Below are 70,972 nucleotides of genomic sequence, written 5' to 3'. Positions count from 1 at the left end.
GTTTTCTCGGACCACATGATGAAATTCAAGCCCCTTTAACCGAGTTGACATCTTGAGGACGGCATTACGGTAAGCCGCCATTTTTGGGTCCTTGGCGTTGAAGTCTCCATTTATTTGAGATATTGCAAGGTTCCAGTCCCTGTGCACCTCTAGGCATTGAATCCCCATGGAGACTGCCATCCAAAGACCATGCAACAGAGCCTCGTATTCGGCTGCATTGTTGGAGTATGTGTGTAGTATTTGGAGTACGTATTGGACTGTATCTCCAGTGGGGGATGTCAGGACCACACCCGCTCCCAGACCGGCCAGCATTTTAGAGCCGTCAAAGTGCATGATCCAATTGGAGTATGCGCCATACTATTTAGGGAGTTCGACTTCTGTCCATTCGGCGATGAAGTCAGCCAGTACTTGCGACTTAATGGCTTGCCGTGGTTTATATATAATGTCGAACGGGAGGAGCTCTATGGCCCGTTTAGCAATCCGGCCCGTGGCATTGCGGTTATTTATTATATCGTTGAGTGGTACTTCAGAGGCCACCATGATTGAACACTCTTGAAAGTAGTGTCATAGTTTCCGAGATGCCGTGAAGACCGCGTATGCTATCTTTTGATAATGTGGGTACCGTGACTTCCATGGTGTGAGGACAGTAGATACGTAGTATACCGGCTTTTCAAGCGGAAACTTATGTCCGTCCTCCTCTTGTTCGACGACGAGCACTGCGCTTACAACTTGGTGTGTTGCAGCTATATATAACAGCATGGGTTCGCCAATGTTCGGTGCGGCCAGGGTTGGGTTGCTGGACAAGAGGGCCTTTATTTCTTCCAGTCCGGCCATAGCTGCATCCGTCCACTCGAAGTGTTCGGTGCGTCGAAGAAGGCGATAAAGAGGTAGTGCCTTTTCTCCCAATCGGGAGATAAAGCGGCTTAAGGCAGCCACGCATCCAGTTAATTTCTGGATTTTTGAGGTCTGTTGGGGTAGCCAACTGTGACAAAGCTCGGATTTTAGCCGTGTTTGCTTCAATTCCTCTATTGGAAATGATGAAGCCCAGGAGCTTTCCAGTAGGAACACCGAAAACGCATTTTCCGGATTGAGCTTGATGTCATATGTTCAAAGATTGTCGAACGTGAGCCTCAGGTCGTCTATTAAAGATTCGACGTGTCTGGTCTTGATGACCACGTCGTCTATGTATGCCTCAACTGTTGTGCCGATTTGTTTTTCCAGGCATGTCTGAATCATGCATTGGTATGTTGCACCGGCATTTTTTAGCCCGAAAGGCATGGTGTTGAAACAGAAAGGGCCGTATGGAGTGATGAATGCTGTTGCGGCTTGATTGGACTCCGCCATCTTGATTTGATGGTATCCGGAGTATGCGCCGAGGAATCACAATGAGTCGTGTCCTACGGTAGCGTCGATGATTTGATTGATGCAGGGGAGAGGGAAGGGATCCTTGGGGCAAGCCTTATTGAGGTCCTTGAAATTGACACATAGGCGCCAGGATTTGTCCTTCTTTGGTACCATCACCAGGTTTGCTAGCCAGTCCGGGTGTTTTATTTCTCTGATGAATCCGGCTTCGAGTAACTTGGCTAGCTCCTTTCCCATGGCTTGTTGTTTAGGTTCTGAGAAGCGTCATAGAGTCTGCTTGACCGGCTTGTATCCCTTCAATATGTTTAGGCTATGCTCGGCTAGCCTGCGTGGGTGTAACGCCCCAGATCCGATGCGCCAGGTGCCTGCCAGTTATTCACTGTCGTTTCCATGTCATGTGCTTGCGTGTTGCATTTTATCATGTCAACATGTGCATTTCATTTTGCATACATGTTCGTCTCATGCATCCGAGCCTTTTCCCCGTTGTCCGTTTTGCAATCCGATGGTCCTATGCCCTCCGGTGTTCCCCTTTCGTCTCTCGTTGTGAGCGGGTATTAAACATTCTCAGAATGGACCGAGCCTTGCCAAGCGGCCTTGGTATAGCACCGGTAGACCGCATGTCAAGTTTCGTGCCATTTGGAGGTCGTTTGATACTCCAACGGTTAACCGGGTAACCGTAAACCCCCCCCTTCTCCTTGCAGCCCAACACCCTTCCAAAGTGGCCCAAAACCCAGCAAACTCCCCTCCGTGCTCTCGGTCGTTTGATCATGATCGTGTGGGCGAAAACCGCTCCTCATTTGGACTCTCCTAGCTCCCTCTACCTATAACTATGTGGCCTCCCCCGAATTCCCGCAGTCCAAACCCTAAAATCGCCCTCCGCCGCCACGGGACGCGTCCGCGACGGCCGGGCATGTCCACCATCGCCGCGCCCAGCCAGCCCCGCTCCGCCACGTGGCTCCGCCGCCTGTCCCGCGCCGCTGCGGCCCGCGGAGCCCATCCGGGGCCCGCGCGGGCCCGATCCCGCGCCCGCCGCCGCCCGAACGTGTCGCCGCCCTGGCCCGAGGTCCGCCGCCGCCTCGCGCCTCCGGCAGGCCCTCGCCTCCGCCGTCGTCGGCCACTGCGCCTCGCGCGCCGCCGCCGGCTCCCTCGCCGGACGGCACTCGCCTCCGCCCCGCCGTCGGCCGCCTCCTCCGCTCGCCGCCGCCGTCTCGCCTCCCGCCAGGCCGCCTCGCCCGAGCGCCCCGCGCCTCTGCCTCCGGCCGGACGCCGCCCCGTCTCCCGTCGCCGACCGTGTCGGCCGCCGCCGCAGCCCGGCCGCGCCGGTGCGCCGGCCTCTTCTCCGGCCAGATCCGACCAGGGGCCAGCAGGATCCGCCCTCGCCCGGCCGCCCGGACCTCTCCCTCGACGCTGACCACCATCTCCCTCTTCTCTGGCCGCCGGCGCCTCAGATCCGGCGAGATTCCGGCGATCATCGAAATCCGTGCCTAGATCCGAGGTTGACTTTCCCCTCCCCGAAATCGTCCAAGTCCCGAAGTTTTTGTAATTTTCATGTCATGTTCGTCATGTCGTATCTCTGCATCCGTAGCTCCGTTTTGTGCGTGTAATATGTCAAATTGTTCGCCTCAACGAGTACATCATTTCCTTCCATTGCATTATATTCATTTAAGCTCATCTTGATGCCTAAATCATTGTTGTAAGAGTGCTTCATGATGTTTTCTGCTGTCTGTTAACAGAACGAGCTCTTTTGTCATTTTTGCCATGATTGATGTGTGCATCCTATGAGGTTGATGTCTTCATGTGTTTTGATATATGCTATGTCTTCTTTACAGAGGTGCTTACCATGTATTTTTGTGATTAATGTGGTGACTAGCACAAGCATGCAAACTAGGCATCGTGATGTTGCTGATTTTAGTCCCTGTTCTGCTGTTATTTTCATGCCATGTAAACTTGATGCTACAGAGAGATCCGTGCATATTTTGAGATACTTCAGTAAGGGAGTTTTGAACATATGGTTTTTGTCTATCCATTCATGCCTCTTGTTGCAATTATAGAGTAGTCTAGCATGTCATTTTCGTGCTCTACTTTTGCTTCAAAATGTTTCCTGGCAGATTATTTACATGTTATTCAATTTAGCCAAGGTTGTTATAGTTGACCCATGCATGCTATGGACTTGTTCTTGCCTTGGTTGGTTACACAAACATGCATTCTTGATGATGCTATGCTTATCTTGTCATGCAATGACTTGTGGTGAGTGAATCGAGCTTGTTAAGTAGGGTACATGATGTTGCTGTTTTGCTAGGCTGAATCTGTTATTTCGTGATGCCATGTAAACATGTTGCTACTAATCATTCTATGCATAATCTGGAGATGTTCTATAAACATGTTTTGATCTACATGTCATCATCTATCCATCCATGCCCCTAGTAGCATTTATAGCTTGCTGTAGCTTGTTAATATCTTGCACCAAAGTTGCTTCATAATGTTGCTGTCAGCCTGTTTACATTAAGTTCAGTTGTTACCATGTGTTTTTCTAGTGATCCATGCACCCTATGACCTTGCTATTGCCATTCTTAACTTCACAAATATGCCTTCTTACTGTTGGTTGCCTTGCCATGCCATGTTTTGCTCTTTAGTGAGTTGCACAAGCTCATCTACATGCCTTCATAATTCTGTTTCTGCCATGTTTGAATTTGTATTATAACTTGCTATGTTTACGTGGGTGCCATCATATTTTCTGATCCTTTTTGGCTTATGGTCAGTAAGGGACTTTTGATCTATGCATTTAGTAGATTCATGCCATGTCTTGTTTTGCTATTATAAGTTCCTGTAACATGTTGTTTGTTAGCTCTAAACATTGCATCGTGATGTTATTTTCTGCAAAGTCTGAAATTGTTATAACTTGCAATCTTACCATGTGTGTTTGAGCATGTTCTAGTGATTTCTGGAGTTAGCTCAGTGTTCATCTTTTATAATGCTTTACCTGTACATCATGTCCATGCCTTTTGTTTTCATGTTGAGATGCTGTAGCATGTTGCTTTGATGCTTGCAATATGCCTAGTTGCTGTTTTGGACAGCTTGTCCTTTAAACTTGTTTCATGTGTGTGTGTGTGTGTGTGTGTTGAACCGTTGCTCCGTTTTGAGTGTGCTCTATATGAAACTTGCTTAGAATTGCATGTAGCTTCATATTATCATGTTGCATCCTTGTTTTGAGGTGTTTGCTTGATGTTTGGGTGCATTTTGCATCAATGCCATATTTAACTTGTTTTGCTCATATCTTCTAGGCCGTAGCTCCGAATTAAATGAACTTTATATGTAACTTGCCTAGAATCTCGTGTAGATCATCTTGGTTCATCTTAACTTGCTGTTTAACAACTTGAACATAAGGTTTATGCATATCTGGACCATTTTCGAAATATGCATATGAGGACTTACCGGAATTGTTATATGTTAATCCCGGCCTCATTTAAACTTGCCTTAGTGTGTTGCTCTTGTTTGCATCATCTCTTGCCATGAGTAGCTTCATGTAGTCTTGTCATGCATCATGCTTGTTTGTGCATCATGCCTTGTTCATGTGTGGTGTGTTTACTATGTTGTGTGCTTCTTCTCGATAGTTCCTGTTTCGATGCGATCGTGAGGATTCGTTCGTCTATGCTTGGATCGTCTTCATCCGTTCGTCTTCTTCATGGACTCGTTCTTCTTCCTTGCGGGATTTCAGGCAAGATGACCGCTACCCTAGATCTCACTACTATCATTGCTATGCTAGTTGCTTCGTTCTATCGCTATGCTGCATTACCTATCTTTTGCTCATCAAGCCTCCCAAATTGCCATGTCAGCCTCTAACCTTTGACACCTTCCCTATGCAAACAGTTGTTTGGCTATGTAACCGCTTTTGCTCAGCCCCTCTTATAGCGTTGCTAGTTGCAGGTGAAGTTGAAGATTGCTCCATGGTGGACAGGATTTTGGTTGGATATCACAATATCTCTTATTTTATTAATGCATCTATATACTCGGTAAAGGGTGGAAGACTCGGCCTTTTGCCTGGTGTTTTGTTCCACTCTTGTCGTCCTAGTTTCCGTCATACCGGTGTTATGTTCCCGGATTTTGCGTTCCTTACGCGGTCGGGTGATTTATGGGACCCCCTTGACAGTTCACTTTGAATAAAACTCCTCCAGCAAGGCCCAACCTTGGTTTTACCATTTGCCTCACCTAGCCCTTTTTTCCCTTGGGAGTCACGCTCTTGAGGGTCATCTTTATTTTATCCCCCCCCCGGGCCAGTGCTTGTTGTGAGTGTTGGTCCAACCTGTCAACCGCTGGTGGCCACCAGGGGCAACTTTGGGCTGGCCTATCGGAAGTTTGGACAATCCGATGTGCCCTAAGAATGAGATATGTGCAGCTCCTATCGGGATTTGTCGGCACAGCGGGAGGCTTTGCTGGTCTTGTTTTACCATTGTCGAAATGTCTTGTAAACCGGGATTCCGAGTCTGATCGGGTCTTCCTGGGAGAAGGTCTATTCCTTCGTTGACCGCGAGAGCTTGTCATGGGCTAAGTTGGGACACCCCTGCAGGGTATAATCTTTCGAAAGCCGTGCCTGCGGTTATAGGCAGATGGGAATTTGTTAATGTCCGGTTGTAGATAAATTGACACCAGATCCGAACTAAAACACATCAACCGTGTGTGTAGCCATGATGGTCTCTTTTCGGCGGTGTCCGGGAAGTGAACACGGTTTCTGGGTTATGTTTGACGTAAGTAGGAGTTCAGGATCACTTCTTGATCATTACTAGTTGACGACCATTCCTTTTGCTCTCTTCTCGCTCTTATTTGCGTATGTTAGCCACCATATATGCTTAGTCGCTGCTGCAGCCTCACCACTTTACCCCTTCCTTTCCCTTTAAGCTTTGCTAGTCTTGATACCCATGGTAATGGGATTGCTGAGTCCTCGTGGCTCACAGATTACTACAACAACAGTTGCAGGTACAGGTTCATGCGATGATCATGACGCGAGAGCGATGCTTGCTTGCGTTGAGTTCTTCTTCTGCTTCTTCTTTGATCAGGGGATAGGTTCCAGGTCGGCAACCTGGGCTAGCAGGGTGGATGTCGTTTGAGTTTCTGTTTGTGATTCATCTATAGTCGGATGATGCTCTGATGTATTGTGATGTTGTATTCATGTGGCATTGTATGCCTCTGGTATGTATCCCCATCTATTATGTAATGTTGATGTAATGATATCCACCTTGCAAAAGCGTTTGAATATGCGGGTCTATCCTTGGTGGGACCGTCGAGTTCCTTTTGGATAGGGTCGCATATTGGGCGTGACAGTGGGATCCCTGGCATGTCTGAAGGGTGCCAGACAAAGATGTCTCAATTCTCGCGTAAGAACGCCCGTAGTGCGGCATCTATTGTGGGGTTCAGCTATGCCTCGATGGATGCTGTTTTTGTAGAGTCCGTTGGGTGGACTTGGAATTTGACTATTTTGTCCGCTGGTTTGAAAGAGGTGGACTTGGATCCTTTGTCAAGTATCACGTCGTCCCTGTCCACTGTGGAGTGCAGCGTGGATAGTTCTTCGGCCGCGAAGGCTTCGGATAATGCCTCAAGGGCCAGGGCGGTGGTTTTATTTTCAGCACGAAGTGCTACGTCCGGATCACTGGCTAGAGTGCTGATTCTGTTGGGCCCAGGCATCTTGAGCTTCATGTACCCGTAATGGGGTATAGCTTGGGAGCTCGCGAATGCGTCCCACCCTAAAAGGGTTTGGTATCCGCTACTGAACGGGGCCACTTGGAATGTTATCTCTTCGGACATGTAATTCTCCGCGTGCCGAATACCACATCGAGTGTGATTTTTCCCGCACATCGTGCCTCCCGACTAGGGATAATTCCTCTGAAGGTCGTGCTGCTTTGCTCAATGCAGCTCTTGTCTATTTCCATTTTGTTGAGAGTTTCCTCGTAGATGAGGTTTAATCCGATGCCACCGTCCATGAGCACTTTAGTAAGCCGGAAGCCGTCCACAATTGGACTAAAGACCAGAGTGGCTGGTGCTCGGACTGTTCGGAAGTGAGGTTCGTCACTAGCATTGAAGGTTATGGCCGTGTCGTTCCATGGATTTATTGCTGCAACGTGGTAGACTTCGGCGAGGTTGTGGAGTGCTCTCTTGCACCTGTTATTTGAGGCGAAAGTCTCGAAGATTGTCAATACTGTATTGTTGTTTTCTACGGGATGATGCTCTGCAGTATCGTTAATGAGGAGATCCTCGCCGCTCTTGGCCACCTGCCAAAGTATCCAAAGCCCTAAGGCTGTGTGTTGGTATGGTATCCGGTGTGGTGTGAATTTTGCATGGCCCATTGAGCCATCCCTCCAATACGGTTCCACGCCCTGTAGTGGGCTTTGGTTTCTTTGTAATTGGATCGGGTGACTTGCGAGAGTGCACCCTTTTAGTTCGGACGAGGGGTTTAGTGAGAGCCGGAGGATCCCAGAATTTTGCCTGGGTTTTCTAGGCGCTTTCCATTGCACAGTACTTTTGTACTATGGCTGCCAAGTCAGTGAAGTGTGATATGTCACGGCGACTTATGGCGTTGAGGATTCCCTTGTCCATGCAATTTTTGCAAAAGAATGGGATTGCATCTTCCTCGCGACAGTCCTTGACCTTGCTCATTACAAGGAGGAATCTGGCCCAAAAGTGATGTACTATCTCTTGGGATTGTTGTCTAATGTGAGAAAGATCGCTTGTATCTGGGTGGGTGGGTGGATTTAAGTCCGAACCCTGACCCGATCTGAGACCCAGGGCAGAGGAACTTCCGAACATGGCAGTTCGGGTTCCGGGATGTTGCCCAATTTTTCTGGCCCGCTGTCCGATTCTATGTTTGGAGTTTGGGTCATGTCCTCCCGCAAATGGGTATCCGGCTTGGAGATCTTGGGAGTCTAGACATAGTTCGTCCTCAAAATAGAGGAAGAATCGCTGTGTTGCTCCTCCACCACCGCTATCTGATGGGTGACCGGCAGAGAGTTAATCTCTCTTTGATCGGGTTTAAGCCTAATCCGATCATAGTCCATAGCGACTCCCAAGGTGGCGATGCGATACAAGAGCTCATTCAAGGATGAGAGTTCCATTGGATCCATCTACTCGGTGTATTCTGAGCTGATGTGGAGGCTGTTTTTGATGACCCGAGAAGTCATCGTCGGCACGGCGGCCGAGCGGGCGGTCATGACGAAGCCGCCTAGTCGGAGGGTTTGGCCTAAAGCCAGGGCTCCCCAAGAGGTGATGTTGTCCTTGATAATAAGGCGAGCCATCAAATCTTTTTTCGAGTCATAGTGGAACTCTCAATGAAAGCACCAATGTCGGTGTCAAAACCGGCGGATCTCGGGTAGGGGGTCCCGAAATGTGCGTCTAAGGCTAATGGTAACAGGAGGCGGGGGACACAATCTTTACCCAGGTTCGGGCCCTCTCTATGGAGATAATACCCTACTTCCTGCTTGATTGATCTTGATGTTATGAGTATTACAAGAGTTGATCTACCATGAGATCGTAGAGGCTAAACCCTAGAAGCTAGCATATGATTCTGATTGTTGTTGTCCTATGGACTAAACCCTTCGGTTTATATAGACATCGGAGGGGGCTAGGGTTACACAGAGTCGGTTACAGAGAAGGAAATCTACATATCTGAATTGCCAAGCTTGCCTTCCACGCAAAGGAGAGTCCCACCCGGACACGGGACGAAGTCTTAAATCTTGTATCTTCATAGTCCAACAGTCCGGCATAAGCACATAGTCCGGATGTCCGAGGACCCCCTAATCCAGGACTCCCTCAGTCACCGAGCTAAATGTGTGCAGAACTCGGAGGTGTCGTACATTCGGTACTTGATCGGTCAGAGCTAGAAGAAGTTCGACTACATCAACCGCGTTATCAAATGCTTCCGCTTATGTTCTACGAGGGTATGTAGACACACTCTCCCCCTCATTGCTATATATGCATCTCCATGGATAGATCATTGCGTGTGTGTAGAATTTTTTTGTTTTCCATGCAACGATTCCCAACAGAGGAGGCTAGGATTAGCCTCGTAATCTGGCCTAAATACCCGGATTTGGTCCCTTAGCAACGCGTCGAAGCAGCACCATGAATGCATCCTCACCAAACCGGAGGAAGCGCCTGACAAACTGATGGATTTAGCTTTTAGCACGGGCCCCGTCCATCAATCTGACGTGATGCGTTTGGGCCTCCCCATATCTGGCCCAAGTTTCGGGGTGCCGATCAGTCTGGTCGTTGCACCCGACAGATCGATGGGTTTTAGCACGGGCCTCGCCCATCAGTTCGACGTGACGCGTTTGGTCTTTGCATATCCTGCCCACATATGGGGTGAGTTTGGGGGCGCCGGACAACCCGGACGTTTGTGCTGCATATAGGGCGTGTTTGGTTGCCTGCATGAGGCCTAACTAGGCCCGCGTGGGAAGAAAACATGTTGTTTCATTGGCTGCATACACTCTTGGGCCTGCATGGCATGATGTTTAAAGCACTCCTGGGCCTGGCTCCTTGGGAACGCTTGAATCGGCAGTTTCTCCAGAGTCAGGCCCGAGCGATGCATGTGGGCGGCGGTGGCTGCACGCACGCTCGAGAAGTCGTGTTGCTTCCCAAAGCGCCAGCAGTTATTAGCCTCACCGCTCCCTCTCCCCCATCTCCCCCACTCTCCCAACTCTCACCGGCAGTGGCGGATCAGAGGAGAGTAAGAAGACCACCGGACTCCATCAGGCGAGCGGATCATCACCTGGCCCGCGGCAATGGAGGTAAGCACTTTTTTGTTCGTCATGCACTTTTTTCCGCGTTTGATCCGGTGGTAGATTCGATCCATGGCAGAGAGGGGAATGGGGAATAGAGGTAGATAAGCATGGCAGTTCATACTAGTTCACACGAGTTCATACTAGTTCATGCAAGATCAGAATAGAGGTAGACGCGGATGGAGTAGAAGGGGGGTTGAGGGATTGGGGGTACACAACAGACACTGGCTAACTGCGGCGGCCATTGAGGCGTGCGGAGCGGCGGGTTGAGTGGCCGACCTTCATCTTCTTGTCCATCACCGTGCGGGGCGGTGGGTCGTCGTCGTCCTTGGTGAAGTCGAGGTCGATCTGCCAGGTACGACGGCCTGGCTCCGGCGCCCTCGCTGGCATCTGCATCGGTTCTTCCTCCTCCTTAGGCTCCCCACCGATGACCGCCGGTGGCACGATTGACGCCTCCCAGTACACTACGGCATGGCGGTCATTAGGAGCCCAGTAGTTCTTGTACTTGGACCACCTCTTCCTCTGTTTAGCTTCATCGGGACGGCCTAATTCATGGCCCAACGAATGATGTGGACTGCCATCGTGCCCATCGTTGGGTTAGGAATCATCCTCTTCAACTCTTGTGCAGTGGCCCTCATGAGCACTGCATCATATTCCTTCTGCATGTCAGGCATGGAGCCAAAGTTTGAGCACACCTCCATAGTGTTCTCGAACTCGGTGCGGTCACCAGCCGACCACCCGAGGAAGAAGGCCCTCCAGCCAATACCCCAAGGGAAGGGGTTGGTGTTGGTGTCGGAGCTGAGCTCATGGCAATGGAGAGGAGGAAGGTTGATAGTGAGAGAAGAGAGGGGTGGGTAAGTAGTGGTGGTCAGGGTGAGTAAATATAGGCGCGATGGAGAGGAGGAAGTGTGACAGTCGTGTCGTTTTAACTACATGCTCTTCAATAAGCCATGAACTCTGTGTTGTGCCTGACTCCATGAATTGTGTGCAGATTGAGGAGACCAATGAGATGGGCACGGAGGTGCTCCCAGCCGTTGACAAGAAGGACAAGGAGCCGATTCATCTAATGTCCGAGGTGGTGTTTCCGCCCACCAACGACGAGCACATGGAGGAGCCCCCTAGCAGCAAGCGCTGCAACTACGACCACTACCATGAGGAGGGTGGCCCAACTCACTTCTGCAAGGCCATCCTTGCACCAAAGTTTGAGTGCATCCCCATGCCCCTGGACTTCACCAAGCACTTCCCCGTGGTGCCGGCGGAGTTCAAACCGAGGAACAACACCGGCTGCTTCTGGAGGGTGACAGTGAAGCTGATGAACGGCAGGTTGACCCTAGATCAGGGTTGGGCCACCTTCATCGCCGTTCATCAGATCAAGATCGGCTACATGGTGACGTTCAAGCTCCTGACTCCTGACACCACTACTAGGGAAAACCCTAGTAGTAGCGCGGGTTTAATGCCCACTAGTAGCGCGGGACACCGCGCTACTAATAAGGTGCTACAGCTATTACTTAGCAGTAGCGCATGCGACACGCGCTACTGCTAAGACACATAGCCGTAGTGTTTGTTCTCTCCCGCACTGCTGCTAATCTAGCTAGTAGCAGTGTATTTACTATCCATCGCTACTAGTATTCTTTTTTTGAGTGTATTTATACGTCGTTATACAAATTTTGGTACAATACCAATTATGAGGTTTATATCATTATGTCCATAACAATGTGTCAAATGAAGGTGGATTAGGTTCAAGTGGAGGCAATATGTGGTGCATGTCAAAAGTATACTATTAATCCAAACTTGATCTAGTTTGGACTAGTAGTACTTTTGATGTGCACCACATGTTGCCTCCACTTGAATCTAATCCGCCAGCACAAGCTATTTAATCATCATCATAGTCATTACCACCAACAGTAGTTATTTAATCATCATAGTCATAGTGTAGCATATCATCATCTGCAAACTCATTCTAGCTAGCTAATCACCAGCAACACTAGCTGCGGTAGCTATCTAATCACCACCAACACTAGCTAATAATAATCATCATAGTCATTACCACCAACACTAGCTATTTAATTATCATAGTCATAGTGTACCACATCATCATCTTCAAACTCATTTCTAGCTAGCTAATCACTCCTGCTGCTCTCTCTCTCTCTCTCAGGTAAAATAACATAAAACATGTGTAGCACTCCCGCTTCATCAAGTTGGAGCATGCAGATGAACCTGTCTCCTAACCGTGGGCTGCGCTTCTGATTGCTGCCCCCTAGTACTTCTCTGCGATCGTTCACAATTTTGCTCCAGTCTTTCACTATTAAGCATTCCTCGCTATTAGAAATCATGAATGCACTAAAGTGCATTGTAGGATATCTTGGCCGTAAGCTAACAATTCTAATGCGACCTTTAGTCTCGATCCAATGAGGCACAACATTCATCGGGAGGTCCTGTTGAAGAACATCGTATAGTAACATACTTAGCAATGAAGTTTAGCTTAAAAAATCATGTATGCAAAAGATGCATTGAGGACAAATAGTAAACATCTTACCATCTTTCCTAAATAGATGTGACCGTAGTTCAGAAAAATAATTTGTCTTGACAGTATGAAGATCCTCAAGCCATGAAACATAATGACTTATCTCCTCGCAGTTTAGTTCAGCCCCGGGACAGTAGTAGGTCATGTCTACCAAGCGCTGGACATGTTTAGTTGAACGAAAATAAGCTGTCAATAGAAATTAGTTGTCAACTATTTTTGAATAAACAATATCAAAGACATAAATATGGTTGAGAAACTCACATAATGGTATAACTGGAGGCGTCTGCACATCGACCCAGATGTCGATATTATCTTCAATATCATCTTTCGAACGAATATCAAAGGTGATAACCATATCAAGCTCAAATGCATAAGTCTTGCATAGTGCTTGCCAAGTTTTGCATCCAAAATAGTTGTAGGTGTCTGCGTTGTATAATTTTGCGTGGAAAATACAACCATGCTCGGTTTTCAAGTAAACTCTCTTTACCTCCATAGTAGTTTTCATAGGACTGAAACATATCTTATCCAAGTCAAAAACTCTTGCATGGTAGGGGATACGCTAGTAGAATAGTAAAAAAATTATAAGTTGAAGCAAATGAAGCAGATGTCATGCTTAATTATGAAAAAAGACTTGTCATTGTGACTTACTGTGTCCACTTCAAAGTTCTCGTCCAGCTCGATGCTGAAGCGCCTATCATCATCTAGGAAGATTCTGTCGCACATGTCGCGCTCGTCTTTGCAGTATTTGCAAATACCGAAATCCTTTTCGTTGTCAGACATTTCCTAGGTTCATAGTTGAAACATTAACTGAAATCGATCGAAGACAACTACCAGGATACTCAACACACAAATTCGGGGCACTTGATATTTCCTACATATTCTGGCACAAGTCATGCCAAAATTCACGGAAAAATCCGGCATGACCTTTGCTAAAATAGGACATATCGAGCGTCTGAAATTTGTCGGAACGGAAATGAATCAACACTCTGGCAAAACATAGGCCACTCGGAGGTGTAACCTGCATACATGACCGGCCACTTGGGCAAGCGCATATCCTATTTGAGCAACACAAGATATGCATTTCAAAATATCTTATATGACTCATATTGACATGAGCATTCAATAAGCAAAACCAAATCGTAAAATAAATAAGTATTCAAATTAGCATGCATTCAATAAGCAAAAGTAAATCATCTCTTGCGTTCGTACATCGTCGAATATTATCACTAATACATCCCGAATAGTATCATACATATAAAATCACTAATACAACTAAAACCCTAGTGAACGACGGGTATCGGCGCGGGCGGTGGACACCCAAAGAGAAGGAACCATCACAGGATCATAGCTCCAGTGAGATCCCTGGAGAACCTGCCAGGTATTGGAGAACATGTGCTCCAGCGCAAACAAGTAGCGACGGACGTGCGCGTCCTCCTCGCTGAGACGGTGACGTACCACCTTTGCGGGGTCCTCAAGCCTCTCGACCGTCACTGGCCCACGCGACCGCCACCAAAGAAGGTTCGGGTCAACGATGGGCTGACTCCTCACCAAGCTGCGCCCCCCGGTAGGTAGCGCCTCCCAGTACCAGCCCGACGGAGCCCAGTCCCGGACATGGCCCATCTAGTCAAGCAGGCATCCTCCACCGAGTCGACGATGAGGATGCGGGATAAGCGCCGTCGACGTCGATGCGGGAAAAATTGCTTTAAGTAAAAAAATAACAACAAATGTGACATGTTCAAATATTTTTATTAATTCAACTAGTTCTTACTAAAAATGAACTTACTATAAATACAAATAAACTAGTACCTAATTAGTACCTAGTTCTTACTAACTAATTAGTACCTAGGAACTACTATCCTAATTACCATCTAATTTGATGAACCTAGGGGTGGAAAGTGGTAGCGGATATTCCAATTATCCAACTTAAAAGTGAAATAAGTGGTCAAATTTTACTCATTTTATGATTAATCTTAGAAATTATTATGCATTACAATAGTGTTTATTCATCATCTAAGAAAACATCCGAGCCACATCCGTATCCGATAACATCCGCATCTGATTCGTTTCCACCTATAGATGACCCCTAACTAATTTGATGCAACTAAAATTTGAAGAACCCTAGGCAGAGGTAGGGCAGGGGGAGGAGCAGGCGTGCTCACCTCGGGTGCCTGCGGCGAGGGAGGGGCAGGCGGCGTCGATGTCGGGGTCGGGGCTTGGGCGCACAGCAAAGGGCGGCATCGAGGTCGAGGTCGGCGTCGAGGTCGAGGTCGGGGGCGGTGTCGAATTCGGGGTCGGGGCGGCGTAGAAGGTGTGCGGTGGGCGACAGGAGAGCGCGCGGCGGCCGACGGGCGACGGCGGCGGCGACAGCGGAGGAGTTGGATTTGGGGGAAGTGGTCGTGCGGAAGAACGAACCGTGCGGTTAAGTCAGAAGTAGCAGTGGCGCATTCCAGGAAGTGCACTGCTGCTAAGTTAGCTACAGCGCGTTCCTCGATACACGCTACTGCTATTCCTTCTTTTCTTTTCCCCTTTTTCATTTATTTTTTTTTACATTTTTTTTTCATTTCACCTTTTTCTATTTCTTTCATTTTCATTTACTTTTCTATTTGCTTTCCATTTAATTTTATTTCCTTTAGCAGTAGCGCCTTTCAGCATAAACGCGCTGCTACAAAGCAAGTAGCGGTAGCGCGGTTCGAAGTAGATCGCTACTACTATGTGTAGCCTATCGGCTAAGCCATGGGAATTTTAGTAGTAGCGTTTTTATCTTCAGGCGTGCTACTGCTACAACTGTATCTGTAGCGCCGTTTACACCAGCGCGCTACTGCTACTTAGCACCAGCGTGTTTTTTTGACACGCGCTACTGCTAAAGTTCTGTGTATAAGGTTTTCCCTAGTAGTGCACCCTCAAGGTCATCATCTTCGACGATGATGGCATTGAGGTGGTCAACAAGTGCGGGAAGCACGACGAAGCCTTCGCCGCCAGGGACTAGGGCCGGGGCACCTCCTTCTTAAGTACCATCGAGTCTGCTTTATGGTTTATGTGTTGAACTGATTGAACTATCTGTATGATGTGTGGTACTATGTTATCTGAACTATATTGTTAAGTAGTTGATGCTCTATTTATGCTCTATCGGTATGATGTGTGGTACATGGTTGTGCCGAAGTGTGCTGGTAACCTCACCAACTAGCCAAAGAGGTTACCACACACCAGGCGTTGCATACAACCAAACACCATGCCTTGGGTTTGCCACTAAAATGCAGGCAACCAAACACCAGGCAGTGTGGTTCAGCCCATGCAGGCAACCAAACAACTTGCAGATGGTGCATTTGAGGCTGCATTTACATAACCAGGCTGAGTTGAGAAGGCTATGCAATGCAGCTACTGTAGACTACAGCAACCAAACACACCCATAGGGGATCCAGACGGGTGGTAATTCATGACCGGGCAGTCCACCAGTGTGGTTGTTGATGCTCTTGGGTCGCCTTAATGAATCCTCTAGGAATAGTAAAACCTGGGAAAATCGTTTTGATGAACGGTTAAATACGAGTGCTACTAAACAATATTTTTTTTTCGAGAGCACGTCAAGTGCCATATTTTTATAGAAGAGAGAATAATGTAGAAGAGCTACTAAACAATGTAATCCCAACTAATCCAGGATATGATTAAAAAAAACTAATCCAGGATAACACCCTGAATATCCATAACTTAAAAAGAAGCTCAAAAACTGTCTATCCGTGATCCACTGCATTTATTTAAACATACAGCACAGCTCAGCAAGAAGCCAGTCAGACAGCCAGCCAGCCAAGCTTAGCAGGCATCATCAGCACAAAGCATGTCATTAGCAAGCAGCTAGCGTAGGCACGTGGAGCTACATCGTAGGCCTATGATGCGCACACAGGCCAATCAAGAGTTGGCATGAGCGTGCCACGGATAAGCTAAAAAAATGTACTCCTGCTAGAATTAGTAGTGTACTGCATTAGCATCTTATGCTAAGCTGAGCAGCCAGAAGAGCTCGATCTATTCTATTCTGCCTCTCCTCTGCATGATCTGAACCCACAGTAGTATACTACTCCTGTGCCACAGCTCGTGAGCCGTGACAGCAAAGAAACACCCACCGTGCTTTTCTGTACTTTATTTACTTACCACGGCACCAGGCAGATGATTAGATTAGATTAGAGCGCCTTTGCGTCAATCCTATCCTATCCTAGTACTAGTTGCAAATGCTAACGAACAGAGGATGTGTACAGGGGACGAGGAGAGGAAAAGCAACAGTTTCCTTCCATGGAGAGAGCGAGGTGTAAGATAAAATAATGGCGGCTTTGCGAGGAGGGAAGGGGGAGGGGAATACGATCGGGCACTATGCTCCGGAGCTCCTCGGGGCGCGCGGCTGCCGGGTCATGATCGGAAAGGCCGCAGCGGCGAGGACGGTTCCTTTCCTTTTCCTCTCCCCTTTGGGCGCCTTTGCTCGTCCGTAATGTCGCCGTTATTGCTCCGGTGGGGGTGGCCGGCATGCCCGCGACTTTTGTGTCAGGTAAAGCCCACGGCGACGCGACCTCCACGCCAGCCACGCGGCCGCTAATGCGGTGCCGCTGCGGTGTTTAGGGGGACAGATGATGATGGCCGATTGCTCGTTACTGTGTTGGCGACGCCGTTAAGCAAGCGGGGGGCGGGCACGTGATCATATGCCCATGGCAGAGCGCCAGAGCCCGGCCTGCCGCTGCGTGCCAGGGGCACAGTGATACTCCTAGTTGGATTACTGTGGTGGCAGTAGGTTGTTGCACATTTCAAAGAAAATTTCCCGCGGCAGGCAGGCAGGAGGCATCGCCGGCGGCAGCGAGGGAATCGCACGCCCGTTTACCTCATGGCCACCGGGCGGGCGGGGCGGGCGTCATCGTGGGGCCTCATGATGGCGATGCCACCTATTTCTGCTCGTCCCTTGTCCCCGCTGCCACTCCCCCCGCATGTTCCTACTCCTACACCACCAGACCAACATCGCTATCCCATTCCCATTCCTTCCTGCCCGGGCTCGATCACTTGGCGCGCACCATCACGCCGCACGGCACGCGCCGCCCAGAGCCGTGCCTGCGCGTGAACTAAGCGGCCGTCGGTGCCGGTCGACGGTGCATGCGCGGGGATAGACATGGACACGCCGACGTCGTCGACGTGGGAGGAGGGCTCGCAGTCCGACTTCGACGACGATGACATGCCGCAGCGGGGCAGCGTGCTGCGTGCGCTGAACCTCCGCCGCGACGACGACGTGGACGACGGCGCCGCCTCCGACGTGTCATCCGAGTGCAGCGGGGAGCCCGGGAGCCCGTACGGGTCGCCGTACCCGCGCTGGCCGGTCTGCAAGCTGGCGGCGCGGATGCCGCCGCCGGCGCCGCTGCTGCAGAGGCTCGGCACGGAGCCGCGCCGCGGCGGCGCGCATGACCGCAAGGCCGGTTGCACCGGTACGCACTTCTCCGCTGCTCTCTGTTCTTGGCTCCTGTCCATTGTAGGTATGCTAATGCGCTAATGTACTCGTGGGTGTGGGCTGCCAGAGTTGCAGCTGATGAAGGAGAGGTTCTCCAAGCTCCTTCTCGGGGAGGACATGTCCGGCGGCGGCAAGGGCGTCTCCACCGCCGCGGCCATCTCCAATGCCATCACCAACCTCTACGGTAAGTAATTAACCACGCCCGTCCTTGCTTGAAGAGCTTACCGATACAAAACAGAGGACGTCCCCTGACAACATCCGCTGCTTCCTCTGCTCCCAGCCACCGTTTTCGGGAGCTGCCACCGGCTGGAGCCACTGCCGGTGGAGAAGAAGTCGATGTGGCGGCGGGAGATGGACTGCCTGCTCTCCGTCTGCGACTACATCGTCGAGTTCTTCCCGTCCAAGGACATCCTTCCCGACGGCACGACCCGAGAGGTAAGAAATCGAAACATCAGCGCCATGGCTTGAAAATATGCAACTTCCATGATCCATGTCACCGGCAAAGCATCTGAAACATATGCATTCTGGTTGTGTCAGGTGATGGCGACGAGGCCGAGATCCGACATCTACGTCAACCTCCCGGCCCTCGAGAAGCTCGACGACATGCTGCTCGTAAGATCCGAGCTCATTTCCTCCTTCGCGCCTTCAAGAATTTGCTGTTCACGTGGCTTAATCTGATTTGATTGATGATGCGCGCGCAGGAGATCCTGGACGGCTTCCAGAAGACGGAATTCTGGTACCTCAACGACAAGGCGCACAAGGACAGCTGCGACGACTCGGCGCCGTGCCGTCCGGCGAGCCACCGCGGCGAGGAGCGGTGGTGGCTGCCGGTGCCGTGCGTCACCAAGTCCGGGCTGACGGAGTCCGCCCGGCGGGACCTGCGGCAGAAGCACGACTGCGCGAGCCAGATCCACAAGGCGGCAATGGCCATCAACAACGGCATCCTCGCCGAGATCAAGATCCCAGAATCGTACACGCAGACGCTTCCCAAGGTGGGTTGGGTTGGGCAGCCTCCTCGAACCTCCCGCCATGAAACTGAAACTTTTCTTTTAGTTTCCCGATCGCGATTCCCCTGACAAAGGTTGTTGGTACCCAAATGTGCAGTGCGGGCGGGCGAGCGTGGGCGACGCCATCTACCGGGGCATGTCGTTCCCGGGCAAGTTCTCGCCGGAGTACCTGCTGGACTGCCTGGAGATATCGTCGGAGCACGAGGCGCTGGAGGCGGCGGACCGCGTGGAGGCGGCGATGCACGTGTGGCGGCGCAAGGCGGGCCACGGTCACGCGAGGTCGCCGTGGGGCGCCGTCAAGGACCTCATGGAGTCGGACAAGAACGTGATGCTGGCGAGCCGGGCCGAGGACGCCCTGCTCTGCCTCAAGCACCGCTTCCCCGGCCTCTCCCAGACCACGCTCGACGCCAGCAAGATACAGCACAACAAGGTAGGCAACCATGAATCCATGATCACCACACCAATGCCGCCTGCAACTGCAACCACCTAAGTTTTCAATCCTATCACAGGCTTGAATTGTGAAATTGTGATGGTGATGAATCTGTTCTTGTGCTGCAGGACGTCGGGCAGGCCGTCCTGGAGAGCTACTCCAGGGTGCTGGAGAGCCTGGCGTACACCATAGTGACATGTATAGACGACGTTCTTTTCGCCGACGAGTCGGCGAGGAAGATCTGATGATGATCATTTCTTCATCCTGCCTGGACCTGGACCAGAAAACAAAAATACTGGTCCATACATCCATCCAACAATATGTACATTATGCCATAACATGTAGTGGTAGTACGCTAATGGAAGATAGCAGCATGAGCACAGTAGGCTACTCCCCAAGCATTGCTATGTTTGGGGCTACATTCATTCCCATGGTCCATCACTTACATTGCACTCTCTATCATGACAATGGATGCCATAGAGTACAGTATCACTTGTCACTTGTGAATGTTCCTCTTGTATGTGGATGGGCATGGATGGGCCTCTCAAGTTGGCAACTGACATGATTCACCAGAGTATGAATTGTAATACTACATCATAAACAGGGAGAATTATATATCCTGCCCCTGAGGGAAATTATTCTTCAGACAGTTAAGGGAACAATCTATACACACCCAATCTTATCTTTCCTATTTTCACACTTTTACAGCCAACAACATCAAGAGAGAAGAAAAGCATAACCAAACAAGTCCTAGTGTTTGGAACCACATTTATTCAGGATTATACAACTAGCAGCACCGGGCTGTGAGAAAAAAAACTGTTATTCGCTCCTTCCGGAAAATGGGATTCAACCCTATCATGATGAACTGCCTAACTCTATAATCTTTTGAGATCTCACCTATCATACTCACTTTACTTTTCCATTACCTCCTTATAACAGGACACTGCTGAATCCTCATCTCTATAGAAGAGAACACCGCTAAATCTATTAAATCCTTTTTCAGTTTTTTTCGATCTAACTTTTTTTCCCATACGACCAAAAGGCCAGGTTTGATCCGATGTAACCTCATGGACAACTACAAAGATCTACAATCTTAAAACCACAGGTCAAATACCATCTCCTCCAGTAAGTCGTCAAGCATACCATCCCACACATCAATGACAGCGTCTTCAGCATCGCATCGAAGGTCCATCCACGGTCCACTTTCCAAGTCTTTCATCACCACCTCATCTAATGCTTTTGGAGTTCCAGTATCATCGACAAGACAATCGATGTACTTGGCCACCTCTTTAACAAGTTCCATCCCCAGCGGTGCTGGTCTCACGTTGTTCTTCAGAAAAGCCACCCATGGGTCAGCGCCGAAGAAATTATCGCTTATCCTGAGAAGGACTTCCTCAACACAATCAAAAAGAAGAACCACATCGTCTGTCAGGCAGTATGACATTCCTATTTCAGCCAATACAGATGTCTCAAGCACTGACACATCCATATACCACCTCTCTGAACAGCCCTCAGCCATCGATTCTGACGCTTCTAGCACAGACTTAATGAAGGAAACCCTTTCATTTTTATCATAAAGAACAGGCGTCTGCAACGTCTCAGATGGAGTGTCAAGTTCTTCGAAAAGAACTCTTGAGCTCGGCATGGACAACTCATCTGCAAGCACACACAATTTTTTCTGTTATCAATCGATTGCAAAAGCAAAAAAGAGGTGGAATTTCTTATTTTCACTCAAGTACCTTGCTTTCGAGTTTTATGGCTAGGACTAGTACTATTTTCCAAGGAAGGATCCAGAACCGAGTGTGGACTCAGTTTTTCCTCTTTTTCATCAGCATTCTCGGGTAAGCAAGAAAATGTCAACATGGATGGCTTGGCTAATCCAATGACCGCTGATGGACTGCAATCGTCTTGTCCCTCAACGGGGTCCTCAGCAGAATGCACGGTCACCTCTGGTAACGCATTCATGGGATGTGGTTCTTCGGAAGATAACTTCATTAGAGGAGGAAAGTTATATTCATCAACTTTCTGTAGAAAAAAGCTCAACTTTGTATCGAGACTGCTAAGTGGTATGACTTACCTGGTCTGAATTTATTTGTTCACTTGAAGTTTCGACCTCGGTAGAGAGTTGTAGGCTTTCCGCTGCATCCTGCATGTTCTTAACATCTGCAAACAAATGGATGTGTATAATACATTACACAACAAAAACCTAAAGCTGAAGAGAAAGGGGTCTTACACTTCATAATACATGAGCAACATACCTTCATCGATTAGCTCCTGAGAAATAGTGTGCTCCTCCAATAGATGGTTGCCATGATCTGTCCTGAGTTCATCCAACTCTTTACTAGCTGAAGAGCTTGCATTGGTCGATTCTGTCTCTTGGTCTTCGCTTGGTGGGCTAAAATTTGCTGAACTATCATCTTCCTCAATTATTTGTGAACTTGAGTCTGTAGCTTCCTGAGATATACTAATGCCCTCCTTTGGAGGGGAATGACTGGGAGAAAATGCCTCATCCTTCGGAAATGAAATTAATCTGCCTATGGATTCTGATTTATGTAAAGTCTGAGAAATGTCTTCATCTTGATTGTCTAGCTTCTCAATGAGATGCTTCCTAGCCTTTTCATAGGAAAAAGAGCCGACACCATGAGTGGCATCATTCCCCATGCCAATTCCACTATCTCTAAAGTTTGTTTTCTTGTCAACACTGGATGGTTCCTTAGCTATCTCACAGTCAGAAGAATCTGTACTTTCTGAACTTATCGACATACTTTCGACAGCAAACTGCTTGGGTGAATCAGCATTCTGGAAAGTACTACTACTCATGGTGGCAAGCTTTAGCCTCCTTCTAAGCTCTCTAAGAGAGAAATGGTGAGGAGCTTTGCCACTTTCAACCTGACCTGGCAAATTATTATGATTTGATAGTGGTGAAGAAGTTACACTACTTGAGATAAGGCTACCCTGACTTCTTGCAGGACTTGGCTTCAAGATTACTATTGTGCTAAGGCCACGGGAAGTATCATTTAGCTGTGATGGTTTCCTCGTGACTAACTTATCCTCTTGCAAGAAAGAATTATACTTTCTTTGCACTTTACTTGGTGAAACCTCCGACTGCTCTATGCCGTTAGTCGCACCTTGCAACTTAGTTACTTCATCAGATTCTGCGGGTTCTAACTTGGGACCTCCTAGGGATGTATAGAGGTTTTGGAGGCACTGTAACAATCTAGAGCTCGGGTCTCGCAGAAGCATCAGAAACAACTCTTTGTTTGAGCTCAGCAGCTGCAGTGCATCAACCAATTCTTTGGACCTAGCTTCGCCAGTGCTGGTTATGTACTCTGCATTCGCTGATTGATGGCTTATAACCGCTTTGGCCACATCTTCTAGTGCTTTTTGAATAACACAGGGTATCCGACTGGGATGTGCACCAGCATCAGCATTGTTCTCTTGGTCAACTGAATAAGAAATGTTACCGGATTGAACAGAATCGCTACTGTCTTGGCTTCCATTGTGACTTCTGTAAATTTCCATGAGACTCGCAGCCAAGTTTAGGTCAATCTCAGATCCTTCAGGCAGATTCACAGACTTAACATCACTAGAGAATATCCCCAGCGTGTTTCTTTCTGTTTGCTTCAAGGGCTGTGTACCACTGGCCATCTCTTCTTCCATCAGTGCTCTAATACTTGGCCTACCAGCATAAATTGTTTCAGCCCCATGGTCTCTGTCATTCTGAGAAAGGCAATTGATTGTATTCGCAGTTATTTTCAAGATGTTATAAATACTTCTGACCATGTTAAACTCCAACATACCGCATATAACTAAAAAAGATTGAATCTATTTTGTACGCTAATAAATTTGATATTACATAGTACTCTGTCATACCTAAAATATCCGTACATAAGTGTCTTCAAAAGCTTAAAGAAGTTCCAAAGTTACCACATTTTGAGGTTTATAGCGCTATTTTGTGCTCCCTCTGTCCCAAAATAAGTGTCGTGGCACTTATTTTTGGACAGAGAGAGTACATCCTATGTGAAAAACTGGAAAATAATAATTTTCAGTCGATTCAAAACTTACATCTGCAGCCGTAATTCTATTGTAATCTTCAGAACCTTTTAGACCCCTTTTAACTGCACAAAGCACACAGTTTATTTTTAGCAAATTCATGGACCAGATAATACATTAACTCATACTAGTATAGTGCAGCTAAGGAATGTCACTGAGTTCCTCACCTGAATATGTGTTCATCCTCCGGCTCCCATCTGAAAGATATTTTTGACCGCGGCGGAAGTCGAACATGCGGATCAGCCCCGACATACAACCAACCTGAACCTTCTCGTTCCGCTGTTTGTAACTTTTGTTTGCCATGTTGGGGGACAACATGGCCAAACGGTGTTATCTTGTAACTTGTAAGCACCCTCTTCAGAGGAGTTAACCTGAATGCATAAAGCACACGCGTAAAACGAAAGTTGTGTGAACACTGAACAGCACAAAATTAGGAATATATAATGGCAACCAAAGCTTCCCTTTTCCACCCTCCCAACTCCCAACAACTCAGATTTTCTCAGAGTATGTTCCAATTAGTGAATGGTGGCATAACTAACTCCATAAACAAATACAACGCACCAAATAAATGAATGAGAAATGATACAAAGACCCAAAAGACAAAGACCATATCAAAAAGAGGCAAAGATCACATTGGACCTGCCGGATGCAAATGTCGGCTTCGACGTGGTTAGAGTTACAGGCTTTCATGTTTAGTATTGTATTATTTAGTAAGCTTAACCGTGTCACAGGAACTTGAAAGAATCAAAGGAGCACAATTTGACGCACGGAGCTTTTCGGAATATTGAAAAGGCAAACATGCCACGCATTTAGTAAAAGTAGAGACAGAAGTTTTCCGGGGCATCGGAAAGGTAAATATGCAGAACAGATTAACTGGAACCGAGGAGGCAGAAGTATTTCCGGGCATCGAAAAGGCAAATTGTAAACTCTGAAGATTTCAATTCAGTCCCCCCCCCGCCATCCCCTGATAACGGAAGGAACAGTTATCATGTTGGATTAAGCATCTCCCAAAGCATACAAAGAACGCTGCTAGCTGACCGAAATAATATAAATAAAACGCTGCTAGCATACAAAGAACGCTGCTAGCACAAATCTCCCGTTCTATAAATAAAACAATATAATAGCAAAATGGACTTTGCCTTTGCGTCATTAAAAAACAGAGCACCGACGGAGCACTACAGCAAACTGAAAGTTGTGTTCGTATTGGACCAAGTTAATCAGACTGTCTAGCCAGATGAACGAAACATCAAGATCAAGATTGGTTAATTTACCTGTTTACCGGCGAGCGTTGATCACAGACAGAACCCACCAGGTGACAACCCGGTTGTCGCCCTGGCCACTGTTCTTGGAGAACGGCCTGCTGAATCGTCTGAATCGCCTTGTGTTCCGCCTCTGGAGACTCGGCACCAATATTCAGAGACAACTCAGAATCCGACCTCCCGGCTCTCAACGATGAAGAAGCTATCTGAAGACGGGCGGAAACAGATTGGAATGCTCTTCTGACGGAGCAGGAAACCCGCTCTCCTTGTTATTGACGTGCCTCCTCGGTTTCCACGAGGAAGGATGCCCCCCGCCCCCAAGACTTGGAATCCACGTCCAGAATCGAGAAGCTTGGCACGCCGGAGAGGAATACCTCGGAAGGATCTACACACGCAGAGGAAAGGAGGAGGGCGGAGCAAACATGCAGGCCACGCCTCCGGCGGAGTCTCAGTCCTTGGGCCTCGGGCGATTCAGAATCTCTCGGGCAGGAAATACCCCAGCGCCCGGCCCGAACAATCTCTGATTGATCCCCCGTTTCTTCGCAGCCGGCCGGCGAAACACGCCGACGCCGGCGCCGAGATCGAATTAATTCCCCGGGCCTTCAGAGATGGAAGGAAACAACCCAAATGCGGATGAACGGATACTCACAGCCCCTTCCTTCTTCTTCACGGGACCGTGTGGGAATTTGGTTGCCTTTTTCTGATGATGATCCTTCTTTCTCCCTCTGTGTCCCTCAGCAAACTGAGCCGTCCGTGGCCATGGGGACGCATGCACGGCTCCTCCTTAGCAATCGGCAGGCTTCTTGGGACGTGGAACCCCTTGCCCTCACTGCCTACTCTGCTCTCCTACCACCATCTCTCTCTCTCCCTCTCTCTCTCTCTCTGATGACGACGGAGGGGCAGCGGATTAAAAGAGGGGGCTTTGGATTTGATATATCTCTCTGTTTTGGTATGTCCCTCGTGTCCCTCTTTTTGTACGTCAATAGCTGCTCGATCAACCTCAACACGTAGGGGATGACAAGGAAAAGGGGAAGAGAAGAATAAATCTTGACACATACACCCCTGAGCATGCCACTATATACTAGGTTGGGACAATAGGCATGAAGTGGTAAAACATCATGATCATCATCATCATTATTAAAACACAAGATATTATTATAATTTATAAATGATTGTTAAGTCCATCTGTGTTTCTATATAAGATTAACTATCGCGCAAACATAATTCATAATGTCACATCCAAACAAGTGTGACGGAAGTTTCCCCAAATGGGAAGTGGGGGAATTAAAAGGTTTTGAGAGGCGAGCAGGAAAAGTTGATAGCTAACCAATTGGCAGATAAAAAAATTGGCTTGCCTACATACTGGTTGATAACTTTTGGCACCAAACTACCAGTTTCTAAAAGCGCAATGCATTAAAACACTTTCTAAACATGAAGCCTGGGTAGCTCGACGTCCTAATAAAGAGCGTGCGACTGATAAGAAGAGGGGTGCTTTACAGCTGGATGATAGTTCATCTTCGGTTCACTTGGTGCTTCATGATAATGGTTGTCGTCAGGTGATGCCTTGTGATATTTTTCAATGTCGCTTTGCCAACAACCGAGTTGATGGAAATGATGATCTAGCCAGAAAAGGGCATCCTCGTGTTGAGCTTTGTTCTTTGGGTATGTTGTTGTAGTCAGTGCACGGTGAGGAACTAAGGGTGTGTCGTCTTGATGGTGTTATGATGTTGGTTGTGCCTCGTAGAAACGTGGTTGCTGTTAAGTGATGCCATGTGGTCTTTTTTTTGTGTCGTCATGCAAACATACGGTGTTACTTCACTAGAAACCAAGTGATGGGGATGAGGGGAGGGAAACCTCATGTGCTCCACTTGTAGATGATGGTTTTTATTTACCATTTGTTGCCACTTTCATTTGTTGTTAGAGCTTTTCTCAATCTTCGTAAACAATCTTTTAATACTTTGCATAAAGTTCACATAAAACGTAGAAGAGGGAACATGGAGTAAGCAAGGCAAACTACTTGTGCAAAGTATTGAGTTTTATGTGCTCGCTGTTTGTGGTCATGTTTTCCTTTTGGGTGTGTCGAGTATGTTTGCTCACATTTCCAATCAACCCCTCTCCTTAGAGCACGAGCAGAACACCATCCCAACCATGCCACTTTCATTTCAACATTCAGTATGAACCACGGGAGGGGCCCTCACTGTGCAACCCTTGTGACTAGAGAGGTTTTTTTTTGCCGTGTCAATCCAACTCTTAAAACGAAATCCTATAATTTTTTAGGTGAAGTTGAATTCAAATGTCAAATTTCATCTTCCAGTTCAAACCAACTACAACATTTCACTAGCTCATTTGAGTGAACAATGATTACTGGAGCGCAAAATGCTTACTACAGTGCGCAATGATTAGAATATACAACTATTCTACTTAATTAATCATAGTTACATTAAAAGAAAAGTCTTACTTTGAATTATTTAGGAAAAATTCACTAATCTATCCGGCATTTTCTTGCAAGTAGTATCTCTCTGACCTTCTGGTTTACCAATCCATATTGGTTTTGCCTGACTAGAAAAGAAATTATTTAGGACAATAAATAAGTTTCAAAAACAATCATAATACAGTTATTATACTTCAATTAGAACAACGCCCGTGCGTTGCAACGAGATATAAATATTCTATTACGTAGCTTGTATTTACCTATCAATAATAATGCGATCGTGTAAATAAATGTTCATCAAATTCTGACCATGAATTATGTTATATTTTGATTAGAAGTTTGGTAAGTAAATTAAAGTGGAACTGGTTTAGAAGGTAAGTAAATTAAGATGATTGATTATCATATACTCCCTCCGTTTCGAATTACTTGTCGCACGTATGGATGTATCTAGATGTATTTTAGTTTTAGATACATCCATTTCAGCGACGAGTAATTTGAAACGGAGGGAGTACATGGAAAGTTGGATTGAGGGGTGGTGGGAAGAAAGGTGAAATGAAAACCTTACATTCTTTTTAAGTATAGTTTATTTTTTAACAAGTTCTTTTTAAGTAGTAGTATAAGAGAAGAGAAGAGATACTTCAATTAATTAGGATTATCTCCAGTTTAAGAAGTAAAGGCCTTACGCTGAATTATTCATGATAATGTATAAATTTATCCTCAATCTCTCCAACCTCAATTGCTCTGACCAGCATTTTCAGGCGGATGGAAACAACCTGAAGGTTGCATCTTGTATAATAATTGTCCTCCTAGCACGGCAGCGGCAGCAAGTGTCATCATCCAATTCTTAATTCCGAGGATGTGACAAACCAACTAGAATAAGATTCGCCGGAAACCAGTTGGATTAGCATGAGATATAAGAAGCGTCTAACTAAAGCATTCCGGCATCACCCGTTCCTTTTCCTTCATTCTTTTTCCATGTCAAAGATTTCTTAGTATCAGTAGTATGTCATTTCGTACACCTCGTATTATGCATGGTTTCTTTACTTTCGCCTGTGTACAGCGGAAACAATGGGCCTCCTCGTATACATACTGTATAGTAGTACAGTACAGAGAGACGTACGTAGCTAGTTTGGATAACTCTACCTCTACAAGACCGTAATAAACGTGCGTGTGTACTTCCGGCAGTCGAACGCCCGGCTAGCGCGATGGAAGGTCGGGGCGTACGTGGACCGCGACCCGGTCCGGCGGCGGTCGATGCGATGCATGCAGCATGGAGGCGTTGGCGGAGGGGTCGCTGTCGCGCGTGTCCGCCGGTGGGCTTTGCGTCTCGCCATCATTGCCCAGCAGGCGAGCGACCATGTATGCGTACGCTGGGCGACCGGTATTTTATTCCGGCGACATCCCAACCGTCCCTTCCCTTCATCGGAGCTGCCACGAGTTGCTTTTCCGCTTTAGCACAAACAAACGGACGACGTGGTCAGCGACGCGTCATGCAGCGTACGTGCTGTGCTGCAATTCGGTTCGGTTCAGTGGGACGCGTCGGGCGCAGGCAGCACCGTGCGTCCGTTTTCTCCGCGCGCGCGCGCGCGCTCGGGCGGCACGCATCTGCGACAGTGTGCGCGGCATCCGCACGGTGACGCCGACTGCTGTCCGCCCTCTGCCGCTAGGTGGGCGATCGATTCCATCACGTACGCGTCGCCCCTGGGCCGGCTAATCAATCGGCCTCGCGAGAGAGAAAAAAAGAAGGTGATTTGGATATATCATTCCTGTTCCATCGGTCAGTCGCCTAACAGCCCAGGGTTTTGTTGCTAAGTGTACTTATGTTCGACGCCAACACCTCACCGGCCGGCCATTCAGGTTTTGTCCCCGTTCAGTTGTCCGCGCGTTAGACCAAGCACTAAAACTGGTTGTTACGGCGTCCTAATCCAAACCCAACCCCATGCAAGATGCAACTGCCCATCGATCTCAATCTCTTCTCCACAGTTCTAAAGTACAAAGAAACACGAGCAACTCTGTCTTGCGTGGTCTGATGTAATGCGTTTTGTCTTTTCTTTTCTTTCAGTTTCAGGGATGGTCTGATGTATCCTTCATTCCTTCCATGCCAGCAGTTTTGACAGAGAATGATCAGTTTGGCAGAGCGAAAGCATTTATTTAATTTTCTGCGAAAATGATCAACATCTATTTCAGAGTTCGCCGGAAGTACAAAGCATCTTTTTTTCCGGCAAAAGTACAAAGCATCTCAAACATAAAATTACATCGAGATTCTAAGACCACCAAACAATCGCTACCGCTGCCACGACGAGCCGCCATCACCGCTCCTGTATCCGAGCCAGCTTGGCCTTGTCGATGCCAGTCGCGAGATCTCCGTGCATGTGCCCCTGAGGATCGGCACCCTGGAGCGGCAGTCGTCACCATTGAACCCTTGAATAGATCTGAAGCATCTGACATCAAATCTTGCCACATGACGAGTAACCCTAATCTCGCCGCCCCAAGGAGGTGACAGTAATCCACGCCGGAACTCTGTCGACTATGTCTAGATGAACGAACATGATCAAAGCCCGGAAGAAAAACTTGAAGAAGAAGCCCCACCATCCGCCCGAGCACTACGCCTGCTGGGTACTCAAACTAAACTACTAAGGAATAGGAGGGTAAATGCTTGGTGTGTAGTAGCAGCATCCTTTTTTCCACGCGTGAAAGTATTTATCTGAAGGTACGAGCGGTAAGAATATATATTGCCTCCTAATCCTCTCCCTTTTGATCCACAAAGGTGAGAGAGATGGTGACAACAGTAGAGCCAAAAGGGGTTATTATGACTAATGAACCCAGAAAGAAAATACTACTACTAATCATAGACTTTTAAGTTTTAACTACTAGTAGATGGATGGATATGTCACATGTGTAGCTAGCTGCAGGTGCTGTAGCAAATTTAAGGTTTTTAGATCAGCAACAGTGCATCTGTGCATGGCATGGCGTGTGCTGTTGCGCCGAGGAAGAGGAAGAGGAGACCAGGCGAGACGAACCCCAAGCGTAAATGAGATGCAGGGAGCCATTATTGGCAAACTGTTGCCGCCTGACGAAATATAATTATGCACTGTGCTAATAGCACACCCCGTTGTCCATATCAACACATACATCAGACATAAAAGAGATAGGTGCCTAGTAATGAACCCAGTTGGTGCAACAAATATTTATGTCTCATGGGTTGCAATTGCAAGCATGGTAGAGTTATTTACACTCAAAGTGTAATCAGTCCTCCTGGGGAACAGAATGAGAAGAAACAACAGCTATTTAATCATTATTAATCTTCTGATCCAGCTTGATGCTATGTTGTGTGTGTACCTCTTGCTATCTTCACAGGGAAATTGTTCTGTTCTAGTACATTCTGCAAAATTTCCTGACAGAGGGTCAAGTGATTTTGCATTGTTTTCTTGCCGAGGAGCTTGCAGAGACCATCCAGATGATAAAGCTGCTAATTCAATTGCACACTCCATCCCATACTGTCCTCCACAAGGCCTTTCTGGATAGCTGTAAGTGCTGAGTACAGTTGCTGGGACACAGCTCCGACCTTCCCGCCCCCATACTCCACTCTGCAAACGAACGAGAGTTGATTGATTTCAATACAGGAATGGTAATCAATTGACGACATGGCTGGCAGATCCCACAAGTTTTTTCCAACATTGCGCCAACTGGCAATTGCAGATTTTGTATGAACGATCAATGAAAGAAGATAATAAACCCTGCCTATCCTGGTACAATCATAGGCCTTGCAGAGCCAGGCCCCAACAATTCAGTGGAGCTGGTACAATCATAGAGCAAACATGAAATGCTGCTGCTGCTGCTGCTAGGCGCTTAACTCATAGTTAGAGATGCAATATGTCTGAATGCCTAATTTCGTAAGCTTATAAACCCTGCCTAGCCTGCCTAGATTTGGTAGTCTCATTGATCAAATACCCCCTCCATTCCATAATAAATGTCGTGCTCTTAGTTCAAATTTGAACTAAAACCACGACACTTATTATGGAAAGGGGGGAGTATGTAAATGGGATACTAGTAGAAAAGTAACTACTTCAAGACTATGGTATTTACCTTCTTCCGTGGTACACTATGGAACCAACAGGTGATAGTACAACGGCAGTCCCTGTACAGAAGACTTCATCAGCATCAAGCAACTCATCTATCGCAATAAGGCGCTCTTCAACCTGAAAATAAAAAAGCTACCATGTTAAAGGAAAAGATCGTATTCACATCTCATATTGTTGCTACATAGATGGTCTGAGCAGAAGAGATGAACATCCCTGTTTGAGTTACCTGAATTCCAAGATTGCTGGCAATTTCGATTATACTTCTTCTTGTGATTCCAGGAAGGATTGTTCCCGTTAATAGTGGAGTAGAAATAACATTATCCTATCAGGAAAAAAAGCAATGATAACATTCCTATCAAAATATAGTAATATGAAAATAGTGCCAATACAACATGTACAGTTTGGAGCAGTCATGGAGTTAAGTAAATATCCTGGCTACTAGCATGCTAATCAGGTGATGATATTCTGCATCTGCACCTTGTTCAGTTATTTCGATAGACTACGCAAATGCTCCCAGACATCTTTGTCAGTGAAATCAACGGCATTAATACCCAAACTACTCTACACTGTTGTTTTCATAGATCCACTTGCAAACATAGCCAAATGGAACAAAGTCCAGTACACATACCTTCACCATGAATATATTACAGGAAGAAACTTCCTCCACAAACTTCTTATGCACGGGATCCAAGTAAAGAACATCAGAATGACCTTTCTCCTTGGCTCTTCTCTGAGCACTAACAACCTGCATACAGGGATCCAACAAAAGTGCAAAGCATCAGGAACAACATAACAATATGGTAATGTTCTTCCTGATCTTATCAAACCAGAGAGATCAAGATAAGCATTTATATAAACCAAATATTTTGAGGAAAGCTACCACTATCCTATGCAAAATTAGAGCTTAAATGCACTTGGCAGCACAACAGTAGCATTCAAGTTGAGGGTAACTGCAAATATTGGAAGCCAAACTCATATTCAGAGAACCAGGGAGTAAAGATGTACACAAGGTAATCATGGATCAGATGAATAATATCACACTTATTACAGAGCAAGGTGTGTTACCGAAGCATAATTTCCAATTGTCTTGATATCACCAGTTCCACCAGGTGCAGCGCGGTGATATTCTTCCTCAGTCAGTAAGCTAATTGGTGACAGGCCATCCTGAAAGTAAATAAGACATTGAAATATTACTGTTGCAACCATAAAAATGGATATATGAAATAGAAATAAGCCAAATGCACCAACCTTGAAATAGTGACCAACTGGGCAAACATAGACGACAAATGTATACTCCGGGGCAGGTGCTACACCTAGCATAGCTCCACTTCCAATCAGCAGCGGCCTGATATATAAAGAACCTTTGCCAGTGGGGGGTACCTACAACCTCATGAAGCACATAACCCATGAGAAAGGAAGTATGCATCACATGTCACTGTTCAAGGAAAGATGTTCTTACCCAACGCTTGTTTGCCAATATAGTTTGCTTGACACCTGATAGGAACTGCTCAACGCTTGGTGCAGGCATGCATAGCCGATGTGCACCTATCCTCATCCGCAACGCGTTTTCCTCGGGGCGAAAAACAATTACCGAACCATCCTCCTTTCTGTGTGCTCTAAGACCTTCGAGCAATCCCTGCACGTTTTACAAGCATGTTTGAACATATCCAACAAATATGGAGCAAACGAAAACAGCCAACATATCTGAAATCAACAAGGCTATTATGTACACAGCACTGTTCACCAATCATGTAGTGATTCTTCAAGGCAGAGCAGGCAGATAAACAAACCTGGCCGTAATTTAAAACTGCAGCAGCAGGGTTCAGCTCGATTGGCCCATACGGAACCAATTCACCCTTGGTGAACACTCCATCTGACGAACATTTCATTATATACATAAAGTCCGTCGGGACCAGTTGAAATCCAAGAGTCTCCCAGTCGAAGTCGACTAGGTCCGGAGTTCCTGTGCTGGAACATGCAGCTCACATGAACAAACAATAATTCGGCAAAACAGGAAAACTGCCCATCATGGGACAGCCAGAATGCAGAAGGGAACCAAGCTTAGCAGATACTAAATGCAAATGCACACTGATACAGTGATAGTACTACACCAATTTGGTCTTGTTTATTTACCTCCTCGTAGCTAGTAAACCTTTTGACATGATCAATTGGATTGTAGCAATCTTTCTCTTCTTCGTTTAACTAAATAGTGGATTGTAACAATGTTTTCCTTCACCAGCTCATCAATTGTGCATAACTATGTTTTAATGTAGGACAATAGAAACACCGCAATGCCAATGAATCCCCATCCTTCATATACAACCTATAATTTTTTACTATGTTCTTGTTCTGCCAGTAACAGCAGGCGGGCCTAGTGGCTGGCGTAAACGAAAACGGAAGTGCAGCAGCGCGGAGCGCCGGGTCAAGTTGTCATACTTGTATGATGCCGCCATCAGGGCGGAACACAGGCTGCTCCTTGCCGCGGTGCCTCGCCTGGAGACGGAGACGGCGCTGCCGGACAATCGCTTCTGAATCTGCAGACAGCCACACTTTTTATTAGGTGTTTGATGGTTTTCCACATAGTGCAGGCAGTACGACTTAACCGATCGCCGTGCTGCGTAGAAATTCGCGGATGAAAACTCGTACGGGTTGCGAGGGTAGGCGCGGATGCGGCCTGGGGCTGGGGGAGACCGACGTGCCGCGCGGAGAGGCGGAAGCGGGGGACGCCGGGGCGCGGAGGCGGAGCTCCATATTTGTACGCCTCGCCGGGGCGGGGGGTCGGCGGTGGGTGGGGGTAGGTTGGTTGACTAGTTGGCACGGTGGGGAGATCAGGAGGAGTCGCGGGGTGGCGGCTGCGGAACGGACGAACGGCAAGCGTGCCGGCGGCTCGTTGCCATTGGGTCGCCCGCCGGGTGGCGAGGTCTCCGGAACCGGAAGTGGGTCCAGGCGTGCGGCTCCACCCTGTCAGTGCGGGTGCGGAGGTGGGAGGCGGCGGGGTAGGCAGGGATTTAGCGATTTAGGTCCACCGGTCAGTGAGGCAGAAACGTCTTTAGATCGGGCCTCAGGTAGGGGTAAAGCGGTCATACTTCCCCTGCGTAAACGATAGTTTAACGGAAAGTAGTAAGCTTGCACGTGCAATGCACGTCTCCGCCCAAAAAAAATTCTTGCTCATATAACCCTTCTAAGCCATCTATGCTTATAGAACCCTTCTAAGCCATCTATATTCTATTGTCTGTTTTGGTGTCCATTTTTTGGCAAAACTAATCAAACAGAAAGAAGGCAAGCTAACTGCTACAGGTCAATCAAAAGCTTACGCACCATGTTTCAAGAAAAGGAAGAAAAAAATCCAATTGAGCAGCATCAAACCAATCAAAACTTGCAGTCGAGTGATACCGATGTGGTGGATGATTGCATATAACTAAGACATGTAACGGAAGTGAAAGAGTTCTGTAAAGAATGCACATCACATATTTACTACTCTTATTCCTTTCCCTCCACTTCCATCTAAGTATACTCTTACATGCAAATGTTGCACAATCCATGTGGACTGAACTGATAATAAAGTGCGCATTTACCAGTTTGGCATTTTGTACCTGTTAATCATGTACTCCCTCCGTCCGGAAATACTCGTCGGAGAAATGGATGTATCTAGATGTATTTTAGTTCTAGATACATCCATTTTTATCAATTTCTCCGACAAGTATTTCCGGACGGAGGGAGTACATGCAATGCACGTCCTGACTAATAAAGCCAAAATGAAGTGTCTTAAAAGCATAAGAAAGGTAAGAGCATAAAATGCTTCCACCCAGTGGAAATAAATTCATACATGACATGTTGCGTCTAAGCTATATATCAAACAAGATCAAGATTCAAAAGGAATATGTTAGATTTGTAAGAAACCATCCACTTTTATATAATTTAGAAATATTGGGTTCAAGTGATTACCTTGGTTGAACAACTGCTACTGCTATGCACTCTTGCTTCTCTTGAGTCTTGAGTCTTGACATAGACAATATTCATCTTACAAACAAGAAATATCTTTATAAGGATGTGCCATTAGGATCAAAAGCTTGCAGATGAAACTTCATAGACCTTCTAAAAAAAATCTATAGAGAACATATGCTGCAACAAAAGTTGACTAATCTAAGGTCCAATGTTGGCATACAACATGGGTGCAGATCTCTGTCTAAAACCGTTATTAAGAGAACAGGAAAAGAACATTTGCAACATTAACATCTGAGAAATTGAAAAGGACATTTCTATGTTAAGGTGCATGCCGTATTTCTCATGAACTATTTTTATTCAGAATTCCTACCTGTTGTTATTAATATGTTATTATTCTGAATTCCTACTTAGTGTCATTAATTTAGTAAAGATAACATGCATGGCTGTTTATTTTTCATTAATAAGTAAAGGCAGGGAAGAAAGTCATGTGCACACTCTGCAGATATAAAAAACTAATGCAATAAGACACTCTTCGGGACATATACCAATATTTAAGTCTTGTCAGACCACAATAAAAGAACAACCAGTCTTAGCTTGATACTTGGTTTCAGTAATACTCCTTCCATTTACTTATACAAGGGCACTATGAAAATACATTGCAGGGATGGGTCAAAAGTTTCTTGCTTGGTGAGGCGAAACAACTCTTTCATCAGTCACGTACAACATTCCCTTTTCATCAGTTAGATAATATCATCATGAAGCAACAAAGATCCAAACTAAAAGGAAAACAATTCTTGCCTTATTAATTCCGTCTTGCTCCTCCTCTCTGACATACTCAGATCGAATATCCTCCCCTCCCACTACAAGGAATTATCAATCAGACATGATATAAGATGCAGTTCATAGAAGGTGCTGAACTGCATATGTGAAAGAGAAAGAGTAGGCCAGAGAAAGAAAGAGAAATGACTCATGTACCAATAGGTTGCATTAATTCATCACTGACCAAATGTGTGGATCTGTTGGTGACCGTGCTCCATACATTTGCATCAACGTCTATACTTCTGTATGATGATTCTTTGGTGAGGTTTTATTCAGAGATTAAATCTTATTGTAGTACTATATAGTCAGTGATTGTATCTTGTGGCCAGAGATATGAGTGAATGCTATAAATCTTAGATATTTTGTACATGAAGTGCATGCTTCTAGGCTCAATATCTAGAATGGACATCTAAGAATTATAGAAAATGGACATGTGAGAACAAGTTTCATATTATCTAAGATTTAATTAGTTGCTAATCCAAGTATGGATAGCTCAAGTTATTATAAAGGCATATGCAACAGGGAGAAAACCTGTGCGCGGTAATATACAATGTGTGTGTGTGTGTGTATTCTATCTGCATATTCTTGCACTGAAAATAAATAATGGGATTAACATATAATTTTAAACATGCAGCATCATTTATTTAAATAGAAGGACCAATTGGTACCTTTTTTGGCTCTTCATGAAGAAGCAAGCACATATTTCTAATCACATAGGTCATCGTTTTCCTGCAGGTGAGACACACAACATGTAGACGTCGCCCCTTGATGAAATCGGAACTGACAATGCAGAGGCGCGAGTACCTTGATGGAGGTGATGTGAGTTCCTTGGACTGGTCGGCGCGGCGATGGGTTCCTTGCCGGAACTGGATCGAGATGAAGGATAGTGGTGCCGGCAGCACCAGCAGCAGTCGAGGAGGGTGGGGGCGTGTTGATGACTGGAGACCATGTGACTGGTGGAGGCGAGCGTGAGGATTTGTAGCAGCGGTTCTCTACCGGCGTCCTTGTCGTCGAATCGCGTGGGGGCAGAATAGGACCCGGGGCGGCGGGCGGCTCCGGCTCCCGCAACGAAGGGCGCGAAGGGCGGTGACCTGCTGCGGGCGGCGAGCTAGCTAAAATTCCACTCACGCACAATCACCACAGTTCAGAGCCGCAACACTATGATCTAGCTGAAATTCATTGACCAAAAACTAATTACAGGTGCTCTGTATGTTTTCAGCTTCAGCGGGATACCAAATGTACTTTGCCATACTATGTAACTATCCTTTGCTAAATCATTCAGACAGCTAACTTTCACCAAAGAACAGAAGCAACACCAAAAATTGCGAGCCGAGACATCGGGTATGACATTTTGAAGTAGAGTTCAGAAAACTGCAAGTTGAGCCAATCTGGAGTCTCAAGGGACTAAGCATTCAGTATTTGAGAAACTGCAACCTGAGTGTGTCGCAGGCACTCACATGGTAGATTGAGTTCATTCTGAATTTCAGTTATACACAGGTCACCATGACACAATATCTCTGATCTTAATATGTGGACAAATTGACTGCCTACAGCTGAACTCAAAGATCACCCCATGTCACATTATCTCTGATCTTAATATGTGGAGAAATCAACTGTGTACAGCTGAACTCAAAGATCAGGGTTTGGACCACCAACTCCGACTGAAGAACAGAAACAATACCAACATATGCTAATCTCCAAACAAAAGAAATGAGCCGAAAAATGGGATGTAACATTCTAAGGTAGAGTTAAGAAAACTGTAAGTGAGTCTTTCCTACAACGTGAGTATCACAGGCACTCGCACATGCCAACTTGAGTTATTCTGAACTTTTCTTTGTTATTCACAAACCACCATGGCACAACAGTTCAAAGGCACTAACAAAACAATGCTATGTAATAACAGGGATGCGTCCAACAAAAGACAAAGGGCGCGGCGGCGACCTGCGGCGAAGGGCACTACGGTGCGGCGAAGGGCGCGACCTGCGGCGGCTCCCGCGGCGCGCGACCGGTGGCGGCTCCGGCTCTCCCGCGGCGAAGGGCGGCGATCTGCGCGGCTCCCGTGGCGCGCGTCGGGCGGCGGCTCCGGCTCTCCCGCGGCGAATGGCCGCGACCTGCGGCGGCTCCAGCTCTTCCGTGACGATGGGTGCGACGGGCAGCGGCTCCGGCGGCTAACGGCTGTGGGAAGAACGGTGCGGCAGGAGGAGGAGGGGGCGAGACGGTCATGCGGGCGGGGCGAGAGATCGTGCGAATAGCTTTTCTTAACGGCGGGGCGGGGGCGGGTTAGCGATCGATTAGTAGGTTATAATGCGTGGTTGGTAGCGTTAAACACAAAACGATTAAGGGCCATTAGATCATACTAATGGATGGATCAGATTGTTTGGATCTGTCCTTCTCTTTCTTTTATAATGGTAGTAGATAGTAGATAGATAGTAGATGATGTTCGGGATTTGACCATCGTACATCGAACGTCTTGGATGGCGATTCTAGTGAAACGAGGATGTCAAAACACGACAATTTTCTGATAAAAAAATACACTGAGCACAATTTTATCATGTTTGCCAATTAAACTTATCGTCTTTGCATCACTAAAATTCTAGAGGGAATCAATGTAAATAATAATATCTCTTTTTGCACGTTTTTGTTCTATATATTTCATGATCATAAAACTAGAAAATACAGTGAATCCCTTGGTTGAAACCCTTAGAGCAATTCTAGTAGATGAGCTATATCTTCACCGGCCCGGGTAATTCTGATCGGGTTTTGCGTTTTTTGCGGCCCGAACAGGTCCGCTATGTTGAGGCCAGCTAGTAATTTTTTTTACAAGCTTACCTAAAAAAAGTAATTTGTTTACAAGCAACCCGCAAAACCGTCCTTCCATCGCTATATGTACGCGGGTTCGAGAGCGCTTTAGGGTTCACGTCTCGCATCTCCTCCGCTGCAATCCACCCCCTCCGTCGCCTCTCTTCCTATCTCCGATGAGTAATTCCGCCGCCACAATTCTTTTTTCTAGCAAGCAATGTCGGGTTCTGCACGCGGGCGTGGTGGCCGTGGTCGTGGCGGCGCCGCCGCGCAAGACTTCGTGCAATGACGCAGAGGCCGACAGCTCCAGCCGACCTCTCGTCGAGGCTTGGCGGTCCAAGCCAGGGTGGGAGCGCGGCAACCTCTCCCGCGGTGCCGATCCATCCCCTTGGGCCAACTTCACGGCCTTCACGAATAGCTCTGCTCGCACACCATGCGGTGCCAAGAGGTGGATGAGGAGCTCATCGCTGCAGAGCTGATGAACCACAAGTATAGGGTATCAATCGTAGTTTAAGAGTAGTCCTACCTATGGGAAGGTCTTGGAACAAGCAAGGAAAGATTTGTATTGGATGGACCCAAGTGACATCGTTGAGTTTGAGGGAAGGCATAATGTTGGTTTTGGAATGCACATCCGTTGGAAGACCATGCGTGTGAACTCCGAGCAACGTTGGGTTGCATACAAGGATACGGTGGCCGAATCACTAGACAAGGCTCTTGAGTTATTTGCTACGAAGAAGGTTTAGTCTAGTTTGCATTTGGACTTGAACTGGAACCCCTCCCAGTTGGTTGCTAGTAGTCCCCCACCCATGAACCAAGATAAAATGAGTGAACCTCCTTTGACTCAACAAGTGAGGCCAACATTGAGCCCGATTTCAAACAACCAAAATGAAGTTTTGCAAGAGGAGAATGTTGAGTACGAGGACAATGACAATGAAGTTGATCTCCATGACAACAATGTGGGTGACCTCGACAAATATTATGAGCAAGAGACAATGGACCCTTCCATCCCTTATTCCCATGGCTATGCATCGGAGTCGGATGACGAAGGTCCCGATGAAGAAGTTGATGAGGAGGGGTTCACGGTGAAGGAGGCCGAAGCTTACACATTATCGTCCACACAAGGTGGTTCACTCGGACATCAATGTGCGTTACACGGTTGCATGTGAGGAGGCCCGATGTCCTTGGATTATTCGTGCAAGACCATGGAAAGGAGGACCCACTTGGCACATAGTGAGTTGTGTACCAAGTCACATGTGCCGAGGCAAGAAGGTGGATGGAAAGGTTGTGTCCCAAGACCACAGACAACTCACATCCGAGTTCATCACTTACAGGCTTTCCAACTCAATATCCCCACTTCCAACCATGAGCGTTCAACAAGTCATGGACCTTGTGAAAGCCATCTTTCATTACAAGGTGAAATACGACAAGGCATGGAAGACGAAGCAAAGCCGCATTCAAGATGTTGTATGGTAGTTGGGAGGAAGCATACAACTGAATCCCTCGGTTGTTGGGAGCTATGGCCGCCACTAACCCGGGCATGGTTCATGTGGTTGAGCCTCATGTGCAAAAAACAATGATTCACAATGGAAGGGCCGTCCGAGTATTTGGCCGTGCATTTTGGGCGTTTGAGCAATGTGTGAGTGCTTTTGAACACTGTCGGGCAGTCATCTCCATTATGAAAGAAATATGCCCTAGGGACAACAATAAAGTTGTTATTATATATTTCCTTATTCATGATAAATGTTTATTATTCATGCTAGAATTGTATTAACCGGAAACATGATACATGTGTGAATACATAGGTAAAACATTGTGTTCCTAGTATGCCTCTACTAGACTAGCTCGTGGATCAAAGATGGTTAAGTTTCCTGGCCATGGACATGTGTTGTCATTTGATGAACGAGATCACATCATTAGTGGAAACGATGTGATGGACAAGACCCATTCGTTAGCTTAGCATAATGATTGTTCAGTTTTATTGCTACTACTTTCTTCGTGTCAAATATATATTCCTCCGACTATGAGATTATGCAACTCCCGGACACCGGAGGAATGCCTTATGTGCTATCAAACGTCACAACGTAACTGGGTGATTATAAAGATGCTCTACATGTATCTCCGAAGGTGTTTGTTGGGTTGGCATAGATCGAGATTAGGACCTGTCACTCCGAGTTTCGGAGAGGTATCTCTGGGCCCTCTCGGTAATGCACATCATATGAAGCCTTGAAAGCAATGTGACTAATGAGTTAGTTGCGGGATGATGCATTACGGAACGAGTAAATAGACTTGCCGGTAACGAGATTGAACTAGGTATGCAGATACCTACGATCGAATCTCGGGCAAGTAACATACCGATGACAAAGGGAATAATGTATGTTGACATTGCGGTTCGACCGATAAAGATCTTCATAGAATATGTGGGAAACAATATGAGCATCCAGGTTCGGCTATTGGTTGTTGACCGGAGAGGTGTCTCGGTCATGTATACATAGTTCTCGAACCCGCAGGGTCCGCACGCTTAACATTCGATGACGATACGTATTATATGAGTTATGTGTTTTGGTGACTGAAGGTTGGTCAGAGTCCCGGATGAGATCACAGACATGACGAGGAGTCTCGAAATGGCCGAGAGGTAAAGACTGATATATTGGAAGGTAGTATTTGGACACCAGAAGGGTTCCGGAGTGTATCGGGTACATACCGGAGTACCGGAGGGGTTACCGGAACCCCCTGGTGAAAGATATGGGCCATATGGGCCATAAGAGGGAGGCTAACCAGCCCGCAAGGGGCTGGTGCACCCTCCACAAGGGAGGAGGCCGAATTGGAGTGGGGAAGGGGGTGGCGCCTCCCTTTCCTTCTCCTTCTCCCTCTCCAGTAAAAGGAAGGGGGTCCGAATTGGACTTGGAGTCCTAGTAGGACTCCCCCCATGGGGCGCGCCCCAGGGCGGCCTCCTCCCCTCTCCCTCCTTTATATAAGGGGATGGGGGGGGCACCTCAAGGCACATCAATTGTCTTAGCCGTGTGCGGTGCCCCCCTCCACTGTTTACTCCTCCGGTCATATTGTCGTAGTGCTTAAGCGAAGCCCTGCGCGAGTCACATCCCCATCACCGTCACCACGCCATCGTGCTGATGGAACTCATCAACTCCTTCGTGCCTCTACTAGATCAAGAGTTCAAGGGACGTCATCGAGTTGAACGTGTGCAGAACTCGGAGGTGTCGTATGTTCGGTACATGATCGGTTTATTTCAAGAAGACGTTCGACTAAATCAACCGCATTAAGTTAAATGCTTCCGCTTTCGGTCTATGAGGGTACATGGACACACTCTCCCCCTCTCGTTGCTATGCATCTCCTAGATAGATCTTGCATGAGCGTAGGATTTTTTTTGAAATTGCATGTTACGTTTTCCAACAGTGGCGTCCGAGCCAGGTCTATGCATAGATGATTTGCACGAGTAGAACACAAAGAGTTGTGGGCGGTGATCGTCATACTGCTTACCACCAACGTCTTATTTTGATTCAGCGGTATTCTTGGATGAAGCAGCCTGGACCAACCTTACATGAATGCGTTCATGAGACCGGTTCCACCGACAGACATGCAACTAGTTTTGCATAAAGGTGGCTGGCGGGTGTCTGTTTCTCCAACTTTAGTTGAATCGAATTTGACTACGGTCGGTCCTTGTGAAGGTTAAAACAACAAACTTGATCAATCACCGTTGTGGTTTTTGTGCCATAGGTATGTACGGTTCATGCTAGCAGCCCGTAGCAGCCACGTAAAACTTGTAACAAACAAAGTAGAGGACGTCTAACTTATTTTTGCAGGGCATGTTGTGATGTGATATGGTCATGACATGATGTGATATAAAGATTGTTGTATGGGATGATCATGTTTTGTAAAAGTTATCGGCAACTGGCAGGAGCCATATGGTTGTCGGTTTATTGTATGAAATACAAGCGCTATGTAATTGCTTTACTTTATCACTAAGTGGTAGCGGTAGTCGTAGAAGCAATGGTTGGCGAAACGACCACGACGCTACGATGGAGACTAAGGTGTCAAGACGGTGACGATGGAGATCATGACGTTGCTTCGGTGATGGAGATCATGAGCACAAGATGATGATGGCCATATCATGTCACATATTTTGACTACATGTGATGTTTATCTTTTATGCATATTATTTTGCTTAGTACGGCGGTAGCATTATAAGATGATCCCTTACTAAAATTTCAAGGTATAAGTGCTCTCCCCGAGTATGCACCATTGCGAAAGTTCTTCGTGCTGAGACACCACGTGATGATCAGGTGTGATAGGCTCTACATTCAAATACAATGGGTGCAAGCCAGATTTGCACACGCGGAATACTCGGGTTAAACTTGACGAGCCTAGCATATACAGATATGGCCTCAGAACACTGGAGACCGAAAGGTCGAACGTGAATCATATAGTAGATATGATCAACATAGTGATGTTCACCATTGAAGACTACTCCATCTCACATGATGATCAGACATGGTTTAGTTGATTTGGATCACGTATCATTTAGATGACTAGAGGCATGTCTATCTAAGTGGGAGTTCTTAAGTAATATGATTAATTGAACTTTAATTTATCATGAACTTAGTCCTGATAGTATTTGGAAATCATGTTGTAGATCAATAGCTCGCGTTGTAGCTCCCCTATGTTTTTTGATATGTTCCTAGAGAAAACTAAGTTCAAAGATGATAGTAGCAATGATGCGGACTGGGTCCGTGATCTGAGGTTTATCCTCATTGCTGCACAGAAGTATTATGTCCTTGATGCACCACTAGGTGACAGACCTATTTCAGGAGCAGATGCAGATATTATGAAAGTTTGGCTAGCTCAATATGATGACTACTTGATAGTTTAGTGCACCAGGCTTTACGTCTTAGAACCGGGACTTCAAAAATGTTTTGAACGCCACAGAGCATATGAGATGTTCCAAGAGCTAAAATTGGTATTTCAGACTCATGCCCGTGTCGAGAGGTATGAGACCTTTGACAAGTACTTCGCCAAAAAGATGGAGGAGAATAGCTCAGCTAGTGGGCATGTGCTGTGGGTACTACAATCATTTGAATCAAATGGGAGTTAATCTTCTAGATAAGATAGTGATTGACAGAGTTCTCTAGATACCATCACCAAGTTACTGGAACTTCGTGATGAACTATAATATGCAAGGGATGACGAAAGCGATTCCCGAGCTCTTCGTGATACTGAAATCGACGGAGATAGAAATCAAGAAAAAGCATCAAGTGTTGATGATTAAACAAGACCACTAGTTTCAAAAAAGGGCAAAGGGAAAGAAAGGGAACTTCAGGAAGAATGGCAAGCAAGTTGTCACTCCCGTGAAGAAGCCCAAAGCTGGACCTAATCCTGAAACTAAGTGCTTCTACTGCAAAGGAAATGGTCGCTGGAAGCGAAACTACCCCAAATATTTGGCGGATAAGAAGGATAGAAAGTGTTGGGGATATAACTATTAGTATAACCCACCCAGGAGGGACTGGGTTATATGTGATGCCCCGATTCAATCGTACACTAATCATGCACGCAAACATGTACGATCAAGATCAGGGACTCACGGGAAGATATCACAACACAACTCTAAAACATAAATAAGTCATACAAGCATCATAATACAAGCTAGGGGCCTCGTGGGCTCGAATACAAGTGCTCGATCATAGACGAGTCAGCGGAAGCAACAATATCTGAGCACAGACATAAGTAAACAAGTTTGCCTTAAGAAGGCTAGCACAAACTGGGATACAGGTCGAAAGAGGCGTAGGCCTCCTGCCTGGGATCCTCCTAACTACTCCTGGTCGTCGTAAGCAGCCTACACGTAGTAGTAGGCACCTCCAGTGTAGTAGTCGTCGTTGACGGTGGCGTCTGGCTCCTGGGCTCCAACGTCTGGTTGCGGCATCCGAGAAGAAGAGGAAAACGGGGGAAAAGAGGGAGCAAAGCAACCGTGAGTACTCATCCAAAGTACTTGCAAGCAAGGAGCTACACTACATATGCATGGGTATATGTGTATGGAGGCCATATCAGTGGACTGAACTGTAGAATGCCAGAATAAGAGGGGGATAGCTAGTCCTATCAAAGACTACACTTCTGGCAGCCTCCGTCTTGCAGCATGTAGAAGAGAGTAGATTGAAGTCCTCCAAGTAGCATCGTATAGCATAATCCTACCCGGCGATCCTCCCCTCGTCGCCCTGTGGAAAAGCGATCACCGGGTTGTCTGTGGAACTTGTCTGGGTGTGTTTTAATAAGTATCCGGTTCTAGTTGTCATAAGGTCAAGGTACAACTCCGGGTCGTCCTTTTACCGAGGGACACGGCTATTCGAATAGATTAACTTCCCTGCAAGGGTGCACCACATAACCCAACACGCTCGATCCCATTTGGCCGGACACACTTTCCTGGGTCATGCCCGGCCTCGGAAGATCAACACGTCGTAGCCCCACCTAGGCCTAACAGAGAGGTCAGCACGCCGGTCTAACTCCTATGACGCAGGGGTCTGGGCCCATCGCCCATTGCACACCTGCACATTGCGTGGGCGGCCGAAAGCAGAACTAGCCCCTTTAATACAAGAGCAGGCTTACATTCCAATCCGGCGCGCGCCGCTCAGTCGCTGACGTCTAGAAGGCTTTGGCTGATACCACGAAGTCGAGTGCCCATATCTTTCCCACGTAGTTGGTTTGTGCGTATAGACCAAATGGCCAGACTCAGATCAAATACCAAGACCGCGGACGCCGACCAGGGCCAGGCCCACCTCTCGCCTAGGTGATCTCAACCTACCCCGTCGCTCCGCCACAAAGATCCAGACAGAGGGCCGTCGGGACAAAGGTCCTTTCAGCCCCCAATCCGTGAATCACTCGCGGGTACTCTTCGAGCGGACCCGACTTTAGTCACCATCTGTAGTATGTATATATGTATAGTTTATACCCGTGATCACCTCCCGAGTGATCACGGCCCAATAGTATAGCAAGGAAGACTGACAAGAATGTAGGGCCAATGGTGATAAACTAGCATCCTATACTAAGCCTTTAGGATTGCGGGTAAGGTATCAATGACTGTAGCAACAATCACAGGCTATGCAACAGAATAGGAGTAACCGAACAGTAACATGCTACACTACTCTAATGCAAGCAGTATAGAGAAGAATAGGCGATATCTGGTGATCAAGGGGGGGGCTTGCCTGGTTGCTCTGGCAAGGAGGGGGTCGTCAACTCCGTAGTCGAACTCGGCAGCAGCAGCGTCGGTCTCGGGGTCTACCGAAGAAGAAGAAGGGGAAGAAACAGTAAATACATTGCAAACAGATGCATGACAAAGCAAACAGCGGTGATAGGTGTGCCCTAACGCGGTAGTAGGTGATACCGACGAAGGGGGGAAACATCCGGGAAAGTATCCCCGGTGTTTCTCGTTTTCGGATAGATGAACCGGAGGCGAAATGTTGCAGGTTCACTATGCTAGGGACACATGGCGAACGAACGAGCTGCGTATTCGGGTTTGTCTCGTCGTTCTGAGCAACTTTCATGTACAAAGTATTTTCATCCGAGCTACGGATTATTTTATATTAATTTTGAAAGTTTTATTTCATTTTTAGAATTAACAGAATTAATTAAATTAGAAAATGCAATTATTGTGCCAGCGTGACATCAGCATGATGTCAGTAGGTCCATAGGTTGACCTGGTCAACCCTGACATATGGGGCCCATTCGTCATTGGCTCTATTTAACTAACACACTATTAGTGTTAACATAACAATTTTAATTAGGTTAATTAATTCACTAATTTAATTATTATTATTTATTATTTTTGTTTTTCATTTTCATTTTAATAAAAAAGGGGCGTGGGGCCCCCTGGCAGTGGCCCATCGGTGCCTAGCGGGGCGGACGCTAGCGGGCAGTGGCATGGGCGCCCGAACGGGCACGAGCCCGAGAGGGCGCTGGGCACGCATGACGCACACCGGCGCCGGCGGCCAGAGCCACTGGTAGGGCACGGCAGGTGCGGGACTGGGCGAGGCCAGGCGCGAGTGACGACGGGTGAGCAGCGGCAAAGGGAAGCGAGGCCACGCGCGGGGGAGGCGGTGCGCGAGGTTCAGGCAGGGCGGCGCGGGGCGGCGGTGTCGACGCGGCCAGAGAGTGAGGCACGGCGCGCTGGAGTAGAGCTCCAGCCGCGGCTACGGTGAGCACAGGACGACAACGGCGATGCACGGGGCATGCGCACGGGGACAGGGGAAAGAGGGGAGAGGCGACAACCGCTCACATCGTTGCAGGGAAGGCTCGGGGAGGCCGGTGGTGGTTGGAGGGCGGCGGATTCCGGCGATGGCGAGGCGACATCGACGACGTCAGCAAGCGAGCGTGACGTCAGTAGGCCCCGGGTCGACGAGGGAGGAGCTGCGAGGAGGCCGGGAGGGGCGGGGATGAGGAGGCGCAGGTGGAGACGGGCGGCACCGGCCGGCGACGGGGCGCAGGGGTGAGGCGGCGGGGTCGAGGCGCCGTTTCCCCCGATCTAGATCAGGGAGGGGCGAGGGAGACGCGCGGGGTGGGACGAGTGGGGGAGTGGTGTATCGTGGGGGGGGATTAGGTTACGGCGGGGGGGGGTTAGCAAGGCCTTAGTAGGCCAGGCGAGCGGGGTGGTCGGCTGGGCCGGCCAGCTGGGCCAGTCGGGTTGGCCAGCTGGGCTGTCTGGTCCAGTGGGGGGGGGGTCGTTTACTTTATTTTATTTTATTTTAATGTTGTTTAGTCTTTTCTTTTATTTATTTATTATCTTGTTTCTACTTTCTTTTACTTATGTAATACTTCATAGTTTTACAAAAAGTGAAACCCGTACCTAAAATAGAGTTACAATTATAACTACTGCCACAAAAGGTTTGAACCCTGAACAAAATAGTATAGTATTTTATAAAATAAAAAATGCATTTATTTAATTGTTTTACCTACTATTTTAATTACTTAAGTGCATTTAAACCTTTTATAAAAATGTGGTTTCTCCATCATAATTACCTATGCATTATTTGACAGAACCCAAACAATTTAGTTTTAATATTTCAAAACTTTTGTTGTTTGCCTTTATTTTGAATTTGATTTTGAATCGGTTTTGAACTAACGCGAGATTTAACAACAGTAACCGAGGTGACGTGGCATCATTAGTAGAGGGTTACTGTAGTTTAATTATCCGGACGTCACATTATACCTATGGCGATTCATCATATGAAGCCCAAGATGATATTTGATGATGGCGGTTCAGTTAAGGGCCCAAGGCCCAAAGGAGGCTTAAGGCCCATAGAGATAAACCGCCATATATGTATGACTTGTATTGTAAGGCATGAATAGATAGTCACCGAGCCGGACACTGTTTATGAGCCGGCCAGGACTCCGTGAGCCGCTAGGCGTCGAGCTCTGTATATAAAGGGATGACCCGGCGGCGGTTCAGGACCAGAAACAACAGATCGAAAGCTAGGTCAAGCGGGTTCGCTCCCTGGTAATCAAGACATAAGCAATACCACCTCAACTGGATTAGGCCTTTACCTTCACCGCAAGGGGCCGAACCAGTATAAACTCCCATGTCCTTTGTCCCATTTAACCCCTTTAAGCTTCTTAGTTGTGATGGCTCCATGACCAAGTCCTTTTGCTAGGACATCTGCTGTGACCTTTCCACGACAGTTGGCGCCCACCGTGGGGCCAGTGCATGGTGGATTTGAGTTTTTAAAGGGCAACTTCGAAGGGCTCAAAGGATATGCTATGGGCCGGATGACCAAGAGTCATCGCAGCAAGCTCTACATCGACGATGCAGGATGGGGCCCTGAGGCCGACTCAATTGAGTACGGGTACCGGGTGCCCCTCGGCGGAATTCACGTCTTCATCGGCAAGATTGGCGAGCCGGGCCCTGAGCCGGACATCTGCACCGACATCATCGAGGCGGCTCAGCGTGCAAGACCCATTTGAGCTCAGTCCACCGTGAAGCGTGCCTCTGTGGGATGCATCCATGGAGCGGAATTTGATGAAGGATCTATGTCCGGCGGTGAGATGGCCATCTACTCTGATGGCGAGTCGTCCACGGGTGAGACTGATTTGTTGTATCAACTGCAAGATGGCGGGCTTGGGGGCTATTCTGATGGCAACAGTATTTCGGACCCCTATGAGCCGCCAAACAGAGTCGGGATCTTCATGGCTGGCATGCAACCTGGGAAAAACTCTACGGCTACGGTAGCAATGACTTCCGGGTCAACAACAATGACGACAGCCGGGGTAGGAGGCCCTGCGCGCCTGCCGGCTCAAGTTTTGATGGCTTTACTGGATAAATTAACGGCTCTATTAACCACCGTGGTTAGCCTAGCGAATCAAGCTCAGCATGATGCGGAGGTGGCAAAGTTACGCGATGAGATAGCGCTAGCCAAGGAAGACCTGGCAGCGGAGGACGTTAGGATAGCCACAGAGCGGGCGGCTTTGGATGCTCAGGCCCAGCGGATTCAGTCGGAGGCTTTCCAGCTTACAATGGATCAAAACGCGTCAAATGAGATCATGAGGAGAAGGCATAGTCCGGTATACCTACGGTTTATGAGCCTAGAAATCTCTTCCTCATGCCCGGTGGAGGGCCCAGTAACCCGCCGGAGATAAACCGGGCTGTGGCGCCCGGGGCTGGGACGCTGGTTCAAACACGCATGACGGAACCCCCTCGTCTGAATACTGCTCCACCTTAGCATGTCCGACACCATCGGGTCATTATTCTAATCCTTTGGAGAACATGATCGCTGCGGCGGCATGATTGGCGGCTCTCCCGGTGGATGGCGACTCTCCAACGGTGGTTGAAACACGAAGGGTCAGAGAACTTCTTCAGACAGCATTGGCGCAGCAGGAGGCGTATTCTTATAGTCGAGACAGGATTCATTCGACCCCTTGCCCGAGCCAGAGTTATAGCAGGCACATGGACTCACCGGCTGTGTCAAGCAACGCCCAGCGTCGTGTCCAGCCGCGTGGGCATGACCGACACGTGATGGATGAGCTCTTAACTTGGTTGATCAGGACAGAGTGCATCAAGAAGCCGAGCAGGTGGCTCAGCAGGCGGCTCACCAGCCCCTTCTTGTTTATCCAACGACTTTAGTTGAGGCAGGTGTGACTTCTAGATCCACAGGTGTGCCCTGTTTGGTGTCGGCTCTACGTAATGAGCGTTTGCCCAAGGATTTCAAAGGACCTCGAAAGGTGCCTAATTACACAGCCGACTTACCCCCTGAGGCGTGGATTGAAAGTTATGAGATGGCCATGGAGTTATTGGAAGTCAGTGACGCTGCGTGTGCCAAGTACTTCACCATGATGCTGGATGGAATGACCCATACTTGGTTAAAGGGGCTGCGGGCTAATTCCATCGGTTCATGGGCGGAGTTAAAGGCCCGGTTTATTCAAAACTTCAAGGACACATGCAAGTAGCCCATGTCGATTGTGGACTTGGCTACTTGCAAGAAAGAGGAGGGTGAATCAACGACCCATTGGGTGCGCCGGGTCAAAGCTATCATACATTCATCTAATAACATGAATGTCGGTTCAGCGGTCTTAATGTTGGAGAAAAATTGCCATTTTTTGCCTCTTAGACAAAAGCTGGGGCGGCTCAAGCGCGATTGTAATGATATGGGCCAGCTGATGGCGGCTCTAATTAAGTATGCCGACTCTGATAGTACTAAGGACCCCGAGTCTGACGATGAGAAGACAGGGAAGGAAAAAAGAACACAATGCCAAGGGTCAGCAGTCTAACCCGGCGAATCAGGGGGGGGGGGCAACGGTAAACGCAAGGCGGATGGTAGCTCGGAGTTTGTGGCTAACACCAGTGCACAGGGCAGTAATCAACGTCATAAGGGGAGGCCGCCTCCTCGGGCCGGCGGATCAGGTCCTACTCTTGAACAGTTGCTAAATGAGCCCTGTCCAAAGCATGTCTCGCAGGAGAAGCCAGCTACTCACCTTTGGAAATATTGTACAATTATAAGGGCTTTTAAAAATTCTAACTCATTTGACGGCAATCATGGGCCGTGCGGAGGCGGTTTCCATGGCCCGGTTTATGGAGGTGGCGGTTCTAATTCCAACTTCCAGGGCCCCCAAGGTAATCAGGGCGGCTTTAATCAAGGTAATCAGGGCGGCTTTAATCAAGGTAATCAGGGTGGTTACAATTAGCAATCCGGCCAGGGAGGTCAGCAGCAGCATCAGTCTGGATATCAGAGTAATCCAAAGCGGTTAAATAGTGCGCAATATCATGTTTCACCACAAGTTTATGCAAGCGGGACCAGAAGCTCCACAAGCGGGTTGTGAACGCTGTTGAACTGCCAGTTCCTCAATACTTGTGATGGTCTGAGCAACCCATCATGTGGAGCCGAGTAGATCACCCTCCCGGGTTGATAATTCGGGTCACTTAGCTTTGGTGGTGGCACCTCAAGTTGGTGGATACAAGTTCACTAAGGTACTCATGGATGGAGGTAGCAGCATTAACATCCTTTATTATGAGACCTTCCGTCGCATGGGGTGAACTGATAAAAATCTTAAGATATCCAATATTGTTTTCCATGGAGTGGTGCCTGGTAAGTCGGTGTACCCAGTGGGCAAGATTGAGCTGGAGGTGGCCTTTGTAGATGAGCATGATTCCAGGGCTGAAAAGTTGTCTTTTGAAGTGGTCAAGATCAGAAGCCCATACCACGCTCTGTTTGGACGGCCGGCTTATGCCAAGTTCATGGCATGACCATGTTATGTTTATCTGCAACTCAAGATGCCGGGTTATAAAGGAACCATCATAGTGCATGGGAGTCGGAAGATAGCCCTGGAAGGTGAGTAAGGCGATGCTGCTTATGCTGAGTCTGTCTGTGCAACAGAGGAATTGAAGTTTTACAAGGATAATGTTGACCCAGTGGATATGACGTCTTTGAAATATCCAACTACAGAGCATGATCCGGTGATGAAGTTTAAGTCGGTCGATGACACCAAGCTGGTTGATTTTGTTCCCGGCAACTCATCCAAGCAGTTCAGTATCAGTGCTAATTTGGATCCAAAATAGGAAAGCGCGCTCATTGAGTTCATCCGTGAGAACCGGGACATCTTTGCATGGAGGCCTTCTGACATGCCGGGTGTACCGAGGGAACTCGTTGAGCACACTCTCATTATTGATCCGAAATTTAAGCCGGTCAAGCAATTCTTTCGACATTTCAACAAGGAGAGGCGTAAGGCCATTGGTGAAGAAGTGGCCCGGCTCTTAGCGGCCGGGTTCATTGTTGAAGTTTTCATCCAGAATGGTTGGCTAACCCGGTGCTAGTGCTTAAGAAGAATGGCACTTGGCGCATGTGTGTGGATTACACGGACTTAAACAAGGCTTGTCTGGCTGATCCTTTTGCTCTCCCTCATATTGATCAAATCATTGATGCTACGACGGGTTGTGAGCGTTTGTGCTTTTTGGTTATCATCAGATTAAGATGGAAGTTAAGGACCAGGAGAAGACAACTTTCATTACTCCCTTTGGTGCCTTCTGCTATATGTCTATGCCTTTTGGGCTCAAGAGTGCCCAGGCGACTTATCAACGATGTGTGCAGAATCGTCTTCACAGTCAGATTGGGCGCAATGTTCATGCTTATGTGGACGACATTGTGGTGAAAGCTAGAGAGAAGGAAACTCTGATAGATGATTTGAAAGAAACCTTTGATAATCTCTGGGTCTACAAGATGATGCTTAACCTGGCCAAGTGTGTTTTTGGTGTGCCAGCAGGCAAGCTTTTGGGTTTTCTGGTTTCTAACAGAGGCATTGAGGCTAACCCGGAGAAGATCAAGGCCATCACCTCCCTGGCTAAGCCGGCGTGTATCAATGATGTTCAACGTTTGGCGGGTCGTATTGCTACCTTAAGCCGGTTGGGTGAGAAGGCTATACCAGTGTATCAGATGATGAAGAAAACAGATAACTTCGTCTGGAGTGATGCTGCTAACGACGCGTTTGAGGACTTGAAGAGGCAGCTAGCCGAGCCACCAGTTCTTGCTGCTCCCATTGGTAAGGAGCCGTTATTGTTATATGTGGCTGCTAACACCCATGTTGTTAGTGTGTCCATGGTGGTGGAGCGCAAGGAGGCTGGCAAGGAATATCCGGTTCAACGGCCGGTTTACTACATCAGTGAAGTGCTTATTGAGTCCAAGCAGAGATATCCACATTGGCAGAAGCTCGTTTATGGGGTGTTCATGGCCCGCCAGAAGCTTAAGCAGTATTTTCTGGGTCACCCCATCACTATGGTCAGTTCTGCTCCGTTAGGGGATATTATTCAAAACACAGAAGCCACAGGACGAGTCGCCAAGTGGGCCATTGAACTTGGGCCTCATGGTTTGAAGTATGTGCCTTGCACTGCTATCAAGTCTCAAGCACTAGTGGATTTCATCAATGACTGGACAGAGCTGCAGATGCCTGAAGAGAAGCCGGATAACACATATTGGACCATTCACTTTGATGGGTCCAGGCAGTTGGAAGTCTCGGGGGCTGGAGTTGTCTTGGCTTCCCCTCGAGGTGACAAGTTTTGTTATGTCCTAAGGTTGATGTTTCCCTGTATTAACAATGCAGCTGAGTATGAAGCCTTCCTCCATGGTCTTCGGATGGCTAAGGAGATGAACTTAAGCCGGGTGAGATGTTTTGGCGACTCAGACTTGGTAGCTCAGCAAGTTTCAGGCAAAAGGGATTCCAAAGACCCGCTTATGGCGGCTTATCGCCGTGAGGTGGATGCCATTGCTGGACATTTCAAGGGTTATCAGGTGGAACACATTGATCACAGGAAAAATGAGGTGGCTGGCGCCTTAAGCCGTTTGGGGTCTCAGCGTAAGCTGGTGCCACCTAACACTTTCTTGGATATCCTGCATAACCCTTCTGTCAAGTTGCCTACAGAGGAAGACCAGGCTGTACCTGACCCGGAGGCACAATTGGTGGCGACTCTTCACACTATCCCAGATTGGACAATGCCATACTTGGCTTACATGACCTGGGGCGAGTTACCTGAGGATGAAACTTTGGCTAGGCAGATAACCCGGCGGTCTAAGTCAATGACAATTGCCAATGGTGAGTTACACCACCGTAGTGTCACTGGGGCGTTTCAGTGTTGCGTCTCTTCTGAGGAGGGTTGTGAGATTCTTCGTGAGATTCATGAAGGAGATTGTGGTCATCATGCCGGTTCAAAGTTCCTTGTGGCCAAAGCTTTTTGTCATGGATTTTATTGGCTGACGGCTCACGCCGATGCAGAGGATTTGGTCAGTAAATGTGATGGTTGTCAGAAATTTTCACGGCGAGCTCACGTGCCGGCTCAAGAATTGAAGATGATTCCAATTACTTGGTCGTTTGCAGTCTGGGGACTTGACATGGTTGGGTCTTTTAAAAGGTCCAAGGATAAAAAGACCCACCTCTTGGTGGCGGTTGACAAATTTACGAGGTGGGTTGAAGCAGAGCCGGTCAGCAAGTGTGACGCGGCCACGGCGGTTCAATTCATTAAAAAGGTGATTTTACGCTTCAGTTTTCCCCACAGTATCATAACTAATAATGGCACTAATTTGTCCAAAGGTGCTATGAAAGAGTTTTGTCAACGTGAGCATATTCGCCTTGATGTGTCATCAGTAGCTCACCCCCAGTCCAATGGTCGAGCTGAAAGAGCCAACAAGAAATTTTGAGAGGCATCAAACCCCGACTTATGGTTCCTTTGCAACGGACACCGAGTTATTGGGTGGAGGAGTTACCTTCTGTGATATGGAGTATCAATACTACCCCCAACAAGTCTACGTGTTACACACCTTTCTTCATGTTTACGGAGCAGAGGCGGTTCTTCCTAGTGACATCCGTCATGACTCGCCCCGTGTGGCGGCTTACATTGAAGCTGATAATGAACAAGCATGTCAGGATGCACTTGACCTGTTGGATGAGAAGCGCGACCTTGCGGCAGCCCGCTCGGTGATTTACCAACAAGATCTGCACCGTTACCACAGCCGCCGGGTTAAGTCCAGAACCTTTCAAGAAGGTGATTTGGTGCTCCGGCTCATCCAGGATCAGACTAACATGCACAAGCTATCCCCACCTTGGGAAGACCCTTTGTGATCATCAATAACTTGAACACCGGGTCATACTACCTTATCGATATTCGAGAGCACAAGGACTCACGTAAGTCGGAGGAGGAGACCCACCGGCCATGGAATATTGCTCATATTCGGCCTTACTACACTTGAGCCACCGGCTCTTATGATGTACATATTTTTGACGATGTATATATTATGATGATTATAATAAAGTAGGGTCTCTGTTGTTTCATCTTCAATAATCATGTGTCTTCGTCATCATAATTTCAAAAGACCAATTGGGGGCGGATCGTATTCAAAACATGCTATTAACCCCTTTTGACCGGCTTCCTGGTTGTATTCGAACCATAGCTGTAAACACTTAGATCATTTGGGGGCTGGATCGTATTCGAATCACAGCTTAACCCCTTTTGGTCCGGCTTACTGATCGTATTCGAATCAAAGTTGTTAAAGCTTCAAGGTCATTTGGGGGCTTCCTATTCAAACATAGGTGTATTCACCGAAGAGAACATAGCTGTCGGTACCCTCTTGATCGGCGCAATGCCAACACTTCAAGGTCATTTGGGGGCTTCCTGTTCAAACATAGGTGTATTCACCAAAGAGAACATAGCTGTCGGTACCCTCTTGATCGGCACAATGCCAACACTTTAAGGTCATTGGGGCTTCCTGATCGTTTTCGAATCATAGCTATCGGTACCCCTTTGATTGGCGCAATACCAAAAACAATTTGGGGGCTTCCTGATCGTATTCGAATCATAGCTATTAACCCTCTTGGTCCAGCTTCCTGGTCGTATTCGAACCATAGCCTTGTTTTTGTCATTTGGCTTGATTTCTTGAAATTTTTCCGGTTCTCCTTGCCTTTTGGTTTTAAATTAATTCCGACTATGCAGCCTTTACTTTCACAACTCATATTTGAATCTTACCCGTGGTTTCTACTACCCGGCTTAATACAGCGGCGACAAACCGCCCATACATGATGATATCCAGCACTTGGACTTATTGGCTTCTAAAAGGCTTTGGGAACTCACCCTTACTGCACAGGTATCGTAAACCGGCAGTACAATTACATATCAGAGGTATGATATCATTATTATGTTTCAATTAAGGTTCAACAAGCCTGATCTATAACTGTTTAAGCATAAGTGGGTGCATACGAGATATTATGACCTGCCATGCGGTAAACCGCCAAGGGATCTCTTTTGATTTACTTGTGTGCAGGATAAAATTGAAATTCTTCTACACCACTCAAAAATCATAAGTCTCAGGTGGCAGTTTAACAGTATGGAGCATGACACAAAACGTGCACGATGGCACGACAGAGCAAAGTTGTTGCTACCCTATTACATGACTCCCAGAGTCCAAATGCTTAACTATTTTTCAGAAGGCCACAAATATGAACCGCCCAGCAGATCAATCTTCTTGCTGGCCTGATGCTTCTGGGTCAACCCTCTTGCTATGTCTTGAGCTTGCGTTGGTTTTCCTCGAAGAGGAGATGGTGATGCACCAAAGTGTAGCGCAAGTATTTCCCTCAGTTTTGAGAACCAAGGTATCAATCCAGTATGAGGCTCCTCAAAAGTCCCACGCACCTACACAAACAAACTGAGAACTCGCAACCAACACAATAAAGGGGTTCTCAATCCCTTCACGGCCACTTGCGAAAGTGAGATCTAATAAAGATAGTATGATAAGATAAATATATTTTTGGTATTTTATAAGATAGATGCAAAAAGTAAAGATGCAAATAAAGGTAGATTGAAAGAAAATATGATAAGAGATAGACCCGGGGGGCCTTAGGTTTCACCAGAGGCTTCTCTCAAGATAGCATAAGTATTACGGTGGGTGAACAAATTACTGTCGAGCAATTGATAGAAAAGTGCATAGTTATGAGATTATCTAGGCATGATCATGTATATAGGCATCATGTCCATAACAAGTAGACCGACTCCTGCCTGCATCTACTACTATTACTCCACACATTGACCGACTCCTGCCTGCATCTAGAGTATTAAGTTCATAAGAACAGAGTAATGCATTAAGCAAGATGACATGATGTAGAGGGATAAACTCATGCAATATGATGTAAACCCCATCTTGTTATCCTCGATGGCAACAATACAATACGTGTCTTGCAACCCTTTCTGTCACTGGGTAAGAACACCGCAAGATTGAACCCAAAGCTAAGCACTTCTCCCATGGCAAGAAAGACCAATCTAGTAGGCCAAACCAAACTGATAATTCGAAGAGACTTGCAAAGATAACTCAATCTTACATAAAAGAATTCAGAGAAGATTCAAATATTATTCATAGATAAACTTGATCATAAACCCACAATTCATCGGATCTCGACAAACACACCGCAAAAAGAGTTTTCATCGAATATATCTCCACAAGAGAGGGGGAGAACATTGTATTGAGATCCAAAAAGAGAGAAGAAGCCATCTAGCTAATAACTATGGACCCGTAGGTCTGTGGTAAACTACTCACAACTCATTGGAGGGCAAGGATGTTGATGTAGAGGCCCTCCGTGGTTGATTCCCCCTCCGGCAGAGTGCCGGCGAAGGCTCCAAGATGGGATCTCACGGATACAGAAGGTTACGACGGTGGAAATTGTGCTTCGTGGTGCTCCTAGATGTTTTCGTGGTACATAGGTATATATAGGAGGAAGAAGTACGTCGGTGACCGCCCGAGGGGCCCACGAGATAGGGGGCGCGCCCTACAGGGGGGCACGGCCCCCTATCTCGTGGGGCCCTCGGAGGCTTCTTGACTTGCACTCCAAGCTCTCCGGATTAGGTTTGTTCCAAAAATCACGTTCCTGAAGGTTTCATTCCGTTTGGACTCCGTTTGATATTCCTTTTCTTCGAAATACTAAAATAGGCAAAAAAACAACAATATGGGCTGGGCCTCCGGTTAGTAGGTTAGTCCCAAAAATGATATAAATGTGTAAAATAAAGCCCATAAACATCCAAAAGGGGTAATATAATAGCATGGAACAATCAAAAATTATAGATACGTTGGAGACGTATCACCTCTCCGCTTCTTTGTCCTGTTCTACGTCCTGGAAGGTTGATGACGACCAGTCAATGCCACTCAAAGCTTGGACGGGTCAACTTCAGGGGCAAAGGTGTGCTTACGGATTGGGGGGGATTAAGCCTGTCACTTTATAAGACGGTGTTGGCATCTTCTGATTTCCCACGTCATAAGCCAGATGATACTTGGTGAGGTCTGTCTCATTGGCAATCAGGCTAGCTAGAGGACGTATCTCCTTCAGCAAGCAACAAAGTCCTTCTGTTCAAATGGAGTGCCGTCTTCCTTGAGGCTTGGATACCCGATAGAGATGTCGGCCGGGTCTAATTCTGGTAACCATGCTTTGGCCCGGCTCAAGGCAGTCATGGCTTTGGCTCTCGCAGATGATCGCTTTATTTCATTAAACCACTAGGGCAGCACAGAAAGATTCCTTAGAACGTCAACCAAGAGTGTGGGGCTTCATTGGACGGAGCATTTGTGGCTAGTGCGTGTTGAGCACCAGTGTAAAGCTGCTCCACCAATGTGTAAACCACCTTCAGCTTCACCAGCATGTCTTGGTTCAGATTGGTGCTTTGAGGGCCTGCAAAGTGATCATTGGATAGGTTAAAAGCAGATAATATCGTCAAGGACGACATTCAAAATTTGACAGTCATCAGGCGACTTACCAAAGATAGCAGACACCATCTGAGACACCTAGCATTTTAAGCCGATAAGTTTAGTGGTGGCTTCCTCGAGAGCCGCCTTTGCCTTTTTTGCCCGTTGGGTCAAAACAATCTTTTCCTCAGCCGAGGCGCTTTTTTCAGCTTCAAAACCGGTTCTCAGTTTTCACCTTGCCCACGCTAAATTCGAACTTTGAGTTCACCTTCTGGGTCTCAGCCTCTTGCAGCTCCAGACGGGTCTTCAAGTCAGACAGCTCTGATTGAAGTTCAGCAGTGGTGGTCTGTACATACACAGGATTAAAGTCACAATTTAACGTTAGTTCAAAATTTCAAAGCCCCAAGCCTTTTTGCAAGCAACAACGCTTGCACTTGGGGGCTAATGTCTACCGAAAGTTCTATCTAAGTGGCGGCTTAAGTGAATAAGTCCCAAGCACTTTACGAGGAAGAGTGCTCAACACTTGGGGGCTAACGCATATTGCTTGTCTAGTTGCAATTTTATGATGACACCTTGGTGCTACAACCGGCCATAGCCGGCTCATGAGAGCTACACAACTTTAAGCCAGATTTTGAAAGGATTGTTAAGGTTATTATTCATGTTCATGGTGATCAAGTCTACATCATATTCAAAATAAGCAGTAAACTTGGGGGCTGGCAGGATATGCATAATCTAAGAGTTGAAGAGATCATACCTCAAATTTATGGTCCATCTGCTTCACCATGTCCACTTCAAGATCACGGCTACTGTGTACTTGGCTGAGAAAGCCAGAGTATAGTTCACCAACGCCCAGTTGAGCATAGTTGGCGATATCAAATCGTACTTTGCGTGGCTCAACATGTTCTTCCTTAGCAGAATGCTTGGCCAGCATAGTAGGTCTCCCCGGTTCAGTAAAGCCAGTCTTGGTGATATCTACTTCATGGGCTGTCTTGACAGGGCTTGAAGTTTCGGGATTTAAAGAATCATCTTTGGCTCGATCAACAGGCGGTTCAACAGTCATGGTTGGAATATCATGAACCAGATCAGACGGTTCAGGAATGGAGGCCTCAGGTGCTGTGGTTTGGGGCTCCGGCTCATGGACTTTTGGCTCTTCGGCCGGCTTGTTCTTCTTTGCCCTCTTGTCGGGCTTTGTTTTTCCACTTCATGAGTCATAAAGGTCAGTGTCGGTGTCAAAACCGGCAGATCTTGGGTAGGGGGTCCAGAACTGTGCGTCTAGGCGGATGGTAACAGGAGACAAGGGACACGATGTTTTACCCAGGTTCGGGCCCTCTTGATGGAGGTAAAACCCTACGTCCTGCTTGATTAATATTGGTGATGTGTATTACAAGAGTGGATCTACCACGAGATCAAGGAGGCTAAACCCTAGAAGCTAGCCTATGGTATGATTGTTGTAATGGATGTTATGTCCTACGGACTAAAGCCCTCCGGTTTATATAGACATCGAAGAGGGGTAGGGTTACACAGAGTCGGTTACAATGGTAGGAGATCTACATATCCGTATTTCCAAGCTTGCCTTCCACGCCAAGGAAAGTCCCATCCGGACACGGGACGGAGTCTTCAATCTTGTATCTTCGTAGTCTTGGAGTCCGGCGGACGATGATAGTCCGGCTGTCCGAACACCCCCTAGTCCAGGACTCCCTTAGTCAGTATAAGGGTAAAAGGATTATAATGAGTAAATGGTAAGTAATTTGCCATTACTCGGGAGCAGTCTTGAAAGCCGACATATTGGATTGGATTGAATCGCCAGAAGAAGAATGAGATGTTTCCTGATAATTTGAGTCGGAAGAATTGAGTGCCTGGCGAGTGAGACCCGCTAAAGGATAAAAAGAGTTTAAGTCGGGGGTGACCTCATTTCGGTGCTTCCTCAACGTGTTCGGTAAGCCGGAGGAGAGTTCCACATCCTTGCTTGTCCTAGTCTGCCGCCGACTCTCGTGTTGCTATTGCTTCAAAATAAAGTGAGGATCCGTGTCGGTGTCAAAACCGGCGGATCTCGGGTAGGGGGTACCGAACTGTGCGTCTAGGCGGATGGTAACAGGAGACAAGGGACACGATGTTTTACCCAGGTTTGGGCCCTCTTGATGGAGGTAAAACCCTACGTCCTGCTCGATTAATATTGATGATGTGTATTACAAGAGTGGATCTACCACGAGATCAAGGAGGCTAAACCCTAGAAGCTAGTCTATGGTATGATTGTTGTAATGGAGGTTATGTCCTACAGACTAAAGCCCTCCGGTTTATATAGACACCGGAGAGGGCTAGGGTTACACAGAGTCGGTTACAATGGTAGGAGATCTACATATCCGTATTGCCAAGCTTGCCTTCCACGCCGAGGAAAGTCCCATCCGGACACGGGACGGAGTCTTCAATCTTGTATCTTCGTAGTCTTGGAGTCCGGCGGACGATGATAGTCCGGCTGTCTGGACACCCCCTAGTCCAGGACTCCCTCAGTAGCCCCTGAACCTGGCTTCAATGACGATGAGTCCGGCGCGCATAATGTTCGACATTGCAAGGCGGGTTCCTCCTCCAAATAATCCATAGAAGATTGTGAACACCAAGATAGTGTCCGTCTCTGCAAAATAAATTCCACATTCCACCGTAGAGAGAATAAAATGTACACAAGTTCAATCTGCTGATGTATTTTGCGGCATGACGTCACACCACTACCAAGCCTTTACTTGAATCGTTTTTTATTATACCGCCTCAGCGCGTTTAGCGAAGCGGTTTCCTTGGCACGTCTTGTCGAAGCAGAGATCGTGTTCCCCTTATTCCGGGATTCTCATCAATACGGACGTGGGTAACCCAACCGCGCCATTGATGGTGGTGCTTGGGAGATAAGCGAGTTTTACCAGGCTAGTGGGGACGCATAGTCTTCGTCCGCCTATATATAAGGGATAAGGATTCACCTTTTCACCTATGCCTTCTTCCTCCTTTGCTTATCCATCTCCGCGCACTCGAGCTCCAGCGCCCAAGTTTGCGCATCTCGTCACAACCTTCTCCGACCATGTCCAGAGTGGGAGGCAAGTGGTTGGCCTCCACCGTTAAGGAGGAGCACATCACAAAGCTGCGCAACGCCGGATACCTTTCCGGCGATGTCGCGCACCGGCTGCCCGACGAGGGGCAGCTCATCCCCACCCCCAGGCCCCATGAGAGGGTCGTTTTCCTCCCCCACTTCCTCTGCGGACTGGGCTTTCCACTTCACCCCTTTGTCCGGGGGCTCATGTTCTACTATGGCCTGGATTTCCATGATCTGGCGCCGAACTTCATCCTCAACATCTCGGCGTTTATCGTCGTGTGCGAGGCCTTCCTCTGCATCCAGCCCCACTTCGGCTTGTGGCTCAAGACCTTCAATGTCAAGCCGAAGGTAGTGAAGGGCACTCAAGCGGAGTGCAGAGGCGCCATGTTGGGCAAGATGCCCAACGTTCTTTGGTTCGAAGGGGCCTTCGTGGAATCCGTCAAGGGGTGGCAGTCGGGGTGGTTCTATATCACCGAGCCGCGCGACCCTACGTGGGCGGCGGCCCCCGAGTTCAGATCTGGTATCCCTACGCAGCTCACCTCCTGGAAAGAGAAGGGCTTGCTGTGGGGTAATTCGAAGGAGCTGACGGGACTCCAAGCCTGTATCCAGAAGCTGGTGAATAAGAAGCTCAGGCTGGTTAACGTGGTCCAAGTCATGCTCGTCCGCCGGATTCTCCCATGCCAAGAACGGGCATTCAATCTGTGGGAGTTCGATCCGGAACAGCACCAGGCGTTGAGCGGGCTCTTCGACACGACGTACGAAGGCGCCTGGAGGGTGCTTTTTAAGGGCACCGAAGCCCCCGCATCCGCGACGGAAGATCGCGGATTTCACTCGCAGCGTCCAGCTGACGAGGTAAGTGATTCTACCCCTTTACGGGACACTTATTGTTAATAGATTGATTCTAAGCGGGTTTCAATCTCCCTTTTCCTTTGACAGGAATGGATGAAGAAGGCCGAGCAGCTCATCTTCCCGGCTCCCATGCCAGAAGACCCAGTGGACGCCCGTCTAGCGGGGCTGCTGGTTCCGGCACCGCATGTGGTGCCGGAGAAGAAGGCCAAGAAGGTGGCCACGGGCACTCGAAAGAGTTCCCGTTTTCAGGTCTCCGACGACTCCGAGGCGGACTCCTCCCTCGAAGATGAGGAGGAGGAAGAAGACTCTCTCCTAGAGGAGGGAGAGAGGAAGAGGAAGGCTTCCCCAACAGGGGAGGCCGAAGGGTCCAAGAGGGGAAGAACTATTCCCCCGGACAGCTCCGCCAACACCAACGTTGGCGATGAAGAGTGGCCCTCAAGGGCCAGGCCTCAGGCGAGATCGTAGGTATCCGGATCCCTGAATGATCTGCAATTTCTTTTGTGTCATATAGTGTCCTTCTAATGCCGCATACTGCCTGCAGTCCGGCCGACGATGATCTCCCTGCTTCGTCGAGCGGGTCATTGGCTGTGTCGGATGTGGAATCCATTCCGACTGCTTCCACCCCTCGCGCCGCTGAGGACGCCGAGGTGGGATCCCGGGAAGGGACCCATCAGGAGGAGGCTCCGGAGGCGCCGCAAGGCAGCCTCCCGGACTTTGCGCCGGACTCTATGCCGGAACCTGCAGTGGTTCTAGAGTCCGGCAGGCGGCCCCTTCGCAAGAAGGGCAAGACCGTGACACCGGCGGCCTCCGTCCAACCGGAGGCACCGGACAACTTGTTGGAGGCGCTCAAAGGCGCTTCCATCAAGGAAGAACACCGCACTATCATGAGTGCGGTGATTCAGAAGGTTCAGCTCGCCAAGAGCAGGCTGACTGAAGCCTGCAGCAGCCTTCTAACAGGCTTTGAGGTAAGAAGTTAAAATTATGTAATGTAATACCGCATAGACAGTAGCCCCTGATGCTCAGTTCGGTGTTCGGAAAGAAAAGCCGGACTGAGGATCTAAAAAGATATACGCAGGGTTGCTAAAAAGTATGTCAATATGGGTTTGCAGGCTGCGCTGCTGACCTCTGCCGCACCGACTGCGGAGGTCGGTGCGTTGAAGCAGGATCTCGAGCGGTCCGAGCAAGAGCTCGGCCGTGCCAAGAAGCAGCTCGAGGACAAAGAAGGTGAGTAACACCACTTTTAAAAGTTACCTTACAGAAAAGGATTTAGGTTGCAATAAGAGAATAACAAGGACAACATGGGTACTGCAGGGGCCACGAATGAGGTGGCAACCCTGAAGGAGGCTGTGTCCGCGACCGAACGCAATGCAGCCGCGGAATGGGCAGAGCGAGAGAAGCAGGAGGCGCGGGTGGCGGCGGTGCGGCAAGAGCTCCAGGCTCTCATGGAGAAGCATGAGAGTTTGGAGCGCGACTCAAAGACTCGAGAGTCCGAGCTCGCCTCGGCTCTCGAAAGTGCCAAGTCCGCCAAGGCCGAGGCCCGTAAGGCCCTTCAGGAAGTTGAAGATGTGAAGAAGATAGCGGTGGGTAAGGCATTTTTCATGCAAAGCAAGCAAGTTAATGTAAACTACCTGACACTTGCCCGAATTCGGAGCTCTCCAGGGGCGTTTGCAGATCTGCCGCGCAGTGTGTCCGATGCCGCCGCATTCTATCGTGGCGAGGAGGGGAGCTCAGCGGAGAAGGTCTTCTGGTCTTAGTACGCTGAGGCCGGCCATCCGGTGCCCCCTAGCGACCAGCTGAAGGAGCTGGTCGAGCTCCACAAGGCGGCTGAGGAGGCCATGAAGGGCCTCATAGTCCGTCTATGGCCTGGACAGGCCATGCCTGGGAGCTACTTCGGCCTCGTGCGGCGGCTGGTGGATGCGTGCCCCTGGGTGGAGGTCATCAAGCGCTCCGCCTGTATTGAAGGTGCTCGTCGGGCCCTTGCCCGCGCAAAGGTGCACTGGGGCAGGCTGGATGCGGAGAGGCTTCTTACTGACCCGCCGTCAGCGGGCAAGGAGTATCGTACGCCCGAAATGTACTATAAGAATGTCCTGAAGGGTGCCCGCAATATTGCGGATGAGTGCCCCAGAGATGTAATTATTGAGTAAACTCGCTATGTATTATCCCGTGCGCTGAAAACTTTGTTCATATGCGCTAAGCAACGCTTGTTTAATTTAAAATATTACCTTCTGTGCGGCCATTTATAAAATCTGAGAGATGGCAAGTCGTCGGCTTCAGCCCCCAAGCCATGAGTGCTGGGGTGTTCGGGATAAACCTGAGCACTCTTGTTCCCATTTTTGGGTCCATCTAGGGAGGCGCTCAACACAACGAACAAGGCAACCGGACTTATAATGCTTGAACACTCTCACTTAGCCATAGAATTCTATAATTTTAAATTTCGGCGAAGCCCCTAGTATTCGGAAGACCGAATTTGGGGCACTATCCACGCCTTCGTCGGACATTATCCGGTACTTCGCTCGAAGCGGCATAAGTCTTTAGGGACCCGAAAAGACCTCTCGAACAGCGATCAGTCTCTCGCCGTATCATGCCAGTCAGTTTTACCTTTCTCCACTGAGGCGCTCGCCCGGCTCAACCGGGGCGCAATCGCAGTGGTTCTCCTAGTGCCACCTTAGCTGACAGAACGGAACGTAAGGCACCAAAACGTGGGAGCCGGGCAAACCCAACTATTGACCCAAGACATGATTCGGAGCCGATTCATATAATGCTATAAGTTCGGGGTGCCGCACTTGTGAAAGTATCCGGACTTATCACACCAGAGTGCGGGGAACATAAGCCCCTGGTGTATTCGGCCGTACCAAAATATACGGGTGCAAGATGTCATTAATGAACATATGTGTAAAGTAATGCAATAACAGGCAAAAAATGCTGCATTATTTATTCAAGGAATTCTGCTATGAGTGCAGAAGGATACAAATAGTGCAGTAAGCAAGGGATTGGACTAAATAAACATGTCCCCCTCCAGGGGCGGGCTGCGGACTGGTGTATATAATCAAATTCAATACTCGTAATGGAGACCACCTGAGTGTTCATCACAGCCTTCTTTCTTCCCTGGTTGTTGCATCTTGAGTTCGGCGGGTTCACCGCCGGACAGGGCCTCTGGGAAATGGAGTCCTGTATATAAAAGGAAGGAAAATAAAAATAAGAAGAGTGACACACTTGGGAGCCCCTGGTGTGGTCAAGCCGCACTATGGGTCTGTTGTGGTCGTGCCCCTCCCCCTAGGCCCATGGTATCTCCAGAGCGTAATGATGTACGCGGAGGGTTGGTATTGCAATTATGCAAGGGCTGGGGTTGGGGTCGCATTGCTACGCGTGCTCGGAACATGCCAGGTGGTCTTGGTTGATGTTGCTCCGGGCACGTTTGGCCGTGTCCGGCCGTTTAGCGGCCGGACTCGAAAATTGCCTTAGAAGGCTGCTCTGTACTTCTGCCGCGAGAGCCGCTGTATGTTCCTCTGTTCGGAGGGAGCGTTCCGTATTTCCGTTGACCGTGATGACTCCACGAGGGCCTGGCATCTTGAGCTTGAGGTATGCGTAATGCGGCACCGCGTTGAACTTTGCAAACGCGGTTCGTCCGATCAGAGCGTGATAGCCGCTGCAGAATGGGACTATGTCGAAGATTAACTCCTCGCTCTGGAAATTGTTCGGGGATCCGAAGACCACTTCCAGTGTGACTGAGCCTGTACAATTGGCCTCAACACCTGGTATGACGCCTTTGAAGGTCATTTTTGTAGGTTTAATCCTTGAGGGGTCTATGCCCATCTTGCGCACTGTATCCCGGTAAAGCAGGTTCAGGCTACTGCCGCCGTCCATCAGGACTCTCGTGAGGTGAAATTCATCGACGATTGGGTCTAAAACCAATGTGGCGAATCCGCCATGGCGGATACTGGTCGGATGGTCTCTTCGATCGAAAGTGATCGGGCAAGAGGACCATGGATTGAACTTCGGGGCGACTGGCTCCATCGCATATACGTCCCTTAGTGCACGCTTCCGCTCCCTCTTGGGTATATGGGTTGCATATATCATGTTCACCGTCCGCACTTGTGGGGGGAAACCCTTCTGTCCTCTACTGTTCGGCGGCCGGGTCTCTTCCTCGTCATCTCTATGCAACCCCTTGTCATTGTTTTCGGCAATTAACTTGCCTGCCTGCTTGAATACCCAACAGTCTCTGTTGGTGTGATTAGCTGGCTTTTCGGGGGTGCCATGTATCTGGCGTAAGCGGTCGAGTATTCGGTCCAAATTGGACGAACCCGGAGTGGTTCTTTTGAATGGCTTCTTCCGCTGACCGGGTTTAGAGCCTCGGAATCCGGCGTTGACTGCCGTATCCTCCTTGTCGTTGCTGTTAATGCGGCGTTTATTTTTGCTTCGACGTGACCTGCCATTGTGGTCCTTAGTATCTGGACTACCAGAATTTTTACTGAGGTTGTTGCTGCGAGCTAGCCAGCTATCCTCTCCCGCACAGAAGCGGGTCATTAATGATGTGAGGGCTGCCATGGATTTCGGCTTTTCCTGTCCTAGGTGCCGGGCTAGCCACTCGTCGCGGATGTTATATTTGAAGGCTGCGAGGGCCTCTGCATCCGGACAGTCGACGATTTGATTTTTCTTTGTTAAGAACCGTGTCCAAAACTGTCTGGCCGATTCGTCTGGCTGCTGAATTATGTGGCTTAGGTCATCGGCGTCTGGTGGTCGCACATATGTGCCCTGGAAGTTATCGAGGAATGCGGCTTCCAGGTCTTCCCAACACCCAATTGACTCTGCGGGCAAGCTGTTAAGCCAATGCCGAGCTGGTCCTTTAAGCTTGAGTGGGAGATATTTGATGGCGTGGAGATCGTTGCCGCGGGCCATATGGATGTGAAGGAGATAATCTTCAATCCAAACCGCGGGGTCTGTTGTGCCATCGTAGGATTCAATGTTTACGGGTTTAAACCCTTCAGGGATTTGATGATCCATTACTTCGTCAGTGAAGCATAGCGGGTGTGCGGCGCCTCTATATTGAGCAATATCACGATGTAGCTCGAGTGAGCGTTGTCTGCTGTGTTCGGCCCGGCCGGGGTTGTTGTATCCGGCGCGACGGTATTCGTCGTGGGTCGTGGGGCGCCCACGTGATCCGTAGATGGATCTGGATTGCCTTGCTTTGTCCTCCAATATATCTCGCAAGTCCGGCGCGTTCCCTCTTGGCTTCGTACTTTTGGAGCGATGCCGGGGTACGGTCTTGGTGGAGGGCCTGGATGCATCTCTGTCGCGACCACGGGGTGGTCGGTCGGCCATATTGTGCGCTGGTGACGAAGGTATGTGTGCTTCTTCCTCTAATCGGGGGAGCAACTTGCGTTTTGGGTAACTCTTGGAGGGACGTTCGAGTTCATACTCTTCGGCCGCGAGGACCTCAGTCCATCTGTCGGCCAGCAGGTCTTGATCAGCTTGAAGCTGTTGCTGCTTTTTCTTTAGGCTATTTGCTGTGGCGATAAGCCTGCGTTTAAAACGCTCTTGTTTGACGGGATCCTCTGGCACGACGAATTTGTCGTCGTTGAGGCTTGCCTCGTCTCCGGAGGGAGGTTTGTAATTATCATCCTCGACCTCTTCGTCTGCCGCTCTCTCGTGAGGGCTTGCTTCTGCATCCTCCTGCGCTGAATCTTGCTGGAGGGGATTGTCTTCGGCACTTTCTGGGGTGTTGTTATCTCCTGTGCCGGAATCTCCATTCTTGCTGTGGCGGGATTTAGAGCGGCGCCACTGACGTCGGTGCTTGGGCTGTTTCTTTAAGGAATCTGCCTCCGCTGCTTCTTCGCTGTCCCCATCTTTTGGGGTGTCCACCATGTATATGTCATATGACGAGGTGGTCTTCCAGTGCCCTGTAGGTGCTGGCTCTTGTTCGTCTCCGGCATCGTCGTCCATACCGTGGATGTCATCGGAGTCATAGTCTAGCATGTCGGTTAGATCGTCGACAGTGGCTACAAAGTGGGTGGTGGGTGGGCTCTGAATTTCTTCGTCGTCCGCATCCCAACCATCCTGGCCATAGTCCGGCCAGGTCTCTCCGGATAGCGAGAGATGTTTTAGCGAATTTAGGATGTCGCCAAAGGGCGAGTGTTGGAGGATGTCCGCGGCGGTGAACTCCATGACCGGCGCCCAATCAGACTCGATTGGCAGGGGCGTGGGAGGTTCGGAGTCAGGCAGGGAGTCCGGCACCTCGGAGTTACGAGCTTTGCAGGGGACAAGGTTAGTGTTTGGCCCCATCGCCATGGAAGTTGCAGCCCCCGAGGCGGTGTCCATCCACCGGTCCTCGATCTGCGCGATCGGCTTCGGACCAAGGGCCAGAGCGGACTCGTGTGCGGCCACCAAAGCACTATCCGGCGACAGAGCTAAATCATGCCCATCGTGACAGCGCGGCGCGCTCGGCTGTGGCTCGAGTCCATCAAAGATCAAGTCCCCACGGATGTCGGCCGTGAAGTTTAGGCTTCCGAACCTGACCTGACGGCCAGGGGCGTAGCTTTCGATCTGCTCCAGATGGCCAAGTGAATTGGCCCGCAGTGCGAAGCCGCTGAATACGAAGATCTGTCCGGGGAGAAAAATCTCACCCTGGACAGAGTTGTTGTTGATTGAAGAAGCCATCGAGCCTATTGGTGACGACACAGAGGAACTCTCAATGAAAGCACCAATGTCGGTGTCAAAACCGGCGGATCTCGGGTAGGGGGTCCCGAACTGTGCGTCTAGGCGGATGGTAACAGGAGACAAGGGACACAATGTTTTACCCAGGTTTGGGCCCTCTTGATGGAGGTAAAACCCTACGTCCTGCTCGATTAATATTGATGATGTGTATTACAAGAGTGGATCTACCACGAGATCAAGGAGGCTAAACCCTAGAAGCTAGACTATGGTATGATTGTTGTAATGGAGGTTATGTCCTACGGACTAAAGCCCTCCGGTTTATATAGACACCGGAGAGGGCTAGGGTTACACAGAGTCGGTTACAATGGTAGGAGATCTACATATCCGTATTGCCAAGCTTGCCTTCCACGCCAAGGAAAGTCCCATCCGTACACGGGACGGAGTCTTCAATCTTGTATCTTCGTAGTCTTGGAGTCCGGCGGACGATGATAGTCCGGCTGTCCGGACACCCCCTAGTCCAGGACTTCCTCAATCCGGATGAGCTAAGGGGTGTGAAAATCTTACTTTCCGGGTTACTCTTTGGATTTTTTTTCTTGGCAAAGGCTTGGAGTCGGAGGAAATAATAGTTACCTCTTCTTCCACTCCCTGACTCGTTCCCATGTCATCCTGATGATAGTCAGTGTCAATAAGATGGGTGAAAAAGAGCCAAGAGAATCAAGGGCTACCTCCGACTCAGAGGTGTCATCCAGTTGAAGTAAATCAGAAGCGCTGGGCTTCTTTCCTCTCTTCTTGGTGGCTTTCCTGGCGGCTTTCTTAGCCTTCCTAGCTCTTTTTGCAGTCTCATGGTCATATTCTTTCTTCCAAAACTCATCATCAGCCTGTGAAAATCATCAAAGGTTGAGTTAAGATAAAGCATTAAAGATAAAGGTAAACTAACTAAGTTTGGCGGTTTACCCCTAGAGCTAGGTTAGACTTGCAGAAAGGGCTTAGGCCCACCTTGCTGCAATCAGCTAGGCTCTCATTCAGAAGGGACTTTGTCATCTCATTGATAAGGTCATCAGTTAACTCCTTGGAGCTGTGGCGCAGTGGATCATTTGTGCTACGGGTGTAAGTGCACATCAAACTGGAGCAGCGGCTCAAGGGGATGATCCGCCATGCGACCCAACATCGAACCAAGTTAATGCCATTTAAGTCGTTCCCCAACAAAGCCTTGACTTTGGCAATGGTAGGGGCGAGCTTCTTGCGTTCAACAGCTGTTAACTTCTCAGTGAGAGGATGATTGGATTCAAGACGCAGGGCGCGAAAGCCGGGCAAAAGGTTCTCATCAGCCGGAGAAGTATCCTTGCAGTAGAACCACGTCTGGTTCTAGTCCTTGGGATGACTTGGCGGCTGCGCATAAGGAAAAATGGCATCTTCCGTCGTTGGATTGAGACCCCGCAAAGTTCCAAACTAGGTCCGTTGGAGTATCCGTTCTGGCGGTTCAAGTAAAAGTATTCTCTGAAAAGTTCCAAGTTGGGCTCTTCTTCAAGGTGCACCACATAGAACACTTGAAAGTTGCATATGTTAGACACGGAGTTGGGTCCGATGTCTTGAGGATGGAGGTCAAAAAAGTGCATAACATCCCTGAAGAACTTAGAGCCGGGCGGGGAAAAGCCCCGGTTCATATGATCAGTGAAGACAATGATTTCCCCTTCTTTGGGATAAGGTTTCTCTTCTGTCGGTTTAGGGGGACGGTAAGACATGACATCCTTTTTTGGCAGATAACCGGTTTTCA

The 70,972-nt window shown here is 48.2% G+C and overlaps 3 protein-coding genes across 3 annotated transcripts; 1 reads left to right on the top strand and 2 right to left on the bottom strand.

Moving 5' to 3' along the window:
• Positions 1 to 17,611: 17,611 nt before the first annotated feature.
• Positions 17,612 to 20,201, top strand: LOC123046346 (rop guanine nucleotide exchange factor 3). Its single transcript, XM_044469678.1, has 7 exons — positions 17,612 to 18,092; positions 18,183 to 18,299; positions 18,396 to 18,550; positions 18,653 to 18,727; positions 18,817 to 19,107; positions 19,220 to 19,552; positions 19,681 to 20,201. Exons 1-7 carry the CDS (start codon positions 17,783 to 17,785, stop codon positions 19,795 to 19,797), a joined length of 1,398 nt encoding a protein of 465 aa, XP_044325613.1. The 5' UTR covers positions 17,612 to 17,782; the 3' UTR covers positions 19,798 to 20,201.
• A 105-nt stretch (positions 20,202 to 20,306) lies between these two features.
• LOC123046345 (uncharacterized) lies at positions 20,307 to 25,832 on the bottom strand. The gene is made up of 7 exons (XM_044469677.1): positions 24,877 to 25,832; positions 23,773 to 23,976; positions 23,618 to 23,670; positions 21,811 to 23,272; positions 21,630 to 21,715; positions 21,292 to 21,541; positions 20,307 to 21,208 (listed from the first exon to the last, which is right to left on the bottom strand). The coding sequence occupies exons 2-7, from the start codon at positions 23,921 to 23,923 to the stop codon at positions 20,646 to 20,648; spliced, it is 2,565 nt and encodes an 854-aa protein (XP_044325612.1). The 5' UTR covers positions 23,924 to 23,976; positions 24,877 to 25,832; the 3' UTR covers positions 20,307 to 20,645.
• A 4,639-nt stretch (positions 25,833 to 30,471) lies between these two features.
• Positions 30,472 to 34,358, bottom strand: LOC123046344 (branched-chain amino acid aminotransferase 2, chloroplastic). The gene is made up of 10 exons (XM_044469676.1): positions 34,024 to 34,358; positions 33,814 to 33,911; positions 33,168 to 33,345; positions 32,837 to 33,013; positions 32,626 to 32,757; positions 32,443 to 32,541; positions 32,006 to 32,122; positions 31,604 to 31,699; positions 31,382 to 31,494; positions 30,472 to 30,882 (listed from the first exon to the last, which is right to left on the bottom strand). Exons 1-10 carry the CDS (start codon positions 34,126 to 34,128, stop codon positions 30,765 to 30,767), a joined length of 1,233 nt encoding a protein of 410 aa, XP_044325611.1. The 5' UTR covers positions 34,129 to 34,358; the 3' UTR covers positions 30,472 to 30,764.
• Positions 34,359 to 70,972: the final 36,614 nt, after the last annotated feature.

This window comes from Triticum aestivum, chromosome 2B, assembly GCF_018294505.1.
Source record: "Triticum aestivum cultivar Chinese Spring chromosome 2B, IWGSC CS RefSeq v2.1, whole genome shotgun sequence".
In the NCBI taxonomy this organism is placed as follows: domain Eukaryota; kingdom Viridiplantae; phylum Streptophyta; class Magnoliopsida; order Poales; family Poaceae; genus Triticum; species Triticum aestivum.
The sequence above is the reverse complement of the archived record's forward strand: the minus strand, read 5'-3'. Positions and strand labels throughout refer to the sequence as shown.

Excerpts from the sequence above, each read along its gene's own strand:
- LOC123046344 (XM_044469676.1), bottom strand. The coding sequence starts at position 34,128 with ATGGAGCTCCGCCTCCGCGCCCCGGCGTCCCCCGCTTCCGCCTCTCCG. Across the intron at positions 33,014-33,167 it reads CAGTTTTAAATTACGGCCAG|GGATTGCTCGAAGGTCTTAG; the intron begins GTTTGTTTATCT and ends TAAAACGTGCAG. Across the intron at positions 32,542-32,625 it reads CAGTTGGTCACTATTTCAAG|GATGGCCTGTCACCAATTAG; the intron begins GTTGGTGCATTT and ends ATTTACTTTCAG.
- LOC123046345 (XM_044469677.1), bottom strand. The coding sequence starts at position 23,923 with ATGTTGTCCCCCAACATGGCAAACAAAAGTTACAAACAGCGGAACGAG. Across the intron at positions 23,273-23,617 it reads ATAGAATTACGGCTGCAGAT|AATGACAGAGACCATGGGGC; the intron begins GTAAGTTTTGAA and ends TGCCTTTCTCAG. Across the intron at positions 21,716-21,810 it reads TCAGGAGCTAATCGATGAAG|ATGTTAAGAACATGCAGGAT; the intron begins GTATGTTGCTCA and ends ATTTGTTTGCAG.
- LOC123046346 (XM_044469678.1), top strand. The coding sequence starts at position 17,783 with ATGGACACGCCGACGTCGTCGACGTGGGAGGAGGGCTCGCAGTCCGAC. Across the intron at positions 18,300-18,395 it reads TGCCATCACCAACCTCTACG|CCACCGTTTTCGGGAGCTGC; the intron begins GTAAGTAATTAA and ends CTCTGCTCCCAG. Across the intron at positions 19,553-19,680 it reads GCAAGATACAGCACAACAAG|GACGTCGGGCAGGCCGTCCT; the intron begins GTAGGCAACCAT and ends CTTGTGCTGCAG.